Raw genomic sequence first — 62,978 nt, 5'->3', positions numbered from 1 at the left:
GAAAGAAACCGTCTTAACGTGATCACTATGAGATGCAGGAAATATTCACAGATGCAAGTCCGGGCACATCTAATGGATGATCTCTTTGCTGCTGCATTCTCTCAGTAGTTTTACCTCAATATTATATAATTTATGCGCGTTTTGATCACAATGTGTTGGTGACTAAGGTGTATACCCAGTACACTGCCTTAGCTGTAGCACAGAATGAACATGTTTGTTCCTCTGAGGTGGTGCTGGAGGATTTTACCTGTAAGGAGGTCTTACAAGGTTCCTGTCACAGTTTGAATACTTTTTTCCAGTCTTCATAGGAAAAAGGCAGGGAGAGCAGATGAAACCTCACTGGCTGCACTGCCAGTGACCTAGACATTACCTGGATACACAATGCTGCAGTACCTTCAAGAAATCCTCCTCTGACTAAAGAACAGCTGGCTTAATTTCTACCTAGCTGGGACTGCAAAATTACCTGATTGACAACCTCAGTCTTCCTGCTCATTTGTGAAACAGATCTTGTGGTTTTGTTGGACTGATTAATTATTAATTTAATTATCAATAGCATTGATTACAAATTCTTACTTTCCATTTTGAACTGTTGGACCTACTCTTCCTCCTTTTTTTGTAAAGGATCTAGCCATATTAATGAGGTAATTGAAGTTTTCCAAATTAGCTGAAGTTCAGACACCTAAAAAGTAACAAACCATCTGAGGTACCTGGTTCACAGAGAACTTCTGTGCTTCAGTATGAGTTTAGGAGCCGAACTTAAATTTTGCTAATGAAAAACTCTTGGCCAACATATTTGTAATTTCTTAATGCTAGGACACTCATGAAAGTGCTGCTAGAAAAAAGCAGAGGCTTCACATTAAACAAAACACATTTCAGAAGGTCTTATAACCCATGCTCTGACCTAAAGGAAAATTGATCTGATTTGGTTAGAGTTTTTATCAGAATTTTTTTTTGCATTCTAGTTCAGTCCCATAATATAGGCAAAGCTGTGCTTATATAGTTTTTCTGAGATCATGGGATTTACAGCATGTGGTGCTCAAAGAATACAAGTTGCAGAACTTCTTTTTTTTTTTTTTAAACGAGAATACCATTTTTGAAGGAGCAGAGAGCAGAATGTGACTAAAACAGTTAACGTGAAAAGCTGTACTTACCGCTTGATAATATAACTTAACGGCAATATCAAAGGTGGCCTTGTAAGGGAACTCATAAATGAATAAACCTGCTTTAGAAAATTTATCAAGCTATGCAAATGTTGAAGTGCAACAATCCCTCTTCCAGACAAATGTTTACTACCTATTATGAATAAAAACATATTCCCACCAGCCCAATGCTTAAACTAGCTAACAAACCTATTCAGTTTGCATGAAAATATTAAAACAGCTACGTACAAGACTTGACCACTTACTTCTGGCAGCTTTGCCACTAAATAGGTTGCATCACTTCCTTACTGCACACGTGTCTCCTTTTCAACCTTTGTGACCTAAGGATTTGTACCTTCAGAGTGGGATTAGCAAACACACACAGAGGCCTGGCTGCTTTTTATCACAGTAAGATTATTCTAGCTACAATAAATGCATTGAAACATATAGTGTAGTTCATTGGGATAAACTTAAGTGTACAACCTGATTTCTCCGTAAGGCTTACAAATCGCCTGTAATGCCTTTTAAGTATGTCTGCTTACAGCAGCAGACTCCTATGAAATCTGTAATAGCACTTGTCTTACTGCGGTAGAGACAGTGGTTTAAACGTGCTTTGCACCTCCTAAACATTTGCTTGGTTTTAGTGAGGTTTTATCATGTTTGAAGAAATATAAATGAAGCAAAAAAAAAAAAGACACTTTATATATATCTTGGATTTCATGATTTTCTGTGTTAAATACATTCAAAATACAGAGTATACTTGTTCAACCGTATCAGAATAGCAAAGCTTTGGCTGGGCCTCTCATACAATACATAAAAATTCAGTCGGATGCAAGAGCTCTACTGGCAAGGGATGGCAGTATTACATAAAAGTAGTAAAATGCTCATCAGAAATGTCAAATGCCTTCCCACCCTTTCATTTTTTGTGTAAGGATCATCTATTAAGTTAAATTGTTGCAAAGAACTGAAGTCATTTCTTCATATGTCTCCCTATAAATTTAGGGGCTGTTGATATCACCAGTTAAAATAAAACAATGCGTTTGTAAAATCTGTAATATTTTAATTGAAAGCATTTACATGTCAGTGTTTGGTGAAGGGGAAAGGAAGCTTTCGCTTCTACCCTGACATTGCAGCAAGCCACTGAAACTTCACTGTCACAACCCAGCTCTTCCACAGCTGGCTGCCTTTTAAAAGGGCTACTTAAAGAACTACTAAAACATTTCAGCAGTCGGAGTTTGATAGATGAGTTGTAACAAACATTGCTGCAGTAATGCAATGTGCTACAGGTCTCAGCCCTCAAACTCCGGAGTTGTAGTGACAGCTTTTCTGTCACTACGAGGCAAGTCTAATATTATAGCCTTATATTCTACAGATGCTAAAATCACCTGAATTATATTCATTAATCTCTGCTTTTGTGACATTATGTGTGATCTAACAATGTTTCCATGCCGACTGATCAGGACTTTACCCTAGCATTCATCCTATTATGTCCCTACCTTGTTTAACAATCTCACAAAAGAGGGAGCATCGCAATTCTAAGTGTGGTTTGTGTTTGGGGTGGTTTTTTTTTTTTTTTGGTTGCTTCCACCAAGAGAACTTGCTCACCATGCAAACAATGTGCTAGTCACTGGCCTTCTTCAGCAGCAGCTCTGGACTGAACTCACTGATGCACACGACTTTCAGTGCCTCTTCACCACGCAATGTGGCATTTGTTTAAGGGCCTGTCTACTGTAGGCTGCATTTCCCCATACTCCTTCTATTAAATTCTATCAAATCTAGTTTTAAATTACTCTAACATGTGGAAGACTCAAATCTCTACAGCAGGTTTCCAGTCACAAACCCGTCATATTTTAGCGCAGCCCTACAAAATTAGTCACAGAAATGATTTGAAAGGGGCTTTTTTGTTTGTTTGGAAGTAGAGTTGCCATCAGAGTTGTTTTGTGACAGGGTCCTCCTTCCTACTCCTTGAGGCTTTTGTCACATTTCCTAATCAGTGAAGCTCTGTGGTTTTATAATAATTTAGATTTTTCTCTGAGACCTCCACTGGTAATTAAGGCATCTGGCTTTACAAAAGGAAAGATAAGAAACTTTACTAATACAAGTGTTTTAGGTGTTGTTGGGTTTTTTTTTTAACAGTTCTAAACTATTTTAAGCTTCATATACGTTATATGCAGTATATGTACTGTTGCTATAGAGATTTAACTAGCCTTTTTTCAGGATGTTCTGCAACTTGTTGCTGGCTTGGCCTCTGAAGTAACTGCAACCTTTTCAAACTTGTGCTGATACAACAAAGTTTTCATAGCGTGTTCCATGCTAAGTTATCTGTATATACAAGCTTGCTACAAAAGAAACCTGTGATTCCTGATAAATCTAGATCAAATACAATTGTGTAAATGTCTCCCATTTAAATGTTGGGTGGACATGATCTGAATTGATTATAAGAGAAAAGCACAAGCAGTTCTGTCACGTATTTGCAAACAGTATGTGGCATGTCAGTTTGGAAAAAATTCATGTTTAATTACATCTGGAAGATTACAGTAGAAACGTGTTGGGGTGAGGGATAAGGAGCCTTTCCTTTTCATTCTACCATGGAACAGACTGAAAGAGAAGCAATTTTGTCATTCAACAATAAAAATAAGAAGTAATCCTTAGCAAGTTTTTGCATTATTGTTTCCAAACTGTTCACTGAAACCAAAACAAAGGGCCAAAATGTGCTTGCCTTGCTCAAGAGAATAATCCCACTGAAATCAACAAGACTGACTATGCAAATATGGACAGCAAAGTTTGGCCCCAAATAAACATCCCCGTAACTAGGGAAAACACTAATCACCAAAGTGCACTTAACACCATAGTAGCTACAGTTTCTTTATACATGCACAGTTTGTGCGACACTTTGTACATGAAACTAGCCAATGGAATATAAATAAGTGTGCCGCTTCCTTTTAAATATGAACATTAATAATGAAGCACATTCACATTTTTGCCTTTCAAAGACCTTTTTGAAAAAAATAAAAACACCTTCCCCAAAGTAACCTCGAAGACGTTGTTAAATATAGCACATACGATTCAAAGAACGGTATTAAGGTAGAACTTTCACACACAAAACTGGTATTTGCTGTATAGTTGGAGTGACTTATGAAAATCCCAAGAAAAGACAATCCTCTCACCAGGAGAGGAAGGTAACAGTTGTAGTGTTAATTCAGTTTCTTCTGCAGGGGCTTGTTTTTGCCTTCAGCGTTTTCAGGGCTAAAGTCAGTACAGATACCATTAGGAGCAGAAAGAGATGAAGTCTCCAAGCCACTCTCAGCTCCCATCTGATCAGCATAGAGATAGTCTTCTGCAAAGTGTGGGTGCAATTCAGCAAATCTGTAGAAGTCATCTAAAAAAAATTGTTGTTACACAGAATCAGCTCTTTGAAACAGAAGGACGCTAAATTTGAATGCTTACACATATATAATCACATGATCACTTTGGAGAAAATTAGCAGCAGTTAACATAATGCTATCGCCATAGCTTGTTTTAGCTTTTCAGCAGAAGTTTACCACATCCCCAGAGCCGAGATACCACAAAGAGTTATCTAAGCCCTCTTAAAACACTTCAGATCAGAGCTTAGCTTGTATGGTGAAGGGGTAAACATGCTCAGATTTGCATTAAAATGCATGAGGAGCACCACACGCCCTGACATAGCATCCCACTGTTCACTGGGGGAAGGGCAGAAGCACTCCAGCTGAGGAACAAACAGCAAGAGTAGTCATTTCTTAAAATCTGGGAAGCCTTTTGCAAACATGCCCTTTAATGCTTTACACTCAATTCTCTTCAACCTAACAGCAGCTGCCATTGCTGCCTTCCGCTTTCAAGGTTTCAGCATTTCAAAACTCCTAATATTTTAGAGAATAATATTGTGAGAAGATAATTAATTTGTAACACATTATGAAAAAACCTGATTTTAATGTTAGCTACTAATAAGACAATAAAAAAAGCAAAATTAGCTCTTGGGGGAACAAGGCATCCTTAACGTCAAGAAGTTACATCTTGTGTTAAAAATCAGGCATTGAAGCCTTGTCACAATTTGCCCTTATGACTGTTTACTCAGACGTGATTTGAACGCAACATACTGTACAGGATCCAAGTCATAAGAAGCTATTCTTATAATGTAAACTGACACTGGAAGAAGCTGGATGCGAACATTATCACTAACTCAGTCACCTGCGGTGTATCACACACAGCCCACTCAAATTCACTCTGTTATCCCAGAATAGCTCACGATCAGACGATGCTGTGAGCTCCTGGGAGTGCAGCGCACATGACAGCTGAGGTAGCCTTTCAGAGGAGTGAAGCCCAGTTCCTCCTGGTACAACTGGGCTGGTGTGGAAGAAGGGAAATACCACAGCTTTCCCTCTCCACCACTCTTCTCTGTTTGAGACGGCATGTTTTTCTCAGCATTGCAAAGGTCAAGGGAATGTCATCTGGCTCACAGGGGCGCTTAAGTTGTAGGTCAACCCTGCCTCTGAACTGTTGCAAAGGGATAGGTGGAGAGAATGCAATAAACATAACTTCATCCTTCCACAAACAAAAAAGTGGGTAACCTTTATCCACAGTTTGTATGGATCTAAAGTATTTTGGACCCTGTAACTTCAACAAAAGCCGATGATATTCAGGCCATGAAAACCAACACTATCATTTATATTGAAAAACCCGTACGTGCAACAGGCTGGTTGATCATGTAAATGATAAAGTCTTCAGGGGAAAAAAAAAATCTTAAATGTTTGAAAATGCATACAGCAAAAATTTTTCTTTCGATAATATTTAATGCAAGTTCAACTGTTTTTTAAAATAATCTCATAGCAAAGAATGTGATGTATGGGTGGTTTTCCAACAAGGAAACGTAGAAACGTAGAACATTCTTTTACATTTAAAATATTTAACAATGGTAGTAGTTGCAATAATACATTAGAAACACTTGAGTGCAAACTGATTCATCAGAATCAACACAGTTAAGCACATTCAGTGAACACAACTGGGTACATTATTTTTCTGCAGCTAACAAGGAGAGAACAATCAGCTATCAGCCTTAACTGGGTCTGGCCTGCAGCAGGAACATGAAAGCGTTCCCTTTTTTCACATGGACGCTTTAAGCCCATCCCAAGTATCTATTCCTTTTTGTAACAACACATATGATGTGCACATAATATTAATGACCATGAAAAAATAGCATTTTTTTGCAGAAGGTCATTCTGATAGTTAGCCCAACTAAGGTAAGACAAATATAAAAATTTCAACCAACAGTACCAAAGATGCTCTTACAATCACATTAAGCATAATACTTTTTGCATGGGGAAGACTAGAAGATTGACTGTAGATGCCATTCTAAGTAATTCTTCAAAAAGCTACTGTATCTTTTCAGAAAATAAATTCAGAAAATCCCTTGAAGCAGTTGTTCACAGAAGTAGATAGTGTATATCCAGATCAGCATCCTGACAATGCTACCAGGATACATCCCTCAATGTTTTATCAGTACTGGATCCAAATGAAAAACCTGGGTAGATGAGGCGCTTAGGGACATGGTTTAGTGGGCATGGTGGTGTTGGGTTGATGGTTGGACTCGATGATCTTGGAGGTCTCTTCCAACCTTAATGATTCTATGATTCTATTCTAACACTACCTCAGATTCCAGGGAGGACTGAATTAAACAGGATAATGTTTCTGATAGATCTGAGTAAGTAGACATTTTGGGTCTTGCTGAAACAAGTCCTGAAGATATTAAGGAATATTTATCAAAGTTGTACACAGCAGAGCCCAAAGAAAAGTGCTTGAGATCCCATTTGTCTCATTCATCAGAAACATGAGACAAGGTGATGTAGGAAGAACGAGCTATTCCGGCATTGCTTCTAATCACAGGTCTCATCTTGGAGCTCAAGCTTAAAGCAACTGTGAAACATTAGACTGGAGGAAAAGAGATCACCTTAGTCATTTACTTGGGAAAAAAGTAATTTTGCTTCCTGCCCCTACTAAGAAGAAAGAGACAAAAAGAAGGAAAGAACCCAAAGTGGAGTTCTTTTAAGACTGGTGTCTATACTTTTGCATTAAGTATGCATATGTACTACAAGAACATCAAGAGGTTTTTCTCCTGCCCTTGCAATACCCTCCCACTACTTGATGCTCCTGATGGAAGCTGTATGTTCATGAACCTCCTCCCCATCAGCTACAAATTACTTTAGTGTACAGAACTTTATAGGATAGTCCTGTGGTTAATATAGGTAAGGATACTACATTTTAAAGACCAAATAATTCTTCCTTCTCTGAACATTCATCCATAAGGATATTCACAGTACTGCCAATCCCCCCTTTCTTCTTGTTACCAGCAAGCAAGGCAGAGTCTTCAGAACACTTTCACAGTCATCATTTGTCTATCAAGAGCAGGTGGACAGTTTCCTAGAATTTGCGATGCCCACCTACAGAACCTATTCAAATTCTCCAGAATCATGTCTTAAGATTGAGAAATCTTGCCTCTCTCTAGATTACAAGTGAAGGGATGAGCTTTAGAATCAAGGTGCATCTAAACAGTTAAGCCAACAGCACACTGCTTTAAGAGAACTGAAACAATACACAGGTCTTTGGCAACTGTGTATTTTCAAACATGCAACAAAAATCCAGACTTTTAACAATTCAGATCCAACATTATCAATGTAGTTATACAAATTTCGATTTTGCTACTGGTTATTCTGTTTACCTGCAACCTGAGGTTTTCCTTTGGGATGAAATCTCTGGCTGCAAGGACTCTGCTATATGTGCAGCAATTTAGCTTTGATACTTTGGATATTTTACTTTTTGTTCTTACAATTAAGACTGACGGCTTAATACTCCCGCTTCGCATTCTAACACCCTAGAAAAAAGGAGCTTGTGAGCAGACCCCTCTGCTGTGTGTATCCAAAGTAATGTCAGTACTTTTCCACCAGATACAAAGTTTTGATTTCTCAGAACTTGTCTGGACAATGCCTTCAGAAAAGGTGTAGTTTGCAATTTTTCCGCCTCGCCTTTCTCAGTATTTAAGTGCAACAAATTGAGTATGCGGAAAGTTGCACATTCTCAGGAAAGGCAAGAGACTGAATACTTACGGCAAGAACTTTCAAGATAGAAATGCAACACCAAAAGTTTATTTTCATCTTCTAATTCTCTACCACAATAAATTGGACATTTACTCTTACTATTAAGCTTTTGGATATGTTAAAATCTTGGTGCAATGTTTACATTGTAAAATGAGCACTTCTGTCAGAAGCAAAGTTTCAAAGTTTCAAAGAAGTGATGTAAACACCATCCTACTTCGTGTAGCCTCACAAAAGACTACTCTTAACTGCAGGAAATAAAACAGTGAAAATGAGAGCTAAGCACTTCAGTGGCCACTGCTGTGGGTCAGTGGTCCAGATTTTCTTGTGCTGGGAACATACCATGACCACTGAGGGGTAAAGTGCAGATTTAAATGCAGCTAAGTACTATTAGAGATGGATATTAAAATATGAGTTCTTTGGTAACTCACATGAACTGGTCTGAGTTCACTTGTACACTATTTGAAATATAGCTATTCTCAAACAATGAAGTGTGCCAAAATTAGAGGTCTGCTAGGACTACCAGCTTAGATTCTGTGCTGATATTTTTGAAGCTGGTGAGGGAGGTGGGGAGGAAGAAGAGTTGAGTCACTGCACAAATGAGTTGGGAGAACAACAAGGAGCAACAGAGATAGGCAGGAAAAAGGCAATAACGTAGGATGGACATGGAAATGCTGGGGACATGACAGATGAGAGGTACAGAAAGGAAAGGGGTAGTACTGCAGGAATCAAGGAGGCAAGACATAGCAGTCAGGAAAAAAGAGTAGGGCAGTGGCAATGATTCTCATACCAATAACTCTAAAACAGTTCTGTAGTTGAAGCTTTATATACATATTGCATGATTGAAACATAGGAATTACTGGTGTAGAAATTGTGATTTACTAACACTGATGTCTTAATTGGTAGGACTTTTACAAATTAAATACATACTGATTATCCTGAAGGAAAACCACTAAAACAGGGCATGCCATAAGCACTTTTACTAGAGATACGTGATATATTGGCTTATGTATGTATGTAAGATACATATTTATTTAAGTATGTATCATACTTAAATGATACAAATAAATTTAGAACCTTACTGCATAAAAGATGAAGAATCTGAAGTAACACACAAGTACTTTGATTCCCAGCATAATCTATTCACCCAGATCTCACAATTTTTCAAAGGCAACTTTCTCGCCTCCACATCACCTGCATTACAGACTACATATTGAGCAGCCCGGTTAATACCCCCTCATTTCCGCACGCCCCCCCCTGTGACTTATTTTCAAACAGGCTGAGAAATTATTATAGGAGTAGAAAGTCTTATATCCCCCTATATTCTGGGAAGGCAGAAATAGTGGGGAACAGATACAAGAGACAAAACAACAGGACAGAGCTAAGATAGCTTTCTTAAAAATACACATTCACATACATGGAAGTCACAGAACAGAATATGCTGAAAGAGCTAATCCAAGTATCGCCTGACTTACTGTGGAAGGGAAAGCCTCTGAAAACATGTAAACATGACATTTGATATTACAGGTGAAACTCAAATTTTTTTAACAATGTAAATTTACTTTGTCTGCAGTGCTTTTATCATTATTAAAGTCAACAAGTCAACTAAAAAAAGGTAAAGTTTAATAAAAATATAACTGGTTTATATATCAACATGATTTCAGACAACTTTGACATTTTGTGACAGTTCAGATCCACTTAAAATACTTACCGTATGTAATCTCCTTTTTTTCTTCTTCATCTACAGCTCTAAAAAGATGTGTAACATCAATCTGTGACACACCCATGGCAGTCTTCAGAACATGAGCTAAATCCTCTTCTGTTATAGTTCCATTTTCTGACTGGTACAGCTATGAATCAAGACAGCAAGATAAATCATTGCAAAGCTGAATGCTAACTCCTATAAACAGCACCACACTAAGAAGATATGCAGAATTAAAATTTGGTATTGGAAATTTTTGTCACTCTTAGATTGATGTGATCTCCTGAGGATTTCTGATTAGTCTGGGTAAAAGATAGCATTGATTATTAGTTCGCCTGTGTACACTGAGAAAGTAAAGCTTGCTATATTCTGAAAAAACTATGTTTACGTGCCTAACCACTGGAATTTCAGTGATATTCAGAGACAAGACTGTTTAACCCGGCAGGCAGCTAACCACCACACAGCCATTTGGTCACTGCCCCCCCCGCCCCGCCCCAGTGGGAGGGGAGAGAGAATCACGTAAAATTAGTAAGATTTGTAGGTTGAGATGAAGACAATTTAAATAGGACAGAAAAGGAAGGGAAAATAATAACAACAATAACAATAATGATAAAAGACTATACAAAGCACGTGATGCACAACGCAATTGCTCACCACCCGCCAACTGATGCCCAGCCAGTCCCTGAGCAGCGGTCCCCCCCGGCCAGCTTTCCCCCAGTTTATGTGCTGAGCATGACGTCACATGGTATGGAATGTCCCTTTGGCCAGTTTGGGTCAGCTGTCCTGGCTGTGCCCCCTCCCAGCTTCTTGTGCACCTCCAGCCTTCTCAGTCGGTAGAGCGTGGGGAGCTGAAAAGTCCTTGGCTAGTGTAAGCATTACCTAGCAGCAACTAAAACATCAGTGTGTTAACATTGTTCCCATCCTAAATCCAAAACACAGCACTGTACCAGCTACTAGGAAGAAAGTTAACTCTATCCCAGCTGAAACCAGGACAAACACTAACATGTTTTGCAGATATGTAACTGAGAATACTTTTTAGTCCATTGAGCTACGTGTTCAAACTCCAAGAGAGTCCGTGGAATCAGGAGATGTATTTAGGTCAGCCTAAAGCAGATACCGTTTCCACTTGGTCAGATGTAAAACTCAAGATTCCTTTGACCAAAATCCAACTGATTCGACAGCCAGTTTGCATAAAACACCTACATCTAAATGGTGTTGTATTAATCAGGAGAATCCTACCCCATACAGTGATGGGCCTATAATTTTCTACAAATATTTATTCTACAAAATAATAATTTGCATATTATTAAGTCCTGAAGAAAATAGTTTCCTCACAGAAAGAGTTAGCTTTACTACTGACTGGAGATTGAGAACTAAAAATAATTGTTCATAGTCTCATTCTATCTTTGTATATGTACAGTGTTTTCCACTGAAAAAAGGACCCGAGTATTTCAAAACATCTGTAACAAATACAGCTTCATTAAACTTTCTAAAATAACTCAATTTGCCTGTGCAATGGAAATTGAGACAGAAGAGTTTTTGAAACAACCTTGTCTCATTTTCAAGCACGACAACAGTGCAAATATTGAACCATGTAAAAAATGCTATGTTGGAAACTTCCTTTTAGTTTTTCTACATCATTGAGAGGGTGGGAACTAAGATTGAACAAAACAGGCATAAGGATATATTTTTCACACAAGCAGAAGTTGCTATCACGAGACAGCACACCTCAGTGGAATAAAAAAAGTCAGTGAAATAAAAAAAAAAAGAAGTTCCGTGGAAGACAACATTCATGCTCAAATTGGGAATCTTGCCTTTTCCTCCCTAGCACCCAACCTGCACACTGTTTCACAAGGAGTAGGGGCAAGGACAAGACACTTGTTTAATAAAACCTGCTATATTTTCACAGGTGGCGAAGGCTCACAAGCATCATATTGGCAAGATTTACAACACCCTTTAGTTTCCTTAGCAATTAGGAAGGAAGGATGCGCAGCACTTACACAGGAGCGCTGCTCTTCGACTTGATTGCCATAATCCCCCCTTCTCTTTTAATTGCCCGCTGCTTTAGAACTCTGGTGGCTCAGTAACTCCTATTTTTCAAGTTCTTCAGCCATATACTAAACACTTGCACTTTGAGAACTTGTTCAGCATCATGAGATGTTGCACTTCATCCCTGAAAACAAATGACAAAGTGCTTTGCAAAAAGCAGCACATGGCAGAGGACAGCACCTCTTCAAAGGCACGCATTCATGAACTGGCTAGATCCTTCAATGACTCCCAATAAGCTGTGTGAATATCTTACTGCACATGAACCCAGGACAGGGGGGAAGAAAGGATTAAAAAAAAGGTTCTCTCTCCCTTTTTTCTAGAATACTGTGTGCAAAATTTCCTCAGCTCAAGACTTTTTTTAACCCTTCCAATCATCACTAGCAGGATAAAATGAGCCATACTTGCTTCCCCTTGCTGAGTGCTTCCTCTTCTTAATACATTGTGCTGGTTTTGGCTGGGGTAGAGTTAATTTTCTTCATAGTAGCCAGTATGGGGCTGTGTTTTGGGTTTGTGCTGGAAACAGTCCTAGTAACACAGTGATGTTTTCGTTACTGCTGAGCAGTGCTTGCACAGAGTCAAGGCCTTTTCTGCTTCTCACCCCACCTCACCAGCGAGTAGGCTGGGGGGGCACAAGGAGTTGGGAGGGGACACAGCCAGGACAGCTGACCCCAACTGACCGAAGGGATATTCCACACCATGGGACATCATGCTCAGTATATAAAGCTGGGGGAAGAAGGAGGAAGGGGGGGACGTTTGGAGTGATGGCGTTTGTCTTCCCACGTAACCGTTATGCGTGATGGAGCCCTGCTTTCCTGGAGATGGCTGAACATCTGCCTGCCCATGGGAAGGAGTGAATGAATTCCTTGGTTTGCTTGCGTGCACGGCTTTTGCTTTACCTATTAAACTGTCTTTATCTCAACCTACGAGTTTTCTCACTTTTACTCTTCAGATTCTCTCCCCCATCCCACTGCGGGGGGAGTGAGTGAGCGGCTGTGTGGGGCTTAGTTGCCGGCTGGGGTTAAACCACAACATACATGCACAGAACTTCTTTGCAGTTCTACACTTAACTTTATATTTTGCAATTAATCAGGGAACTCAAATTATATATTATGAGTTGAAGAATAGAGCAGATAGTGAAGAACAGAATTTTTTAAGAAACAGTTCTATTAACTTAAATTTAGGTGCTTCTAAAAAGAAAATAACTGCCCAATCTGAGCTTTTCTTCCTCTAAAATAGTAAAACTATGTTGCACATTATGCATCATGACAGCTAAATTTCACTGAAATACTGCCCAAAAGCCACGTTCAGTTTTATTTTAAGCTTGTTCATTTCAGTATGAAGACACAGAGCTGACCAAACAGCACCAGACCATTTCTCTATGCCATTGTATAGATCAAATGGAGTAAGGAAGGGCAGAGACCGTTCTGATTTTCCCTCAGAAGTAGCAGTAACAGGAGGTATTAGAGGCAGATTTCCCCCAATATTTGTAGGAACTAAATACTTTTGTTCCTTCCTCCTTTGTCAAATTTGTTTGATACTGGCCAAAGGGTAAGAATGATAGATGTGAACACTAAACATTTACAGGAGCCTCATTTCTTTAGCAAAACATAGTTAAGAGAATAACACAGGTATGCTGAAGAACCTGAAAACAACTACTCAGAAAATAAGGCTGCCATGTAGTACCATGCAATTGAATGTTCTCAACTCCATGCATTCACTAGTGAAGACAGCATCAAGAGTTAGCACTCTTCAGTTTCAGTAACACTAAAGACCATGTGAGTTCAAGGCAAAGGGAAAAGATGATGCAAGATACAGCAGAGTTTGCGTGTTGAAATAGCAATATTAAAGAATTAAAAAGTAGTAACTCAAGGTGTCAGACAAACCCACCAGAACAGCAAACATTAAGTATTGCTGCTGTCACTTTCCCAAAAAGCCTGCATTAACCATCTATGCTGATGCTACAACAATCCACTGAGGCTAGAACAAGATCAGGAGCACTTCTGGGAAGCATAAACTCTGGGCAGAGATTGCAGGACCAACAGAGAAACATGGTAAGACTAAGAGGGAAAAAAAATCTTATCAAGAAGATAAAGGGGGTAAAGAAAATAATCTCTATTAACATGCAGGAAAAGTTTTAAAATATTTTATTAACTTTAAAAATAAGATTTGATTGAAACATTATAAAAGTAGTAAGCACAACTCATTAGCCTTTAGTTTAGAGGAATCAATACAAAGGACTTCAGGTTTGAGACTCAAGGTGCTGAAAACAATTCTACCAGAGTTCCACAAAGAACAATTTCAAATTGCAAACTTCCATAATTTTACACAACTTAAACTTGTAGTGCATTCCCTCTGAACATGACCTCTTAATCTAACTTTCCATTAATGTTATTTTAAAATGTAATTAAGTATTAAAAGGGCATGTGAAACAAGCTTCTGTTAAGCCTAATGGCAGTATTAATAATTTCTAAAAATAAGTAAACTACATAGAGGAAGAAAATGCTGCTTACCTGAAATGCCAACTTAATTGTTTCCAGAGTTTTGGATGGCTTACAGACAACTGACAGAGCAATGACAAATTCCCGAACGTCAATTATGCCATCTTCATTCTGTGAAGGAAAACCTCACCTTGTAATACTGCAATTTGGCTGAGAACTTTCATAAATAACTAACAGTTGCTAAAGATGCAGAATATTCAGAAAGATCATTACATATGCCACTGCAAAAAAAGTCTCACTGAAATGGAATTACGTCAGATCAAAGCTCCGCAGGCCCTTTTCAGAATCTCAGTCAGAAGTCATAATTCAAAGATTCTTGGAAGACAGTGCTGCTACTGTCACCCTTCACTTGCATATTTAAGATTTTTATGTTAAACCATCTGAATTACTACACTGAAATTAAAATTGGAAAACCAGAGGGCAAGATAGCCTAATTTAAGACCTGAATACATGACATCTGCTCTTTGGTCTAAGAGAGAACACTGTGGACATATCCAGCTCCTGGTCCAAACAGCACCACATCCAGACAAAGATAATAGTCATTTCCCCGTTCTGAATGATTGCCAGAGGAATGAAAAACTGGCTCATTTGCCAAGTTCCTAGGTCCTTCAGGTTTCAGGCATCCTAGGAGAACAAGTGATTTATTTACTAGTAAGCGAAATATCAGCTAACAGGCATTGCATTCAGTTGCAACAAGCAGCAGCAGAGGTTGAGCCTGAACCCTTCTTTCTTCCTCTTCATGTTTTGCATCTAGAAAGAAAATCGGTTTTGTCCAACTGATGTTCCTTTTAACTTCTACCTGAATGAATGCTTTATTTAGTTGATGATAGGTGCTCTTACCTTGCTGAAAGGGAAATGCAGTAGGCAAATACTGTAGTGAAGTGCTCAAAAGCACTTAGCACTGGCCCAAATCAAACCTCAGTGAATGCAACTGGAACAGAATTAGGCTAAAACAGAGTTTACCAAAAGTAGTACAATTTTCAAACATGATTTTGTTTCTTACCTCATCAAAAAGTGCAAACATACTTTCTAATGTGTGAGAAACTGGAAATTCCAAGTATGCTGAAAATTCTTTAAGATCAACCTTCTCATTTTTCATTTTCATGGCATTCGCAGCATATTTATCGAGATCATCTTCAAGTGTTTCTGGCTTCAGCCTAGAAAGCATATTATTTTTGCACATTTTAAAAATAAACCCAGTTTTAACAATACAAATTTCAATATACCAAATGAAGCAATGGATGATAATCGTCTAAAACATTACAAAATCTGGAATCAGAATTACTAAGCAACTTTATTATAAAATAATGTATTCCTGTAATTTTTAGGGTCCCATTAGTTCTTGAACTGTTTTAGAAATTACTGCAAGGGCTTAGGAACCCTGGTCATAAACTTGTGTCCTTTATTCTACCGTGATTATAAACCATATGGTAAGCAGTTCAACACGAATAAGAAACACGGTCTAGAACTAGCTAATAAATACCAGGCATAGAGAACTAGGTGGGATTTAGGTCACCTGAATATGGCTGTATTGTGGGACAGTAACATAAACCAATTACGTTTCCAAATTTACTAATGTCACTGAACAGGGAAGACGTGATGCATCTTGCCTAAAAGAAATCAGGGATTACATAATAGCGATTATACTGTTAATCCTGTTTGTCAGTCTTCATTTTTCACATTTAGTCTGGAGTTGGACACCGTTACGAGGTGACCCAAACGGAGTTATAGCAGTTAATACAGCTACAGAAATTCCCTCAGTCCTTCTGATTGCAAAACCAGATTTTGACTGATGAATGAACAGCCTTATATTTATGCAGATATGTACTGCATCGTTGTTGGTTTTTTTGTTGGTTTTGGTTTTTTTGCGCTAAGTCAAGCTTTCTGTTTTTGCTTCGTGAAAAAAAGTCTTGCTATAAATGTAATAAATGGTGCTGCAAGTATGGGAGGAAAAGCAAATTCCCTCCCTAATACAACATCAACCAAATCTTGATCAGCAGGTTTCCTCTGAACTGATTTAGGGTAATGTGGGTATCCCAACTTTCCAGTCTGAAGATAAAAGAAGTCAATAAAGTCTACTACAATATTCTTCTGCAGTTGTCTGTTTTGCTGTTTGCTGCTGCAGACAAGGAAAAGCAGTTATTTACAGAACTCACAAGCTCACACCAGAATTGTTCCCAGACTGCAGCTGGGACTCCTCAGCAGCTTCCGCTCAGTGACAAGAATGAATAAAATACTTAATACCAGCATTCTCAGAAGCTTCTGAAAAACGATAAGAGCATTTCTGATAGGAAGATTATCTGATATGTCAGCTCCAGACCTTGATCGCTTGCTGAAGTGACCCTTCCTAAAAATTACTGCTTTAAAGTAAAAACACAATTACTATGCTGTCTGCCATTACCTAGACTGACTTACCAAAAATGTACTAACTAAACAACACCAAGCCCTGTATTTCGGAATTGTAAGACCTGAACATGCAAGAATTCTTCCAGAGACCCATGGCCCCTACAGAACATTCATATGTTCTCCATCCTGACATTAAAGCACCTATCTTAAGTTTTGGTCCTAGACAGTATAAAGAGCAGCAAAACACTCCTCTGCAAACATTCATTTTCCATGATCAAGTAGAAAAGTAGCAGGAACAAAGGAATCCATGGAGGATTTGAGATGCACACAGAATTCGGCTTCTCACATGCAGGATTACATATAAGAAGTGTTCACAGATAATACATCCCCACTGTAGTAGCCGAAATGGATTTTAACTGTAGGATGAGGACAGCTGGCATCCGAATCCTCCCTTGAGATAAGCCACCACTGACACAGAATACGCAGTCTAACATCTGTCTCTAAATCAGAGAGATTTGATTTGCAATGAATTGACTCAAAATTCACCTTCTAGAGCTGAGGGAGTACTCGTTTGGTGAGTACTATTCGAGGCTTGTGAGATCTCCTCTTCACCAGTCAGTTAAGTCTGAAAAGCTAAAAAAGTTTGAAGGCAAAACCTTGTACAGAAAGTAGCACGACTTACGATGAATCTCACAGACATCTTGTGGTTTGGCTTTTGTAAATATAGAAAGGGATGTGAGCCAGTCTCAAAAAGAGTATGCGGATCAGTGAGGCAAACTTATTGCTTCAGCTTAAGTACAACTGTGTTGTACTTCTGGTAATCCAAGGTGGGCTCACTTCCCTCTAGCCCTTTCAGAATCAGAAAGTAATTGATGCATGGATGACCATGACCTACTATGCTGAAGTCTTTTGAAACCAAGTGTTCCAAATCCCATAATAGGTTCTGAACCAATATGAAATGGTTTGAAGTCTCAATTCCTTTAGAATTGTTACTTTTATCCCAAAGGAGGCTATAAAAGCTAGAAAGCCAACAGTGGATGTCTTTGCTCATGAAATCATGCTTGTTTGCCTAATGGCTTCCATACAGGATCTAGGCTTTACGATACATAACATTATTTGCTGTTGTTCAGCTTCGTTTTTTAGGCCAGTGTGCGCTAAAGAGAACAAAAAGTCATTCCTGAGTCCCTGAAGATGGAAAGGACATTTTTCAAGATTAACAGCTCTGAACATTAAATCCTTCACAGCAGACTTCACAAGGAAAACCAGATCCCTGAAGGTAGGATATTTTCAGAACAATTACCACTATTTTTAGCAAGTGAGATGTCTTACCTCCTTAAAGCTAGTTTTAGCTGCATTTGACTATTTGAAAACAAACTCCTTTCTTGCATGCTGGGAACCTGCCAAAAACCTTCTAGTGTCTCACAGAGCTGGAAGTTGCATAAGAACAGCTGGATCTTGTAGCTAGCTACTGTAAACTGCAAGCTCACAGAAACATGCCCTAAGCCAGAAAAGCACAATGCATTCAGTTTTATGTCTGCTGATGTACTTCCGTGCAACTTCTTGTCATAATGGAGAAAGGATACTGAACAGCTGCAAAACTGACCTTCCGAATACTTTGGCACACCCTGCCTTGATCCACAAGGCAGGGGCTATCACGGTTGGTATTTGCTATGTTAAGCCTGATCCATGATCACCTCCTGTAATGGACAGTATTGCTTTTATCATGAATGCAGATGGACAACATCCTCCAGAGGTTTTTTCTTGTTACGGATGATGTCTGAACACTCTGAAGTCACGGCACTGTTAGTTAGCTGTGAGGGGTTATTACTTTGGGGATGCAAAACTCTACCCACAGTCTGGACTACCATTTCAGGCACATGTGGACAGCAGAAGTTTGCACTGTAGTCTGGATGGTAAAGGCTGCTGAACAAGAATAGACGGGCACCAGGCCTTTGAGGTAATTGTCTCCTCCTTGCAGATCTTACGAGCCTATAGGGGCACCGCCTAGTAGGATCCTTGTGGCCAACTGGATGAGATAATACTGGAGAGTAGTGGTCAAAACGGAACTGCTGTTTAATTCAGGTCATTCTTACCAAAATACTGTGGCTTTTAAGAGGCAGCAGAATTGATTCAACACATGTAGGCTTACTAACATTGAGTTTCACCAGGGCCAGGGAGCGTGTAAGGAGGTAAACCCTGCAGGCTTGCTAAGGTTGTAGAACAGTTTTCCAGGGCAGACATCACTAGTACCCATCACATGGGTATGTATGTTTCAGTGAAAAGTACAAAGAACCTCAGAGTCTAGGTACTAAATGCATACACCAGATCAAGAACCTGCCAAAACAAAGGGTCTTGTGCCACACATATACCAAGAATAAAATGCACATTTACCATGACACCATGTTATGTTCTTGCTGTACTTTCTATACTTATTACTTTCTGATGCACAAAGCGGAAGCCAACTACCATACTGGAAAAGAAGATGTGCCATCTTGTACAAGTATCAGTGCTACCTAGCCTTCAAAAAAAATTAGAAAAAATAGACGAAAATCTTAATTTTTAAAGAATATTTGCCAAAAAAACTTCAAATGAGTAAGTAAAATCAGGAAGTAGAAAACAGTCACTAAAACAGAAGGATGTGAGACACATCCACCCTTGCTAGATGTTCCAAATCATACCTGGGGTTTTGAAAGTGAAAGATTTGGGAAAAAACAACCAGGAAGCAATAAAGTAAATAATGCAATAGCAGAGTACTGAATGTTAAAAATTGAAAGGTAGGCAGAAAGCAAGAGAAAAAGAGATCAGTTAAAAAAAAAAAAAAATCAAGCACAGGATAAGCAAACAGATGATCCTTAATCTGGCTAGAAGTTTGATGAGGCTCCCCCCCCCACCCCCCCCCCCCCCCAAAAAAAAAAAAAAAAAGATGCAAAAGGCCTGGACAACTAGAATTACTTGAGCAAAATTTCAGGTTATGTCAAGACCTGACTTTATAAGACTGATCTAACAGCAAGCAGAGCACAGTCACTAAAAAATTTCAACTTTGGATTGCAATATGTGCTACATCTGGCTTTTTTTAAAGAGGAGAGATATCTCTAATTTTCAGAAAATAAAACAATTAAAACTGAGAATAATCACAACTAAAAAAAATTAGAAAATCATTTGACTGAAAACTGGGAATTCTCTAAGGAGCTACTGATGGCCTAAAAGCCACAGTTCCATAAGAAAGGGGAACAACAATTAAGGCTAGAAGGTCCTTCTAGTTCATGGACAAAGTGAATGCAGGAATTAGAATGAAGAGAAGTTTGAGACAATAGAAACAAATCAATTCAAATCAGAACTTAAGGATCTCTTTGCAGGCAACTACCCTAAAGCAGCTCATACAAAAGTATCTCAAAAAGATGGAGATAAGACTTAATTATACTTTATTAATACTTTCTGAAGGAGAATATATCTGGAAAGGTGTTTAATAAGGCACAAAATCCAAACAAGCTTCAGTGTCTAGAACATGGTAATAGATCCAGTCAAAGTACAGACAGAGAATCACTTTAAACAGTGGGGTAATTAATCGTGGAATAAATCATCAAACGAAGCAGAGGATTTACAATGTAGGAAACCTACAATAAAGAGTGCATATAGCTTAGTAATCAGCTCATTGGTCAGACATAGATTATCAGGCTCAACAGAAGCATAACTGCTTGAGGACTAACGAATGCAGAATTTGAGAAGATGGAACTATGATCAATTGATCTCATTGATACAGCAGTCATTTTACCACAGAGTTCAGTACGAGGCGGCTGAGTTTCAGCCAGCTGTGACCCGGCAGCTGTATAGCTGTGTTAACAAAGCCCAAGCTCTTCATTAGATGAAGCATAAGAACTCACTGCTGTGGCTGCATGGCTTCTGGATTGGATCTCATCCAGCTGAGCACAGACTAAGCAAATTTTACAGACAATGTTAATGAATCCTGTAGATACATAACGTGAACAGAAATAACTGTCCAGTGTAGCAAACTGAGGTATAACTTGATTTCAGAGAATCTAAACCAAAAACAAGTCTGGATTTGCCTTACTATAAAAATCTTGCATTTAAAACTGGATGCTACCTTGAAGGTATGTTATTGCTCAAAAACAAGTATTAAGACTGGATGCAAAATCCATTGGATAAAATTTACTGTTCCAGTTATTTAGGGATGTGACCGGATGATCTTAATGCCTCCCTGGCCTCAAAACCTTTGAATAAACAGCAAAATGACTGCATCACCATCAAACGTGCATTAGAGATGAAGTCATATTACAATCTTCATCCAATTGTGCCAGAAAAATACCATCGTAATAGTGTTCTTACTGGCACATATCCAAATCAAGACAGGATAATATTTCACCAATGTACAATTACTCAAACCAGACGGAGAACTTTTGGGTTGTGGGAAACCTCACTCACAAATGCATGTAATTGTTTCAGAGGCCAAAACAAAAACCCAGAAAAGCATAATTTGAAAGAACAGCTTTAAATTGAGCAGACAGAAGCCAGACAATTTAACAAGAGGATTAAACTGAATCCCGGGATTATCAACTGCATAATAACAGATATGAGTGGGTTTTTGGGGTTGGTTTTTTTTTTTTTTTTTCTTTTTTTTCTTAGTACTGTAAATGCAGAGCCTTTGGAACAAAGCAAGAATCTTTGTTTCCCCTTAGAAGTCTTTCCTATCCTACTGGAAGTCTTTTCAGGTGGAGGTCCTGACAATGAATTAATATATGCTTGTCATCTGAATGCATAATGTATGCTGTCCTACATTCCTTATTCTCCAATAGATCTTTCTCTTCTTTTTTTTCATTTATGTACACAAGCTGGAAGATGAAGGAAAAATTAATCAAAGGAAATAAAATACAGAATGGAAACAGGAAACTATGCTCTATACTTTCAGGTGAGGAGACAAAAAATGGAAAAGGGTGTTTGTATATTAAAGCAATTAATAGGATGAGGCTGTAAATTTAGTTTGTGGTTGTTCAATACGGTGAGAGGCGAAGCAGGAGAAAAATTGGAAAAGAGCAGCAACAAGCTCTACTATTTGGTTTATGTGAATTTTTTCCACTGTTTCCTTAAGCTTTTCTAAAAGGTAAAGCCAGAGGGAACTGAAGCTATTGGAAGAGAGAAGAGCCACACTGTATATACTAAGCTACAGTTTCATTAGAAAGTCCATCTAGCAGTAACCTACTCAAAAGATCAACCACTACTTTGTGCTTCTTGGGAAAGGGTGACCCCTCTGCCCTCACTATTATAACATTAATCCAGTCACAAGACTGCTATGGCAGCACTGTTCTCCCTTCATAGATGTCACAGGAAAGGGCAATTGACTCTTAACTGTATCAAATATTAGGAATCCGACAGTATTCCTGACCCTCTTCAGGAGGTGTCTTCTAGTTTTGTTCAGGAATGAACACTTCAGACACACTCTGCTCACTTGTCAGACTGAAAATATGAATTTTACAACCTACTCTACTCATTAGGGTCTAGGGGTGCTGCTTGCAAACGGAGAATTGGTATTAGTTTAATTTTATATTAGTGTTTCCCCGAATGTATTATGACAACATTACACACATTCATAAATGCAATATTGTTATATGAAGGTAGAAGTATATAAACATAGATATATAATGAAGATGCACCTTACATATAAATATTGTATATGCTCACCCAAGGCTTCTCACAAGCTTTGCAAATTCTAAAAGACACGTGTTTGAAGGCAGACGAAGTTGTCCTTCAGCCAAAGCCAGCTGACAGTCTTCAAATGTATAGTCTGTCACTGGAACTCCCAATGCCCTTGAATAAACCAAAGAAATACAGTAAGCAAGATAATCTAAGAAAACTGAGCAGAATCACTTTCTTTTATAGCAAGAAATCCTGTAACAATTATGCTCTCTATTCTGAAGAACTATAAAGAAGAGCCCATAAAAGAAAGTTCACATACAAAGAATGAAATATGGTACTCCACCCGTTGCAGAACATCTATTTTGACTTTACAAGTATATGAAAATATAAAGAACACAAGGGGAAAAAGTAGGCAGTGCATAGACTTTCAAATTCCTTAATATTTTCATAGAAGTGAATAACAAGGATTTCAAAATTATTAAACTAGAACAAAATTACCTATTTATTAATAATTATGTTAAATATTTATATTATTATTACACTAACATATTAATAAATCAATAATCACCTGAGCAGAACAACTATTACCTTCAGGTAATATTAAAGTTATACAACAGGCAATGTTTATAAAGAATGGCTAGAACATAAAGTATAAAAGCAAGTAGAGTTAAAACTCCAAGCAAACACAAGTTATTTTTAAGTGTATGACATAAGAAAGGTAGAAGAAAAAATACTCCCAAGTTTTTATATGCCAAACAATTAAGTACTCATTTTTGCTTTACTTCTAACTTGATGCGCTGTAGTAATAGCAGCACCAAAAGATAACTTCAAGGAAATCCCGATATTGTAGTTGCACTGCGTTGCTGTGCCAAAGTTGAGAGAAAGACACTTCGGTTTGGAAGAGGCCTTTAAGAATTCAGTGGACAAACATGAGACACAATTTAGAAAGCGAACACTGCTCCATATGAGTTACTCATCTGCCATGTTTTCCGTTATACTTGATTTTACTTATATTAGTACGGAACGTTATCTCCTTTGCGCAGCCTTTTCTAGTTTGATGAAATCTTCACAAAATTTTTTTCTTGACTTATCTTCATTCTTTTCATCTATAGGTTTTTCTACCTCACTATTAACCACCTTTTTCATCCGTGAAGTTAATACACAGTAACGGCAAGATTGATACAAAACCCCGAGGCATGCCACAGTCATTCAGTCTTTGATGAAAACTCTGCATTCCATTCTATGCTTTATTATAGACAGTTTGATCTGCAACGGCAATTACCTCTCATGCAATAACCACTTAATTTCTGTTAAGTAGCCTCTTCCCCAGAATCTCGTTACAAGGCCTTTGAATGCCAAGATAAGTAATAGAAGCCAGTTCTCTTTTACCTACCAATTAATTGTCAAACTTCAGGAATTCTAATACCTTAGTAAGACACGCACTTAACATTAAAGCTACTGATCAGGGTTTCTCTCTTCTCTCTAAGGCTGAGAAAGTCAAATATTCAGGAAGAATACCTCACTAATAGATATTTGAGCTCAAAAGTACCAAATATGTTAAAAAAATAGGTATTATTTATAAGCTACTTATGAATAAAACAAGGACATACAGGGTAGTGATTTTGGATGAACAGCCTCCCCCTTGCAAGAAGAAACCACAAACAGGAAGGAACAAAAGGAAAAAGCCAACGAAACAAAAAAAGATACGGGTACATAGAAAAGGCATCTTAAAATCCTGCAGACTGTTGAAGGCTAGATTGCCTCATATGGATGATCCCAAACAATTAAATTCCGTTCCTTCAAAATTTCACTTCTTGATCTGTTCCTGTTTCATCACTCTGCTCCTCCTGTGATGTGTGTCCTAGTAGTATTTGCAAATCAGTAAACCACCTTAACGGAATGGACAAGAGGTTTTGTGATACGATATTTCCTTCCATAGACTTATGGTTAACATAGTAATGAATGTTGTGTAAAATCCAGATGAAGAACTCCCCCATGCTGTGGGGATTTAAATCCATTTCCAAGTTCCACCTGACTTAGAGATCAGGTATTGCAGGTCTTGTCAATACTTATATGGTATTCAATATAGCGTTGTATTATACAACATGAAATCATTGGTTATTATACAACACAAAATCAATTTTCCTTGGAAGAAGAAAAAAGGAGTGGACGAAAGGACAGTCTATCCTATCCCCTTCTTTTGTACTGTGTGCACACTATATCATCCTTATAAACTTCCCTGTCAACTGTTAGGGAAACAGCTGAACTCCTAGGGCAGCAAGGACACAGTATAAGCAGTACTACCCAGAGTGGCTTACATAAAAGAATGTGGTAATAACTAAAGATCTTGTCCAGCCAGGCAAATCACACCGGATTTCATCAGCTCTTAAGGCAACAGTAGGTATAGCACACAACAGAAATACAGGAACTTACGAGTGATCAGCTGAAGCACAAGGCAGCTACACAGAAAAGGGGAAGCTGGTTAAAAATAAGTTAAAAGAAGAAACTGAAAGGCCGAAGTGTTCATTTGTCGTAAAAAATGACACACCATATTAGGGAATCAGAAGTGACAAGACACTTAAAGATTCTGAAAGGACAAAAACAAATCCAGTATGACTCAGCAACTGATTAACGGTGGCAATTAGAATGAAAATACTTTTTTAAAAAAAACAACCAAAACATGTTCTCTCAAGGAAAACAGAGAAGACAGACAAGTTAAAACATAACCATAAGGTGGCATGTCAAAGCAAGAAACAATAACTTGGTAAAACTAAAAGCTAGAAGCTTTTCAAACACATCAAAAGAAAGATGACTAAGAAAGATCAGGCCACTCAACCTGGGGGGAGGGTAGAAGCCTGACTGACTGCCATCCCAGAACCAATGCCACATTTAAAGAACTTCTCCTAAATAATGGTCTCCAAACATGTTGAAGGAGCCTAGCCAAAGAGGAATAATAATAATAATAATAAAAAAAACACCAAACAAAACCAACAACAAACAACCAACCAAAACCAAACTTATGATACAGAACAAATTCCAAATAAAAGCAGGGATCATCTCAGACTCAGCCAAACCATAAAGGGAAATTACAGCCTGCATCTTTTTATAGCTGTGTGCACCCCTTACAGAAGGAGCAGTATTTGGGCCAGACTTACAGTGCTATCAGTACAGGAGAATTCCCACTACAATTAATGCCTGCATGTATGCCCAGTGTCAACACATACACAAAACAGGATTGAGAAGGATAAAAGCATCTTCTCTTGCTCACCTGTTGGCAGTTCTCCAGCCTTTGGACTTCCAAAAAAAGCAAAAGGAACTGAAACAGTGTATTTATATATACATCCACACTTTCAGAATTACAAAGATCAGAAGTAAAGAAGGGGAAGAAACAACTTTTGCTCACAGTAAAGTTCAGTCATAAGATCAACCAAGGCCAGACAAATTGGAGTTCAAGCGGCTCTTGAGTTCAGAAGATAAGTTACAAGCTGTATAGGGCTAGCAGTTTAACACAAAAGGACCTTGATTTCAGCTCAGAATGTTGAAGAAACTGAAGCTAGGGAACATAAAGTTCATTATTTGTGCTAAGACTTGTGAATTTTTCAATTTCTTGGAATAAAGACTGGCATACTAGAGTTCACTGTAAAGCCTGGGTGCAACTGCAACTCACAGGATTTTCTGCAGAACCAGTTACCAAATTATTCCAGCTTATCTCCAGGGCAATCTTTCTCTACTTCAATTCAACTGCTAGGAAAAACAAAGATCATTTCAATTTGAGATGCAAATTACAAGTGCAACCCAATGTTTTTAATAAACTAGGAATATAACAGCTTTTCCCATATCTTAATTTGAAAGCATTTTTTTTTCTTCCTCTTTTCTTCATACTACCTCTGCTTTCACAGTCAGTTAACTGGAGCCTGGCCTTTTTAACGTTCAGCAATTTTATATGGCCAGACGTGCATGTCTGGATTGACATACCTTGAGACTTTTTCCCTCCCTACCTTCCCTGAAATGCTGGCTATTTACCTTTCATGATATCACTCTGCACGAAATACCAAAGTCAGTAAGTAACATCAAAAAAATAAAAACAAACCAAAACCAAACCAAAGCCCAAAAGTCTTCCTGCCAACCCAATCTGTTACACACAACAGTTGTACTTGTTACATCCTGACTTCTCGCACCAAACAGCTCCCTATGTCTAACACTTGTGCAGTCATAATATAAAAATAAATTATCAACTTTCTCATTTTCTGCATACCAATCCACTACGCATGCAGAATTCCGAACGTAAAACAGAATGTGACTGCTGTAATATTATGCAAAGTGACAGAAAATAGTACAGGCAATATTGTGACATTCTGAATCTACGCTTCAACAAAAACATTTTCAAAATGTTTTACATTGTTAATAAGCAGAACTGTGAACTAATCTAGAAAATATTCCACAGGCTGCTCAAAAAAACCCTTTAAATCAGCTATAATCTTTATAGGGTGCTGAAAACATTAAAAGGATATCAAATTTGGTATTTTACTTCACTATCAGATGTTTAGGAAAAAGACATACAAAACATGGTGGACAAATAACCCCAGCTTCTAGTAGTCATCTGTATAGGTACTTCCTGAACCAGAGACTATTTGTACCACTGTGTTTTAGAATCATTGATGGATCAAATTTTTTACAGTATATCTCAGCTCTGATGAATTAATTTTATGCATCTGGTAGTAAATGCCACAATTTTGTGCATGTTTTAAAGAGTATTTCCATTTACTTTCAGCTGATGTAATGTTGAGTGCTTTCCATTTCTTCTGCTATGAAAAGTAACAGACTTTCCTTACCATGCATTTCTAGAACACTCATGATTTTACTGACCTTCAAAGCAACCCTCCACTTTTTTTTTTTTCCTTCTTTTTTTCCTTTTTCTTTCTTTCTTTCCCAAGCTGAAGAGCTTTCACCTTTTTACTTTTGGAAGGCCGGGGTAGGTAGCATCTTTTTTCTCCCTGGACTACTCCTACTTTCTTGGACATTCTCCAAGTAAACAAAGGTCCAGTCATAACAATCTGGAGTTCACATCAAGAATATAATATCTCAAGATGGTTTAATTTTTAGACAGAAAAAGAAGCTGCTAACAGCTGCATTTATCCCTTGTATTAAGAAAATGGGTCCTGCAATTGTTGGTCTTGTAGGCCTGTACATCACCAATCTTCAAGGGGTGAAAAATGCGCTGTCAGCATTCAAAAATCTAGTTTAAACGAGATTGTTGCAAAATATTACTTAACTTTAAAAAAATGTGTTTCTTCCTTGAGAAAATAAACTTAGCAAGAAGCTGCATAGAGTTAACTCTGTTCAGTAACTACATTTGCCTAATTGCCACACTTACAGCAGGCCCAGAAATAAAGAGTGCACAATGTAGTTCTCATCTCCATTTTTCTATATGGCCTGAAACCTAAACAAATGGATGGTTGTTAATGCCAGCACTTCAGTAATTCCACTTACACTGATCCTCATGCCTTTGATGGTATAAAAATGACAAAAAGTCTTGAATTTCAAAGTTGAGTGCTGAGCATCCAACCAGTGCTTCTACAGAATCACATATAAAACTTCGGACAACATAGGCACAGAGCACAGTGGTTTTTCCAAAGTTAGATTTAATTGACCACTGAAATATAACAAATAGCCATGAGATAGACCAGTAAGCTACTGTAAACCCACATCCTCAAGGCTATTCTTCAGCAACTAGCATTACTGTATCATGTACAGTGGCAGAGATCACATTCTGATACTGTCAAAGCCTGCAAGAAAAAAAAAAAATCTGATTTTGACTATGCAGAAAATGACAAAGGGTGAAATGGACGCAGAAGACTATCTGTAATATCTTTTGCCTTCACCAGCATGCTGGAAAAAAGGATTCTTTCTCAAAAGTGTAATCCTCATATGTCAAGCTGATAAGAGTTACTGCTTTAACAGCATGACATGCTCCAACAAGAGGAAAGTGATCCCGGCAAGGACTTGACAGAGAAAACATGAGGAAGACAGATGTTTTCAAGTTCCATGTTTAACACTCTGCACTTTAATTGATTTGAGCATCTACTGTAAATATAAAAACGTGTCTTTAAATGTTTGTTTAAGTGGAGAAGAAAAACAAAGTTATCGGAAAAATGCAAACCAGACTATGACATTTTGGTATTTCTACAGGAAGTCTGCCCTTCTGGGCTCCCCACAAAAGAAACTTCAAAACTCCTGGCTAGCATCATGTATGTAGTTATAATGCTGAGTTCTAACACCAGAAAGATCAGAAAAATGAAATGCTCAAATCAGGAATGCTGACAGAACTTCAGTTCTGAAGTGCTTACAGTTTTGAAAAACAAAGGGGCAAAGGTGTCCAGTTTCCATCAGGTTTCAGCCTAAACATCTGTCATATGCATAAAAAAAAAATTAAGAAAGTTGCAGTATTTTAACTTGCATTTTTTTCCAAATTGTACCATTTAAACCATATCCTTCCCTATTTTAAAGTGCTAGGTACGTGCAACTAACTAGAAGGTGAGCTACTGACATACTCCTTTTAAATATATTTGAGCCCTAATTGCTAGTAAGGTAACAAACTAACAGATTTTGTTTTGCAAAGTGGGAGTGGAAGAGTTACCTACTTTTTCTTTAAAGCAGTATTTCTATACTCTAAACAGTACTTTGATTACTTTACAACTATCAGATGTCTTCCAGAATAAAAGTGCTAATGAAAATTCGGTGTTCAAGAATCTATTCAACAGGCAAAAGGCTACAATGCCACAATGAAAAGGGACAACTAGTAATTTTTTCAGAGAAAATAAATCCCAAACGAAAAAAAACCACACAAAACAAACAAACTTTAAATGGGTATCAGTAAATTAGAAACTACGATGCAGAAAAAAACAATATGGAAAGGTAAAAACAGAGGAAAACTTATTACCAGCTGAGGATAGTAAAATTGCCAAGAGGCAAAAACAGCTGTCATATCATAGATACTTTACATGAGGAAACAATTAAGATGACATATGAATAAAATGAAGTACTTTCCAATGCTTTAACAATGGTAGAGATGTTTCCTTTATCACTAAGAAATTTTTAGAAATAAATACTTGTGATGGCAAGGTCAGATGATTTGCTCCTAATAATTCTAGAAGAGCTGGGATTGAAGCCTCAAGTCTACGCACTGACTATTTGACAACGCTACTGTAGTTCCAGCAAATCATGAGTTAATACTTTGAAGATATAAAAAAGAATTTTAAAAATGTAACAACATAGGCCAGAAAGCTTGACACTCAACTAGAAAATATATAAAGAGTAAGTGCTGAAATTAATAAATTAACAGATCAAAATAATCCACGTTGACTACCATCAACGTAAGGTGATAACAGCTCACGCACATAAAGACCAAAATGACAATTTTGCAATTGTAAGTAATACTTACAAAAATGAGCTAATATAATATGTATCTACATGGCATGACTTACTAGCATGGCGGTATCAGAACTGTACTAGAGCATTAAGGAACACACAAAGTGAATTAAAACTCAAGATATCACCAAATCCTATTTATTTATTTTAAAGAGAGAACCTGCACAGACTGTTGCCGTATTTAAAAGCACTCAACATTTTCAGTGATTTGAAAGTGACTCTAAACACACTTCCTGACAGCATGTTGTGGATGAGATGGGTATTGACTAAACAGAGTAGCAGTCAGAACAAGGCCAGAAAGACCAAAGAAGACAGACTCACTCAAACAAAATAGGTTGTATGAGAAAATCAAATGCAAAGCATATTGATAGGGAATAAGTAGGGGTCCATGCTTTAGAACAGTAGATTAATCTAATCTGCATGTGCCTTTTGTGCAGAATAAGAAAATGATCCAAAGGAAGACAAGCATGAAGTCACTGTTCAGCAGCAGTGGCTATCCTGCCTGAGTAATTCCAGTTCTGATTACAGAGATAACCCCCAAAACAGAAGAAACGGTGAGCTGAGTGGCTGTAACAAGACTGCACATGATTCTAGTTTTTGGCCCAATGCTATTGAATAAATATCTGTCAATGAGAAAAAAAAGCTTGAAGATCACAGACATTAAAATACTGGTAATTGCATAGGTGAGATTAAGAATCCCTTTTAGAAAGAAACTCTGGATTTTTACAGATGCTGTAAAGCAATCAAGCGCTAAGGCTTGGATCTTGCTCATCCTCCTGATGAGGAGGACTGCAACGAAAAATATCACTACAAGTTAGCATTGCAGGAAGCAAATAGCCACAGGCTCAACTGAAAGGTCTGTAGAAGTTGTGAGCCTTATTCATTTTCTACCACGACAGAGTGTCCTTTAAAAAATGGAAATGTATCACCTGGATTCTCGTGGTATTTGGTGACAGATCAGTGCACAAATACTGAAACACCATCAATCAAGAAGAGATCAGCTCATATTACATTTGAATTAAGTAAAACATAAGCTAGGTTTAATTTAGAAGAAAAGTCTGTGAAATGAGGTTCTAAAAAGCAGCAGGAAGGGTGCTTGCAGAACAGTAATCCGGACTGAGTAACTTCTGGTCACAACGTTCACGTCAGTGAGATAATCATCCCCAATATGGTCCAGGAAAAGCAAACCAGTGTGTTCGTACTCAAATGGACGGTATATGGCAGCAGCAAAGATGAATGATGCAAGTGGTGGGTTAACACTTGAATACATCTTCAAAAGTATACAATACTTGTCATCTCAGATGAAAAGGAATACAATAAAGACACGTAGAGGACTACAGCAGTTAAAAAATGGCATTTCCTTTGTTATTGGTACGGCTGCCTGAGGGAACCTGAAGCACGGGAGAACAGTTATGCTTGAAGTCCCTGGCCTGAAACAGAGAGCCAAAAGGCCAGGCTCACTTTGGGTTTCACTATTTGGGCAAGTAAATTCATCTGTCTTGCAAGAAATTAATGTCCTAAGGAAGCAAACCTCTGAATGACAGCATCTCCTTTATCAAATATTCAATTTATATATAAGTGAACAGGAACTATCTAGAGACTCCCATCACTCGCATCTGTGGCTGCCCACAGAAAATCTAAACAAATAAGGCTAAACCAAAAATTCTTCATAGAGTCAACAAGTAGAAGCAGCATAAGAATCAGACATCCTGTCACGTGCTTTGTTCAACACTTAACAGAAGCTGTTCACAAGACAAGATTATGATGAAGGCAAACAGATTTCAGGAGTGGAAAGCGTATCTATTGTTGCACTCAGGAAGTTCTATCAATTCCCCTTGAAATTAGGGGCAAGACAAGGTTTTTTGCCGCAATACTGGTTCTAGACTCACAAATGCATTACTATCTGGGACTGCCACCTCTGCTGCTGCAAAATATCCAGTAGTATTAGACTCTTCTTCCAGAAAAATATGATGGGGAGGAAGGGGAAAGCAGACATCTAAACAGATCCTGACGTGACCTCTTGACATCAAAACAGTACACTGTCACTGATTCAATCTTCAAGAAAAGGAGACAAATCTAGTAATACTGTCCTTTATTCACCCATGCAGGGTACAATGCTAGCACCAAATAGCGTCTGAGGTGCTAGAGTTGCAACTGCTACAGCTCCAGAACAGACTGACTACATCTGAGCTGGTATCTCCTACACCAAAAGCCACATGAATGAACTGGGAGAGTCTGGAGAACTGCCACTAGAAGTAAGCATCTCAAAGTGGCCAGAAGTAAATAAATTTTGGTTATGTTGATGTTATTTTAACTGGTCTACAGTAATCCACAGTATCCAGGAGTCAGCATTCTTGTTTATTCCCATCTGCATTTTAACTTCAGAACTTTGATATCCACATTTATTTTCCTTTCACATCAACACAGCATCTGCAGCCCCTTCTCCATCTCAAAGCAAGCCATATTTGCTATCCCCCATTCTGACAGTCTTCCCTTTAGACCTGCATCCCACTTCTGCTACCCCAAATGCCTAATTCTTCAGAAGTGGGAGGGAGAAACAAAAGGAAAAGGAAAATCATCTCTCTCCTCCTACGCACACATAGAAGGGAAGGCTTTCAATATGCAGGTTGTTGTAAACCTGTGTAGACTTTCAAAATTTCCCCTTATACCACACAATCCTTGTCATCTGACAGAGTAGAGTTCAGAATGAAGGTTTCATAACACAGCCTTCTACCCAAAGTCTGAGGACAACACTTTCGTGTAGTGCCAGATGACTGTCTTAAATTAACTACAAAAGTCTTTGAGGCCACCACAACTCTGAGACAGGTTGATTCACACAGATCCTTTTGTTTTTTCTTTTGAGAACTGTCTTTTCATACAATGGATTGAGTATTGATCTATTGTTATATTATAGGCCCAACATCCTTAAGGAAACTCTCAGAGCTGGGTTCTGCTTATAAACCAGAGAAGGATTACCAGTTTCTGTCTACAAACTGGCCTTTGGTTGAAACTGATAACTTAGAAATGGAAGAGAAGTTACACAAAGGAAATTAAGATTTCACAGGTTCTTTCAAAATTCAGAGTAGAAAGATTCATAAATCCTTCAAGAGTTATTAATGACCATAGACCTGAGGGTTCTCTGTAAATACTGAAAAGAACATCTACTGACTAATGAAAGATTTACTGAAAGGACAAAAAAATGAATGAACAAGAGAGGTTAATTAAAAATACAACAAAAGAGAATGAAGGTCTGCGTATTTGATGTTAGCTTTATTACACACTATAGACAAGCATTGTTAAGTGTCCTCACATTAACATTCAACTTCAGTTAGTTCTTTGCATTGTATCAGTGCTCTATTTCCAACACAAACAGCTTTCCTGTGCTTTACTGTTTGAAATAACCACAGGCTAACAATGAACACATGAAACTATTATTAACCTCATTAAAAAAGTCATAGCTTAAAAATGCAACTTCAATAGCACAAAATTCAGTTACATTAACTTTCATACAGTTCAACTATACCTTTCTCCCCAGAGGACTAAATACCCACAGCAGCAAGCAGAACCGGCTTGTTACAAGAAGACATGTTAAAAAAGTAAGCAACTCCTACAGTTCCTGCTGTATTTGTGGCTCCCTGGCCTTCTCATAGAGGAAGGCAACTCCTATATAAAACGTTTTGTATACACTACTGCAGACTACAAGCTTCTTTGCAAGCAGGCAACTACACTGACTTGATTTCATGACATCTTCTTGATCCTAAAATTAAAACCACGTATCTATTTTTATTCCATATTACAACATACTTACTCTGCCATTACACGTCTGACGTTATTGGCATATAACACTGGATTTTTTCTTTCTTCTTCTGAAGGAATATACACGGGTAGAAACTGCATACAGAGAACTGAATTATACCAAGAATATTTAACATTTTAAACAACCTCTATTATAGCGCTATGGTGAAAGATGTATAAAGTTTGTTGCTACTTACAAAATTATATTAATAAAAGGACTACTAAAGAAGTAAAAACAGAACTCTTAAATGCTTAAGGATGCATCATACTTCTAGAAATTCATATAACAGTGACCCTGCTCATTTCTTACCTCATGGAGTAGAGTGTTTTATCTTCCTTTCATAAGTGGGACCAGGAATTTTTAAATCATTTAAAAGTATTAGCATTTCCTTGCAAACCCTTCTCTTACATCCTATATTGTTCAGCGCTTTGCAGATAACCAAGAAATGCACCTGCTACATCAACATGGTTCTATAGCTTAAATGTTAAGAATTCAACTTCTCAGGACATCAGGTATTTACACATTTTGAAATCATGTATGACTGCTTAATGTACACATCAGAAGTGTTTTTATCTTCTGTTGGAGGTTTTGAAAAAATTCTCCTTCAAATTGGACACTGGATATTAATACTCAATTGAAATAAAAATTCTAAATAAATGCAGATGGCCACAGAACCACAGAACAGTTGAGGCTGGAAGGGGAAAATTAAACCAGAACTGCTGGAGACCTGCAACAGAAGAGGCAGCTTTCAGAATGGGTTGGCCTATATTAAAAGGCCTTCCAGCTTTTGGCTATGTTTTTAAGTGTTCACTGAAATGTGATGTAAGCCCCAAGACCATGGCCAGACTCACCTATAAAAACCCTCAAAATATCCCATTTCTGTCAAATAACTAACTTCTCAGATAGAAGGAACAAGAAGGGATCACTCCGACTCCCACCCCTGCTCAATACCAGCCAGACAATTCCCTTAGTAGTGCAACACAATGACTCTGTGCACTAAGTGAACAAAATGTTTGTAATCCCGTGGAAAGCTTCTGAAGTAGAAGCCAAATTCGTAATAAGCTTAGTTATATTTCATATAGTTACCTATCAGTAATACAAAATTATGATCCAGAAATTTCACACTGGTCTTTAAAAAAGAAAATAAGAATTGGGAAATAAACATAAAGTTTATCATTTAAGCAAATACTTCTCAAAAACTATGAAGTTAGCTGTATTTTCAGAATTGTATAACGGTATGATCAGCAGTACCGAAAATGCTGCCATTAGATGTTTGTCTAACTGTTTCTCAGAAGTATTCAGTGATGGACAAATCTTTAATTTATTTTGGGTTTTGCTACAGTTTTCCCTATATGCACCACTGCAATTGAGGACATATGACTCCTGTCTTCTAGGTTTACAAACAGGTACACCAGCCTGATGTGATGTAATATACAAAACCACAAAAACTGTGAAGCTAACAGAGACGGAAAGACTGTTCCTTTGAGTTCCAAACCCAATTCTATTTCTTTTATTTTGAATGGCAAATTGCTTCAAGTCATTCATCCAAACACAGAACAAGTTTGAATATGAGGCAATTTCAGAGGTGTCCTACATGTCTGTGCCTAACTGGACAGAAATAGCACATTCATTTCAGCACCACTAACAAAACTAGGAGAAGAACTCTCAGCTGCTGCAGACTGTGATGGATGTACGAACACTGAAGCTGACAGGCCAGCAAAACAAACCTACATGAGCCAAAACAAACTACATGTGCAGGTGATCACATACCCTTTCTTCACACGATTGCTTGCATGCCAGTTCCAAGTACAGGATGGATGGATAGGCAGGCCGATATTTATAGTAACCTATTATAAAGTCTACATACATCCTTGCTTCTCAATATACATGGCTGGATGACATGTATGTCATGCCAGAACATACATTATATGCAGAGAAGTCCAGACTAACAAACTTTGGATCCTGATTGCTGGCTGTTAGACCTTACGAGCGATCATTTAATCAAAAACATACTAAAGTTGCGTTGTTTTGCTGTACACCTCCCTGAGTTATTGGATCTTCAGCAGTAATTCTGGTATCAAGGCTGGTTGGTATTTGCCAGTATCCCTGTGCTGATGGAACAAAGCAGGAATAAAAGCCAACAGACTTTGGAGACCAGGGAAAAAACATGACTTTGAACACAGAACAACTCATTTTCCCTCTACTTTCCTAAATCTGCAGCACTTCCTTACAAAAACAGATTCAACAAGTAGCTCTCAAGTACTCTGCCTCATACTTGTGAGCAGCCTTGCAAACAGCTCTGCTCCTCTACCCGCTGCCAGCTCCTGCTTTAGTATGGAGTATTTCAGAAAGTCACTAGCGCTTTTTGTTTTTTTTAAATAAAGATGACCAAAGATCATAACTTGTCCTTGTGCAAGTTCTCTATGTGCTACAGAAGCTCGGCATCCTGCCAATCAGCTGGTTTGTCTTATCCCTGTGTGAGGCAGTTGCTCCCTGGACCTTCTACCAAAAACAGGCCACTGTTTTGGAAATAAGATTTTTAATTTTTTTTTTTTTAAAGTATACTATTAATAGCTGAAAACATGCAACTAAAGCGATAACACAAACCTCAAATTTCTACAATACATACAACTGTTCACTGGCTGTTACTTTGTGCATTCATTATTTCTGAGAAGAATTTATAGCATAAATAAGTAAACAGAGAGCATAGCAATGATAAATACTGTGATTAGCATATGTTATATGTTACAATAGTAACATATGTGTATGTAAATATGAAATAGTTGTTCTTACTAATTTACCCTGCCATCAGTCAGAGATAAGTAGCTACTTCATTATTAAAAAAATGTAAGCAGAAGAACCGCAGAATATCTGTCAAATATCCTATATAACACCTTTAAAATACCACACTTCTCCACAAAAATGTAGTTACTCTCTGTAAAATGCATAAGGACAGCAGTTTAAAAGGAAAGGTTTTAATTGTTTTCACATTTTCACTACGATAGTCTTCAGCCTTAGGATCACATAGTGTTTTCCTCAAAACAAAGTTAAGAATATACATAAACTTAATTTTTCATTGTGTTTTCCAATTTCACATTCTGAACAGTGCAGCCTAATAAAAAGTTTAGCCAGACATATTAAATAACCTTTCTGGCCTATGAGAAACCACTCACAATTATTTTTCTCTAGAAGATTGTCCTTAGTTTGTACATCAGCATTCACACACTTGGATATCTAACACACAGTTGGTATACTAGCTGGAATAGCAATCAGGCAATTAAGAGACAAGAAATTTCACAAAAGACTCTAAACAGTAAACAGAGTCAGAAATCTATCTACTCAATTTAAATGAATAAGAAAGTAAAGTCTTAAGCCAAGTGGAAAACTGTATTTTGTTATTCCATTTTTAGGCTACATTTTCAGACATGAAAGCCATTTGTCTAAAACATAAGTGGTATTTTAACCTGTTTTTACAGGCTGTGTTAACATATGAAGTTTGAATACAAACTTTTACTGCAGAATTAAGTACAATATTATATATTCTGATATTGCTCAGAATACACTGGGGTTTTTTTACTGACCTCAATTTCCACAGAATTGTGAAACTGACACAAAGTAAGCCACAGAATTTCTAACCTAAAAGGGAAAAAAAAGGAAAAAAGGGTGGAGGAAAAAAATTTACATGTAGAGAAACAGTAGTACATTATGCTCCAAAGTCTTCAAGTAACATTCCTACTTGTAGGTATGATCATATTCAGATACCAAATTAACAGAAAAGGTCTTTGAGAGTACTTCTATACACTACATTCTGTAAGGTGGAACAAAAGCAAATTACACTGAAGTTGCATCTTAAAAGATACCCAAAAGCAGGAAGACAAGCAGTAATATGATATACAGGTACTAACAGATACAGTAAGATATGATGTACGCATAGTGTGTAAAGAAAGAGTAAGTCTGTTTCAGGAAAATGCTGTATTCAGCATAGAGTTGGCAAGATTAATTATAACCACTAAGATTTTATCATTACCTTGGTTTGGAATCAAAGTTCATTACACTTCAGAAGTCTGTTAATGAAATGCAGTACATGTGTTTTAGTAGCCTAAGACACAAGATACTGGAATAAACTTGACCTTAGAAAGCAGTAAGATTCAAATCCAGGAGAGGATTTAGTAAGCCTAAATTAGGGAGCAGCATCAGTAGCCACATTTTATACACTATCTAGGTAGTTACAGCAGTCAGTCACTGTGAGGGGAGGGCTGGTCAAAATCCTCTTAGATAGATAAAGTGCAGTTCCTAGAATCAACACCCTACTCATTTTGCTATACACTCATTCAGGGATGCAACACATTTTCTTTTTTCCCCTTCTTTCCTACCGAACTTCCAACACATTAAAGCAAAGAAAAGGAGCAAGAACAACAGTGGAATTTGTGATTTGAAGTTTACGCCACTGACAGGAAATGTGAAAGTCTGGTTTCTAGGTCCTTGACCAAGAGCGTTAAAAAAACCCAGAAAGTTACAAGTAAACTTTTCTCTCTGCCAACTCTCTGTAATCCTCAAAGATTAATCCTTCAATTATAAATATCAATTTAAAAAAACTGATAGAACCTGTAACTAACTCAAGTCCCATGTAGAGAAAATTTAAGTTGTATGCTATAGTCAATCTTTGTTTTCAAGGTAGAGTCAGTTCATCTGCTCTGAATACTGTCAAACTAGTAAAAACATTACTTTCCATAAGTGGAAGAAAGTGTATAGTTTCCATGTGATGAGTTTTCAATCCATTTTATAGGCTACATCAACTTTGAACAGAATACTCCTGGATACACCAACATTTCTAGACTAAGTTTTGGCTAACACTATGACAGCAGAAGAGAGACATTGGCTGAGAAAGTGAAAACTGTATCAGTCTTAACAGTATTTTCTGCTAAAACATCAGAAATACATTTTAGGTCACTCAGGAGAATTAATCCTAATTAAGTAAAGCTGTAATTTAAACTGACCCAGTGAATTTGCATAACATCACATGCTGCCTCAGATTCTGATTCAGCTTTAATTTAATTAAACTTTATTAGCAGAAGTCAGCACTTCCAAATAAGGGTTTTTGTACACATTGAAGTGATCTGAGGCAACACATCTACAAGTTCCTTTCCTCTTCTTCTTCCTCCTTCTATGTGTTCTTGACTCCTCAGGTAGGACACTAAGCCAGAAGTAAGCTACTCACCTTTCTCCCCTCTGGCTGAGTTAATTTGCTAGATGAACTGCAGTGCAAATGCAAGGGAAGAGGTAGGAACTCACAAGGAGAGAACAGAAATCCTTCCACGCAGTAAATGCTGCAGTACCTACTTACTTTAGACACTATCATGGATTCATCTACTTCCAACGTGATGATTTAACTGAGAGCTGAACCTTTAAAAGTGATCAATGATTTCCTCAAGTCTCCAAATCTAGATGCATCCTTAATTAGGCCTGGTTCCTAGTCCATTTGAAGGTGCAAAATTAATTTAGAATTTTGGCTAATCCCAATGGTTTCCTCGTTACTACTGAAATATAGGATCTCAGGTGGGACATTCAAAATAATAGTTCCCAAGGAGGAGGCTAATGGCAAGCCATTTACCATAGAAACCAACTCCCCTTTACTTAGGGTTCAAAATTTCTTGTTTTGATCTTCATCTAAACATTTCAGAACTTCTACTCCAACCCCAACATGAAAATAATACTAAAAAAAATTTTTTTTTAAACAAGCAAGAACTGCTTCATTTAGTATTTTACATTACATGAATTTGCTAAGAAACCTCTAGAATAACATTTTGTTTAAAAAAAATAAAAAAGCGAAGTTACATTCAGGCAAGATAATGGAAACAGTATCTCCAAATTCCCTGTGTGGGTTGACTGTTTCTGTGGGACTAGACTGATTTCAAAAAAATAGCCATACAGATTTTATACAGAAGCACACCAAAGTGATTTGCAGGCAATAAAATCCATAGAGCAGAAGCAAGTTGTTTTACTTCAGGTACCTGGCTAAAAAAAAAAAAAAATTTTTTTTGAAATAAAAACCTAAAATCCATTCTGCAAACCACCAGAATCATAGCAGCAGAATTACACTGTTCATACCTGGATTCCTCTAACTAAATATTATCATAATTGGGGAACAATAGATAAAAGACACAAATTAATCCCAAAGAATAATCCAATAACCAGCAATTACTACTTGCCTGTATATGCCTATAAGACATGTAAATAAAAACTAATGAAGGAAAGCAATCATGATATAAGCAATAAAGCATAAACCACTTACGCTCCTGGCCCTTGCCATGTCCAAGTGATTGTATCCTAAGAAAAGAAGCATGACAGTTGCAATTAATTATTGTACTTCAAACTTTTCTTACATTATAGATAGTATAACTGATGACATACGACTAAAAGGTTTTCATGGAAACTTCAGTACCCTCTTTGCAAAAGTTCTTAGCCCCAACAGGAATCAGCCTACCTTTTATGTAGCTAGGAAATACCCAGTAACCAGCTCTTAAACACAGAGTATCTATATTCATAAAACATTTAAAGATCCAGGGATTCTTCAAATGCTGTTAGCCTTGGAAAAGAAAGTTATTTACTGTAAGCTGATGTTCCTTGGCATGCATAGTCCATGTGTATTTTCCTAACCCATCCTGCTCAACAGGGTGTCCCTCAAGTGTCCCTACACTTTACCTGGACCTCCCAGCAATAGATATGAACACTCTGTAACACTTCTGCAGTGTTTGGAACCTGTGGAGATGGCTGAAAGGGAGTCTGCTCAACTGACGTAAAGCAGTAGGACAAGTAAGACCTTACGTCTTACCTCAAAACAGTATTTTTCCAGTTGCCTTTAGTCACAGACAGCATACATCCACCTACCTGATCCAAGAATCAAAAGGTACATTATAAGACATCTAAACCCACCAATTTACTCTGGGGCAAGACCAGCAGCACTGTTAGATGGCCCAGATGAACAGTGTGTAAAACACTAAGAGAGGACAAATAGCAAAAGAAGTGAACAAGATGCAAACAGCAAAAAGGGAACCGAGACCTGGAAACAAGTATGTAACAGGTGATAAGAAGGAATATGACAGTAAAGGTCATCACATTTTTAACTGGAAGACTAAGAAAACAGCAGAGGAAAAAACTGCGATACTTGGAGACTAGATTTAAGTGTAGAAGTAAGAATCCAAAAAACCTGAAAATTAGTTCCAAGCTATTGTTCTGACCAACTGGGAAAAAAAAATGGACAAGTCATTAACGGAAAGACAAGAGGACTCTCTAAATTCAGGTTTCTAGAAGATGAGATCAGAAAGATATTTCTATCAACCTACTGAAAGTGCTCCAGTTCAGTTCTTTGTTACCATCCAAAACCATTTTAGAGAGTTTAGGGGCTCACATGTGCCATGATATTGAAAAATCAAGTCAAACTCCTGTTTTAATTACCATTTAGAGCAAAAGACTGTCACAAGTAAAAATGAAAGCAAGCAACACATCCATAAAAGGTGAAAAATGTGATTAGTGTGATTGATCAACAGCTTGGAATAAGGACAATATATCAACGAAGGACAACTAAAAATTTAAATATTGACTTTCAACAATTACTTTAAATCAAACAAAATATGATAAAGAACGATTTCATCCCTAGGAATCAACATACATGCATGAAAACATACTTCTCCATGTAATGATCTTGTAGAACTTTAATGTCTATAGTTTTACTGTTAAACTGTTTCAGGCAGTTTTGATGTGTGTCTGAGAATACTGCAAGTCAGTCCTGTAAGAAATGCCCAATGTGAATGTCTCAGCAGACGTGCATGCTTTTTCTCATCGAGAACATGAAGGTGCAGCAGGGATGACTACTATAAATGCTACATAGTGGAAGACAGGATTCTGTTCTGCAAGAGGCAGACCTATTTTGTAGGAGACTCCTGCTAGCCTATCCAATATTTTCATGATAAAAACAGCAAGCAAAAGACGTGAAGTGGTATTTTCTGTACCTAGTTTAGATACCTTTTACATTTAAACACAGCTACCAGGCTGTGGCTTATGGACAGCATTCACTTTGATAGCATTCTGAGTACACTTAGAAACTTTTCCATCTAGATAATGAATCCTTTGAATTGTGTAGAAGTACATCTTCCATATAATTTGTAGTTGACACAAGAAGATACTGAGAATCATGCCAAGCTTCAAACAGCAGATTGGCTGTGTTTTGACATGCTCAATCAACCCTGATACACCAAAGCTGCACAAGAGATGCTGCCAAACCTCTTATCAAATAGCAGTTACCTGTGGAAGACACTTGGACATAAAAATACATTTTAAATGGCTCTGTGATATTTAAACAGGTATATAGCCTTTCATAATCATCAGCACTCTGACAGAAAATTCAAATGAAGGAAAAGGTGTATACACGAAGAAAATGAGTGTAAAAATGAGTTGCAAAAAGGATTGCTGTAGAACCTATGGATGGAGACATTAGAGCATTTCTTTTAACTAGAATATACGTAATAGCTGTCTAGCATCCAATAGGCAAAATGGTACAAAACTAGACAAACAGGAGCAAATTTTGAATTTCATGTCTAAACAACATTAAGCCTTACAATTTCTTTCTGTTCATGCATCAAGAAGAGCAAACTAACATACTACTCCTAAAGAAATATCGACATAGGACCAGAGGCATCACCTACTGCAAACAATCACAAGCCCAAAGAAGAAAGGTATTCAGGTGGCAAACCTGACTAGAAACAGAGTTCTTCATGGCAACCAGAACTAGATTTATTTGCTAGAAGAGAACTGAATTTACATCATCATTTTTTGCCACGTTTCAGTCCACTGCAGAACAGCAGTATTTTACCTAGTTCTTGAATAGAGTACAAGGAAATAAACATGTAAGAGTGCATACACCTACTACATTCACACCAGGCTCTGATCTCCAAAAGCCTCCCAAAACAGTCAGCTGCACTCAAGTCCAAGACTGTTCCCATCTGTACTGTGGAACTCAGAGCTCTGAAGGTAGAACAAAGAAGGCAGTTCAAGCTAAAAGCAGTGGGGTGACTGCACACAACGCATAACTGGAATTCACTGGCTAAGCAAAGATCTTAAGAAATTCCTTTCTAAACCTAAAATTATAATATGTAGCAGTCAAACAAGGCAACAAACGGGAAGCCAGAGACAATTAAAGTTAGCTAGAAATGCTTAGTTTATGAAAAACAATGTTGTTATCTCCCTACTCTGCTGCTCTTACTTGCTACCTAACTCTTAACTGCATCCTAACCAAAATAAATCTCACCTTCACATATCACATCATACTCCTCCTTCTTCTCCTAATTCTAACTTTGCTGCAACTCATCTGCAGCCCCCAAGCTAATGTAAAAATTAAATAGTAATAGCAATTATTCTCCCCCCCATTAACACTTAGTGGAAGTAGACCGTAGGAGGTTAAATGACTCAGTATGGCACTGAAAACCTAAGTGTTTTACTTTTTCCTAATACTTTTAATTGCCGTAAAGTTCCATACACAGATTCAGGCCAACTCCAATGGGTATCTATATAAATATTTACAGGATTTTTTATGACATTTTGCAATAATATAAAAATGCATGAACATTTTCATTAAAATTTACATTGATTTACCTCAATGTAAAAAGCTCATTATTTCTGTTAATAGAGTATTAGGAATTGTTAATATTAGTTTACAAACATTGCATATTATGTACTACAGGCAATAAGGACATTTCAGTATGAGAATGAATTTTTGAAGGTACTTGCAAATTAATGTTTGATAGCTTTACATTGTTTGATATTGTTATAAATACGTTTACGATTAACCAAAAGTAGCAAGGTATATTAAGTATGACATAAGGCACATGCATATTTGCAATTTAAACTGGCAGTGCAATAAAGGTTTAAAAATATTTTTAGAAAAGAATCTTTCTTCTTGAAAATAAAACAATTATGTAATAAAAAGTCCCAGGCAACCTACTACAATGCAATTAATACTATGCGAGCGTAACAGGCTGCTATACTTGTCACAGCATCTGCAAAGATCATTTTGGGGTTTGTTACTGCAAACTAGTTGACTGCCATCACACTGTGTCTCAGTCAAGAGCAAGTGATGGTCTATGTATATTAACCTTGCTTAGGTTCTTTTATTTTTAGATCAAGCATATGTTTTCTATCAATCCATAAACTGACAGAAAGAACAATGGATGGAAACACTTTAAAACATAAGCACTCAGGTACCAAGAGGAAACAAAATCCTTCCTTAGATCGAGGGGTTGTTAATGGGCTAGTCAAAGAGAGGTGACATGAGATCTTCTGATGTGACATGCATCAGCAAAGAGGCAAGGTAGTCCTTATTTTACTTCTGACACTCCTCCCATCCTCCCCTAAATAACTTCTATTTTTGAAGGGGACAGACTGGACCTGAAAACAGCCCCAAAGGGCTCAAAAAGAAACTTTAAGTAAAAAAGCTAGCAAAGTTCACTAGGAAGCATCTTCTAATTAATCAAGGAATGTAGACAGACAAGTTTCTGGCTGCAGCAGGAGAGGAAAGTAATCTGCATCAGGCAAACTGAATAATAATATTAAAAAAAAAATCCCTCTTCTGTGCTTTCTTGTAGGCTTGATCTTGAAGTAGATCAAGTGAGCTTTGTCTTCATTCATTTGCCTATATCTTTACAAGCATTTGTAACAATTGTTTAATTTAGATATTGTAAATAAACACTAGAATTTGCATGTATAATTTACGTGAATCTCGTTTATATTGAAGGACTACTCCAAATTAGCTAGTGTCTAGCGTTCCTTAGCCAAGTGCACAGTGAATGTGGAACATGGACAATGAGACATCTTACAAAGGTGCCGAGGTCCCCAACACATTATTCTATTATCATTTAGCTAGTTGCGTTAATTTGTGACTAATACCCCCACAGGCAGGAGGTGCAGAAGCATCTTCCAGCAATAAATGATATTAAGAAAACTCTCCAGCACACACTGCAGTAACAGGGAGCACATGGGAACACAGATCCTAGGCAGAAATAGACATTTGTCTTGTCATTTGTACAGTACTTCTTGTAACAACCTGAACAACTTTCAGAGCATTGTTTTAAAGGAGTAACTTAATAAAAGCAGAAACATTTAAACTGTCTCAGTTAAGACTATTTATATTGCTAGAGGCTTAAGGAATGCATACTTAGCATTTACTAATGCTTTCCAAATTTATTAATCTAATTATCTAACCTAAAAGATTACAGAAGTGCCAAAGTATTTAGAGGAAAATGCCCCATATTTACTGCAAGCTGAACTTACCAGTTTGTTTGGATAACGTAAAACCACTGGCTGTACAGGAACTCCAGGAATAAACGCTCCTAGAAGGCACATATGACACATCATTACTTTATAGTGCACTTTGGTACAGAAGAAATCTATTGCAGTAAAGAAAAAATTATACAATTACTGGGCTGATATGCATAGGAATTAGTTGATAGTGAAAAAATACGATCCAAAAGTAGCCTCAAAAGTAATCTAAAAAGCAAGCACTGAAGAATGACAATGTATACCCATCTTTTCAGAAGATAAATTAAGAATGTTTGATTGCATTCTCTAAATTATCCTCTACCGCTTACATAAGTTGTCATATACGCAAGTCAAAGACCAGTACCAAATTCAGCTTGATAAATAATTAAAAAAATAGGAGTAATGTGCAAGACAGTTAAGTCAATATATTCCCTGTGGTCAACAGTATTTTTTGGTGAAGAACCTAAGCTTTCTTATGCAAGAGCAGCTTTCTATTTTTAACTACGTACCATCGATTTATAGGAAATCTATCATCTCTGAAGTAACAGAATTAATTTAACTTCTTTTCTCCCACCTTAATTCCCTTCAGAAGGGCTTATTTGTTTATTCTGTAGCTATGGAAAATCTAATAGTTAGAAAGTATTGAACTAGAGCTACTGTACAGAAGTATTGCTTCATTTCATATGAAAATTATAGTTCTGATAAATAAATAGCACAAGATCTGATAAATGTCATTTGCTAATCATTTTCTTGGTTTCTAGCACAAAGATTGGCTAAGCATGATAACTATCTTGCTCAAGATTTCTCTAAACATCCTTATCTCACGAAAACAACTATTAAAGACAGTCTTTACTATGTTTTTTATAGCAATTTACCAAGTTCTGCCTAATATTTCGATTAAAATTAAGAACTGAATGATGGAAGAATACTGTATTCTTAGCACTACATTTGCTTTACAGAATAATTGCATAGATGTAAAAGATGTAATTGTTAATGGAGTATAAACATCTTCAAATGAAAGTTGTCCGAATGGGATCCTGCAGAGATTTGGTTCTTGGCCCAGTGGTACTTCCTAGTCAGTCTCCAAAAACAACAGCCCAGGCAACTTTTGAAAGAATCCAGAGACGACAAAATCTGAGTGGTAGATGACAAAACCACCACTTAAACAGAACTAGACTAGCTTGCCTGTATGACTAGCTTGCACGAACACAAAACCAAAAAACGGCGTAGCAAGAGCAAGGAGTGAAGGCCATATGAGTAGAATGGGGAAAGGCATCCTGAAAGCAGTTACTTGAATAGACACCTAACATAATTTGATGTAAGTGAGGAATTTTGAGGCAAAGGATTTCTGGTAGGCTGGATGGATACAGAAGCAGGTTCCAGTAGGAAAAGTGAGACAGTCAAGAGGCAGACAGCAGCACGTACTAGACCAGAGGAGAGGAAGATAGAGTGGGGATTTGAGGCAGAAGGTATATGGTGCCTGGAATGTCTATGGCACAGAGGGAGGGGAGGAAATCAGAGGTTTAATGAAGGACTCTTCAAAGCATAGCCAGGATTCAGGGAGAGGGAGAGGGAGAGTAAAGAGCGAAGGAAGTGGATGTTCTCCTAACCACCACTCATTCATGTAAAAAGGCAAGAGCTGAGAGGGGAGGAAGAAAAGCTTTTTGAATGTTTGTTCAGGAGACGATACTGAGATTCCTTTAGCGAAATGAACCAGTGCAAGGAATCACAATGCTGACTCGCTGCATGATATTCTAATAGTGATATGTAAGTTGTAAGCAACACAAAATATAAGACACACAGTAAGACCAGAACACAATGAGCTAGGCAGAAACCTACGAAGAGTCAAAAAAACACATTCACAACTGCATTGCTCACTGCAGTCTCCTCATTCCCCATCTCCCTACCTACATCCTAAAGGCAGGTTTACCTTAAACACTGGTGGTTCACTATTGCAGTAAAGAAAAAACTGTTCACTGCAGTGTTGGCATTTCTCCCTGTTGTAACTGCAGTTTACAGCTGCAACAACGTTCAGTGTTATACTCTCTACTAATTTGATAAGCTAAAAGGGTGATACTAACTGAAAAGAGCTTAGAACGTGGGTGCTAAATAAAAAAGAGATTGTAAAAAATGACAGCCTCTGTTAACATTGCTATACTGGCAAGATTCTTGTGCCATCTTCACCAGAACGCAACTCAACAGAAGAGTTCGAGAGGAATCAACCACATACAACACAGCAACAAATGCTGCAGCAGCCCGAAATAGATACACGCTGATACCTTAAGCTTTTATAGTGTATCTAAATGCTGCATGACAGACCCAAAATAGGAAATGGAGGGGGGAGGGGGGAAAAAAAAAAAAGGAAAAAGCAACAACGACAAACAAAAACCCAGTAAGAAACATCAGTCCTCCAGCTCATATGCATCTCAGAAGCCAAGAAAAAATACGAATTATCTAAAACATTTTTGCTCAACAGTGGAACTACAATCCTTTTGTAGCATCAGAAAATTTCTATTCAATTCCACCCTACTGCAAGATTTTTAACTCAACTTCTGCAACAGCAAGCAAATTACAATGCAAGTGGTATTTCAGAAAATGAAGGTACAAGAACATTCTGTAGGGAACAAAGAAATGAGCATCATACCTACCAGGCTTGAATGTAATTAGACAGGATCGGTTTGTGCAAGTGCCCTCTGGGAATATCATTATCTTGAAGTAAAAAAAAAGTTGACTTTTAAGAAATATTTCAACGTGGATTTATTTATAAACACATCTTTTCAAAGCTAACGTTAACTGATTACAGTAAAAAAAGTTTTCAGGGAAAAACAGTTCAGTTAGAGTAAAAAAACCAATACTGCTCAATAAAGAAGTCAAAGTTCTGTCTTAATAGTCAAATTATTTTTCTCTATCTGTGAATTTGCCTCTTTCTTGACCTCCAATAATAATTCTATGCAATTGGAACACTGACAGTGACCAGAAACACTTGTGAGTACAAGAGAATTTTCACAAAAGGTTTTGGTGCTGGTAAAAATACCATATTCTGTTTTGCACCAAAACAAAATTCCTGGTCCCAAGCTACCTGCTTACAGGCTAAGAAAAGGAAGACTTATTTTCTTCTTGCATTTATTACTTGGCATGTGCACAGATGTCAGAATGATAGAGACTGAAAAATATCTAAACAGAATTCTAACAAGGCAAAAAATGCTCAAGTTGAACCGAATTCAGAGGAAGAGGTTAGATTGTTAAAAAAAAAGTTTCTGACAGCAAAAAGCCAAGAACTGCTGGAATTTTGTTGAGTTACAGAACAAGACAGTTAAGGGAAATAAATACATTTCATAAGGGGACAAATCAATGGACTAGAATTAACATTACTAGTTTTATTGCCCACTCTGGTACTAGCTTGCTAGATATTCTGGAAGTCACTTCAGCTCTGCAACTCAGTTTCTTCATCTGTAAGTAAGAATACTTACTTTTTAAAGTGCTTTCAAATCTATTGATGAAAGTCATGATGTGAAAGCTATATATCACCTTTCCACCACGTTGTTTACAACTGTTTATAATGTTTCTGTAGTCTAGTATGCAGATGTAACCACTGTAGTAGTAACAATGCCATGAAAGACGTACTGTATCTTAATCTCAAAAATTCACAAGAAGAATGCTTCAAGTTTTCAAAATAATCACATGCTTCTAGAAAACTGAGACCTTAGCTAGTCATCCCTTCCTTCCCATTACTCTCTTCCAAGGCACATTATAAAGAGTCATATTTCAGGTGCAGAAAAAACCCTGAGCCACTTATTTTAGCAATGTTTTCATCATGTGGTCCAATAGAGGTGTACTTTGGCTATTGGGACACCTGAACTGCTTGGGCTGTCTTGGCCAGTATCACATCTCCAACAATGACAGTATGCCAAAATCCTGAGAAGGGCAAGAGCACACAATACTCCCCCCAGGTATTCTACTGCGCACCTGATTATTTTCTTCTTAGAGGACTTTCTAAACCTGCTATGATCTGTCCATTTAGTATCACTTAATAGTGCTATATTCCCATGTACTTACCCAGTCTCCCCTCAAAACACGCTGCAATGAAAAGCTAGTGTTTTGTACAGATAAAAATCTTACACCTTCTAGAAAGAGGGGGGGAAATCCCACCCCCACAAGCCATCTAAAGCATCCCACAAGGAAAAAAGTAAACTGCAGATCCAAAGTCTGGAAATGCCAAATACCATCTGTCACACAGTAGTAGTATACAGTACCTGTGGCCATTTACCATCAGACTGAGCACGTTTCTTTATCTCTTCAACAGTTTTCCTGCGAGAATCCTGGTCTGACCGAGATACAAATACTGGTCGGATGTATTTGATTAGAGCTGAAGAGGAAGGAAAACAAAAACAAGCAAAACAGCTTTTATTTCCCCTTTGTTTGAAAAAGATTCCCCCCCAGTAGTCCTCTGGACAAAAATTTTGGTACAAGTACATAACTATTTTACTATATTACACTGCAAACTTAAATATCCAGCTGAATTATTGCAGTTTTATTGAAATATTTTCATGAACTCCTGTGAGGAAAACCATTTACACAATTTTGGCACTTTGTACTTGTTCAATTTTTAATAGACCAATACACACACTTCACATAATTTAAAACATGTTTGTATATATTATGCATAGTTTTCTGCAACAATGCAGCTGTGGCTGGCTATAGGCCATTTTCTCCTACCACAAAAATCACAAAATCTATAGCCACCCCCAACCGAGCAAAGTAGCAGGAACCTTCCAAGTGCTTCCAAAAAACATCCTGCAGGTCAGACTACCACTGTCTTTAGAGCTTTTGTCTCCTATGACACCTCAGCTTCACTGAAGGTACACCATCAAAAATATTACATACACCGATTATGTTATATTATGTTATCATTCTAAAGAATCAGCATGATCAAAAGAAAAAGCATGCTTATTTTCTGAGCTGTCACCTGTTTGTCTGTTCCTCATACTAGATGCATCAGATCTCAGGCACCCTCTTCCTGGCTCAGTGGGAAACCTCTTAAACATAGCCAGACACAAAATGAGTGTGACCAAGAATCAGATATCAACCCACAATATCCTCTCCATGCATGTCTGTCACAAGGACACCGAGGCCCACTTACAAAATAAGTAGCATAGCATATACAACTTCTGCAGTGTCAGAAAAGCACTACAAGAGAAGCATCTTCAAATATACTACTTCATGCTTTTATTTAAGCAGGTTGTCTTCAAGTATCTTTTTATCATTTTTGTATCTTGCAATCTTATTCGAAGGTTCAAAAGTCACTAAATCATTAGCTATTCTATTTGCCTAAAATACAAATATAAAATAGAGTTTTCATATTTCCAACTACCGTGAGATGAGTACGCTGACACTAGCTGTATAATCTTCTTTTGTCAAGGACTGACTTGCTGCATTAATGGATCAGCCAGTGCTTAAAGTGTGAAGTAAAAAACAGCATAAGGAATTACAGTCCTGTACTCAGCAAAAGCTGCTGATTCTGGTGTTACCCCACGGCCAGCTTAGTCAGCTCTCACCAAAATCCTTCTATGGTTCTGTGAACTAATCCATCACACCTTACAGCAAGTTCCCAAACATTCAGCCAGCCTCTGAAATACTGCTTTTATCCTACAAGTTACCAAAGCTTAGGAGACAGTATATCAGAGAAAAGTTACCATACTCCTGCACTTTTTTCCTACATGCCTGCTCTTAGACAATATCCACAGAACAACGCTTGCTAGAGGAGCAAAGATCATGGGCCAGCTGGGGTTACTGCTGTGGGAAGGCAAAAAACCCCCCAACTAAACAAAACAAAAAAACCCAAATCACAGAACAACCACACACAAAAACCAGAAAGAAAAAACAGAACAAGGAATAAAAGATGCAAAGGAAACTATACTTGGTTTCATAACTCTGCTCATTTTGTTTCTTAGTGATGCTAGTCCTGAGTTTCTCCTACTGCTGCAAATTACTATTCTGTAGCAAAAACATTATCAAGAAAGAAAGCAAAAAAGACTCAAACGTCCTCAGCCTTCACCCTACAGTTTCTTTTACATTAGGCTCAAATGATGGAATTCAGGTTACTTCAGGCCAAGGAATGAACAAGGTAAGAGCCTCGGAGCTCTGAAATTATGTGAGCCGTCACTATTTCAACCCATCACACCAAATCTTAGCCTAATGAAGAGACAGGGTGATCATATTAAGTCTTACTTCCTTAGGGATCAGATTAAAAAGCTGAGAGAATTCTTGTTTTAATGTTAAACAGCAACTTAAGATCCTGTAAGACACCAACTACCAGGCCCTTAGTGGTTAAGTTCAACAATTTAAGTGAAATTGAAACTCTCAGTCATCAGTAAGAAGCTGAAAATACATACCAAGGGAAGACTAGCTCTGTACTTGCCTTTCCTTATATACTATTTTCATAACCACTTTTGAAAACAGAGCACAAGGCTACACAGACCTTTATTCTCACCACATATTTTCATGTTCAGTAAATAGACAGAAATCTGAAAATTCAAAGGCTGTACCAAGTCGATCTGTGCAAGAAATAGTCAGGAGCAGGGCCAAAGGTCTGTAAAGAGAAGCTGAGAAACACACCAAATAGATGGACAAGATGAGACTGCAGTCAGAAGTCAAGTTGAAACATAGGGAAGCCTGGAGGCAGTACTGTAAGGTAGTATATATGAGGCAGGGAATAGGCAGGACTAGAACAATAGGCAGGACTAGAACAAAATCAGGGCAGGAGCAAAAAGTAGCATGCATGAAAATGCTTCAGACAGCTGGCATACTGAGCAACTAAAGGAAACAAGCAGAACTGTGCAATATGCTTAATAAACAGAACATAATCTTAACCTTCTCTCCTTATCAGTTCAACTGTCCAACACCGATTGTAACCAGGTAGTGAAAACCACAGCTCAAGTATTCAAGAGATGATGAAAGAGGTGCTTCCCCATCTCCTCTCACTCCATTAAAACCACCTTTAAATTCTAAATTCTAGTGGGCGATGGTAGACAATCCTTCAATTCACAAAATTGACCTTGCCAGTGTCATTATTCCAGCTTTTTCTCTAGCAGTGTCAGTCCTACTTGATGTAGTCACTCTCATCCCCAATTTCAGCTCACAAGTGGCCCTGAAGACAGGTGACACATGCTGTACTCCACCTTCTTAGGCAGGTGCCTGCAGTTTAAACAGTACTGCCAGTAATTCATCAAAACCTCTGCCTTGCAGGGCAGCCAGAATGCCACAGATACACTACCAATGGAAAGTTGCTCTAGCATGAAACAGCCTTTTTTAAGAGACCCTGCAAAAATTCAGTATTGCCTTAACTGCAGGGTGGCAGCTCCAACCGATTTCAGAACCGTAACTCCCATGCAATCATTTCAATCACCAGCTGTTGCGTAAGCAAAAAAAAAGTTTCTCTCTGATGAGCTGAACGCATAGAATTGGTGTCAATGAGCTTCTCAGGATAACAGGAAAAAAATAAGGTATTTCATCTCTATTTCCAGGCAAATGTGGGTGAGGAAACCTTGTTTCAAATCATAGCATTTCATGTCTTTTAACAAAGAATAGAAAAAAGAATTGTAACAAACCATTTAAATTATGCTTGACTGCTACAACCATATAGTAGATAAAGTTATACTGGCAGCATCACCAATGGTCTACAAGGCATCAGAGAACACAAAAAGCAACGGAATGGCACTGTGGCACTAAATGCTGTTCTTCTAAAATGTATGCATACACACATTTTTAAGTAGGCAGTCACATTTTCACCACTGTAGAAACAGCATCAAACAGAGCGACAGATCTGCTGCAAGAGCAGAGAATGCTGAACCTGAGGCTTTCACTTGGCCTCTCCCCCAAACAACGCAAAATCCCATCACATGCATTCCTCTGATACACTGAGATAGCAGCCTACAGAGCCAGTACAAAATGGCTTGGTTTGCATTTAACATGGAGGTAGGCTGTGTAATACAGGTAGACTTGCACTGGGATATCCATTTACAGTATTTACTCCTTGATTTTTCCTACTATGGGAAAAAATACAGACACTTTTTCTAATAGCAGTTGCACTCTTGTGCATTCTGTATTTACAGGTTACAAAAACATGAAGGTTAAAGGTTGAAAAGCGCTATCTTGGGCTTAGTTTTTAAGAGTTGCCTTACTCAAATGAACACGCTCGCAAAGTTCTGAACTCACACTTTTTCTAATGAAGTAATATCTAATATGAAAACTGCTCTTTTCTGGAGAGAAAAGAAGAAAAGAAATCTGCAAGGGACTCAAAAGTCTTCTGAAGGTTATGAGGGGAAAAAAACCACTAAGGTTCCAGAATAAAATGGCTTCCTGTGTATATGGACTCAGAGACCTTAAAATGGGGGAGGGGGGGTAGGGTGGAATCAAACCCCCACACAACAAATACACAAAGTTATATTAAAGCACAAAACTGAAGTCAACCAAAATTAGGACCTTTTCAACTTGGAGTTTATATTGTTCTTACGGAGATAGTGTTATTGTAGTCATGGTACTCTACATGAGATTTGTAAAGTTAGTTATAGCAACAATCATACACAGAAATACATACTTTATTGACCCAAGCCTGAACCAATCACTAAAGCTAAATACATGTCAAGAACAACTTCTCTGAGTTTGACTAAATGCTTAGCAGATGGATCACCTGACAGAAGAGATACCAAGTATTCCTGGCATAGAGGCAGTGTTAATGGGAAAGTTCTCCCTATTTCCAAAGGGAAAGGCAGGAAACATGCAGTTTGTAGGACAAGGAGAGGTCAGTAGTGGGAGGTAAATAATCAGTGTTCTCTTTAGCTTTAACAGACATAAATTTTATGGTATTTGGGTTGGTCTTTCAAAGTGTGATCTATTTCCTTTAAGGACTTCTTGAGGGACAAAGACCCTTTTCATATCGCAAAGATTGCTGTTTGCTCTCACACCTGCAGCACCTGTATGAGGGCACGGCTGTATGTTTTAGCTTCCTGCTGTCAGTCTAAGAAGTATTTTATGAAGGCAGTTGTGTTTGTTTGCAGGTTTCCTATATACTGTAGTTTGTAACTTCCATAAATGATATGAACTATGATGCTTAAAAAAAGTGATGGTGGTTTAGGCATTCCAGCAGCAGTTTAAATGAGAATTGTTACTGAATTTATAGTGAGAAAGAAAAAATCCAACAAGTCCAGGATTCCAACTCAAAAAATAAAGGCATACCTATAATACACAGGTGACAGTGCAACTATTTTAAGTCTCTCCAAGAGAGCTCCTGTGAGGACTGAAATATTGCAGGACCATCTGGGTGCCCACAGCCTGAAGGAAACACTGAATTTTGAAACAGAAGTTTTTAAAGCACAGGATGAAATGGAGAATGGAACCTTCACCTTACAGCAGGTTTTTCCAAAAGGGGTTTAAGGGCTGTTTTGATGAATCTCAGAAGTATTTAAATGCGAGATTCTCACTGAAGAACTATGGGTCTACAACAGTTCTCTTCCTTATGTGCTTTGGCGGGGGTGGTGGGGAGAGAAGGAATTGGGGTGGAAGACTGGAGGATTAGGTTGCATAACTTTTCACAGAGCTGATGAGTAAGTAATTTGGCATCTTTTAAGTTCTGAGATGAAAACATACCCAGCTACCACAGCATAAATATTTCCCACTGAATCACTTATTTCTTGTCTTTCAGTCATTATGCTCAAGAAAGGCCTATAAAGCACTTTCAAAAGATGAGCTTGAACAAAAACTCATGGTTTTGTTTACTAGATGTGGAAAAAATCCCCACAATAGAATTGATAGCTTTTACAGCACAGTATGATTCTCCCTTCCTCTATAGCCTTTCCGTATTCTGCCAAGTACAAACAACCTCCTTCCCCTTTATAAGCTTAAGCTAACATATCCCCCCATTCATTTCAGAGGTACCAACCTCTCTTTTTCAGAGGATGAGGTTACAGATGTTGAGAAGTTGCTTAAAGTTTAAACTAGCTTATAAGCTTAAATTTAGTTTTTAAAAGTTCAGACCACAGAAGATTTTTTAATCACAAAAGTTGTCCAACAAAATCCCCACCAAATCGTATTTACTGACAAATCCCTTTTCCTTCTTATTGAAGTATTTCTGCAATAGCACTGACCAATTCAGCAATGAAAAATAACTTTTATCCAGGTTGCTTTACCAGCCAAAAATAAAGCAGTGAAGTGTAACTACCCAGAATTTATGCAAAGAGCTTGTCCTGACTTGAAGTGGGGTCCAGTAGACAAAACAGGAAAGTTTAAGTATCCGTGCTGATGAATTAATTGATCTAACTTCTTCAGCCAACGTAAGGTGCAACAGATTCGTAGATGTCATCTTCCCTGGGCTGCAAACTTTACTGTAAAGTGGTCCAGCGAACTTCACATCTCCAACCTACCAAAACTCTGGAAAGCCATTCTGCAGAAAGACACGTCCTTCTTCAGCATTGTGGTGATGCGCTCCGTCTGTTCTGGCATTCTCTACTTACCAGATACTGATTTTTTTTTTTTTTTAATGATCATTGAGATCTCATTTATATTTGGGCAAGCAGTTCCTCCCCAGAGTTTGTTAACCTAGTGTGCGTGCCAAGTGGGTAATTTTCTTCACTACTGACCACTAACTAAAGAGGTCATCACTCTTCTGTCAGAGCAAAAGAGCATTTTTTAACTTGGTGTTTCTTTTGTTTTCCTAAAAAGAAGGAAGTTGTCTGAAGGAGTCACAAGACTTAAGTCTGCTTCCGAAATTGGACTTGGTGGTCCAGGAGACCTGCCTTCAATTAAAAAGCAATAAAACACTCATACACAAATACACACTTGTGGAATACTTCCAATCCCATAAAGAACAGGCTTTTAATCATCTGGACTTAAAAGTGGATCAAAAGCTTAATATTCCATGACTGGCAAACTAAGGGTACAATAATATAGGCAGCTGCTCCAGAAACCTATTAAAATACTTTCAGAACCAATCTTGGTAACCAGTTAGCAATCAGATCTTTTTGCGCCTGCTAAAGCACCTGATCCCTCTGGTACACAACGTACAACGTCCTGCTAAACACTGTCATTACATAAAAAAGCCAACTTATTTATATCATATTTGGATATTCTTGGATATAGTTTGGGTTGGAAGGGACCTTTAAAGGTCATCTAGTCCAACCCCCACGAAGCTGAAGCAGATGAAGATCTACTCTTCATCCAAAGTCCTCATCCTTGAAAATTATCTTCAAATTTCCTCTGCTGCTTCATTTTTTACATGCTAAAAAGTCTGCTCACAGAGTTAAATGAATGTGCTTTATTCAAAACTTCCCAGAATATTCTGAATGACCATTAACAAGACTCAATTAAGAAATAGCAAGGTTAGGATTATCAATGGCTGGCTCCAGAACTTCACTGAAGACAGTACAACAAATCTGCAAGACTTACAAAACCGAAGAACATAAAAAGCAATTCTAACCTCTCTGGGATAAATTCTAGATGAATGTCTAGAGTGTTGACAATTCAGCACACAATCCAAGAAAAACTTGACCACCTTTTCACAGATAGCATAAGAGAAGTACCAGTTGTCCAGTAACATGAAATACATTTTTGTGTGTGTGTATGCAGAGAAGTGTAAATAACATTGGAATTAAAATACTAGATCAAAGGAGGCAAGGATAGTCAGTAGCATCTGCTTCACAGAAAAGCTCTTTCAAGCAGTAAAATAAAAAAATAAAAAAAAAAATCACAACTTCTCTCCACTGGAAAGTTTTCACTAAATTTTAAGCCAAACTAATCATTACAGTGATTACTTACCTCTCTGCTAAGGTCCATTTACTTTAATAACACAAACTGCTGTAATTAATGTTGCTCATATAAAAGTATTCCTCAAAGAAAAAAAAGGGTTTTTGAGCTCTGAATCCCAGTTATGACCTTTGCCATGCCTCATTTCTGTGGCATTTTTCTGAACGCTTCATAATGGACTACATAATTTTTGTGGCTGCATGACATAAAGCAAATGCAGCTATACAGGACAAAACACTCATTTACTTGACTGCACTGCACATTCCAGTAATATTCCATTAAATCACTATACGTAGTTTTCTGGGTTTTCTGTAACTGGTTTTGCTCACACATGAACAAAATCAAGTAAATCATTTTTAAAATTTGTTACAGTAAGTCTAGACTTTCAACCGAATCTTTTAAAAGTTACCTTAAAACTAAATTAGATATATAGAAAATAGTTTTTACTACTCAATATGCATTATTTGTGCTACATTCAGTGTAACTACAACCTCTACATCCCTACAGATTCTCCTCAGGCTTTCCCACTAGTCCCCACTGAATCTATTACGTGGAATAGTTAAGCAGCTATTATAGCATTCTGTCAAATGCCATTCTGCCTTTTCATCACATTTCAGTAACACAACATTGCCTGGAATTACCTCATCTAGTTTGGGTCCTCCAAACAGTCCAGCTGCAAGTAAAGGAGAGCTCCACATGGACTACTTTTTTTTGCTGAGCTAGCAATTATTAAACAGTCAATTGAGTCAGCTGAGAAAGAAGAAAAATCTGCCCCTGCTTCTATGGCTGGACTGATCCTAAAGCCCAAGATGGCCTGGATACACCTATACTGTACAGGAGTGTCAACATACCATCTCACAACTATATCTTCTTTCAGTATTGGACAAGAGAGTTCAATTTCTTTTTGTTCTCACACTATGCTCAGTTTTTAAAAACACATGCCTACACCCTTTTTGTTCAAAGCATCTATTCATTTTTACAGGTTTTTCACTGCCACAAACTTTTACTAAACTCTATTAGCCAGATATTCAATGAAATTGAGATACAACTACAGTTCTGGTCTGAGCTTCACCTGATACAGAGAGACCTTTATACCAAGAGACTCCCTACATGAAGCTTCCAGATGTAACCACTCACCATTTGTGGCCATGTCTCTGCTTCTGGTTTTGAACACGTCCTTAAAATTACATTGTCTCATGAAATTTTAGGAGGATGTCAACACCAACAGCCTGACTCCACTTAGTTGTGAAGGAACTCAAAGCTTTTGTTTAGACTTTTTAATTGGAGAGTCCCTGACCATGGTGAAAGTAAAATCTTTTGTCCTTTTTATACTACCCTTAAAGTCTACACAATGAGACACAGGAAGATTCTTTGAACGTTGCTGGTCCCTAGCCACAACATGGTGGGTTTCTCCAAAATGCTTTCACACAGACTTTGGTTAGAAGTCTGCAAGCCTAAAAGCTTACACATTTTTTTGGCACAACTGCACCAGAAAATCACAGGTCTCTCTCAAGCCTTTGTGAGAATCTACATTGATAATTGTAGAATCTACATTGAGAATCTACATTGATAATTCCAAAGACAGTATTCAAACACTACTGACTTGGGCATCTGCATTTCTTATGACTAAATCTGACTGCCCAACAATCTGCTCTTGCTCATCTCTCACACCCTGCCTGAAACAAACTTACTGATGGCATGAAGGATTAGCAGCACTCTCTCAAGGCAGGGTACCATTCAGAGCAGACAACATTCTTAAAACACATCTCTGGGATGGCACCCTAATTCACACCAAGAAAGAAGTTTTGGTGGACTTCCTCTATAGCCCCATCCTAATACAATGATTCAACTGTGGAGAAAGGGGGGTGGGGAGCGGGAAGACCAACACATCCCCCCAGTTTTTTCTGTTGACATTCAAAGCAGACCAGTAAAAAAAATAATCTCAGCATATATTATAGCAAAATTTTCTTTTGTGTTTCAGGGCTTCTCATACACAACCAGTGAACTTCTTAAGTAATCATTTTTAATTGTTCTTGAAAAATTGGTATCTACCAACTTACTTCCCCAAACAGGAATATCTTTGCTTTCTGCTTTCATCACAATGGAGGCGAAGGTCATAGTTACTGGAATGGCATCAAAGTAGGAAGAATGGGGAGCCACAGTTAATATTGCTGCTTCCGCCGGCAATGCCCGTCTGCCTTTTACATTTATCCAGTGGAATCCACCAGCAAGCCACATCATTCTCATGATTGCTTTCAGCAAAATATCCACTATCCTGTAAAGAGTTGAGAAAACAGTTATGCTGCCACAGGAATACCTTAAAATAATGAAAAGAAAAAGCATTACATAAAAACTTTATAAGCATGACAAAAGCACAGATAGGACATCCTGCTTAAACAGAGCAGGAACAGTGCATAGACCTTTTGTTTTCTCTTTCTCAGCAGATTTAAGACCACTTTTAAGGTAAGATGTCATTCAATTCCATTTCATGCCTGAAAATTAATGCTTTTTAATCACAATAAAATTGGCATTTATTTTATCACTAAATTAATTTTGATTCAGACTATGACTGTTGAGTTTCTTCTATACAATGTCTAATAACACTTTCTAGTAACGCCAAAAAAGCTCTAGTAAACTGAGTCCTGAAAAATGCTATTAGGATATTGCTAGAATGCAACAACCCTGATTCTTGTGTTCAAGTTTACCCACGCAAAATAGTAAAGAAGCGTAAGGCAGAGATTCTCAAACACGGGGATGCCTATAGAACACATCAGGGAGCTTTGGAAACATTTTACTTTCTTTCCTTTTCCTCATCTCCTCCTAAAGTGTTTCGGTTGGGGTTTTTTGTGGGGTTTTGTTTGCTTGTTTTTTAAACTATCTTGACAGTCATGAAAGAAGGAACATTTACTTGGAATCAACGGAGTGCAAAAACCAAACACCACAAATTGTTACACTCACAGGGATTGGAGGCTGGAGAGCAGGGTGACACTGATAAATGGATGAAATGGGGGAGGGACAATCTAAAAAGATTCAAAATAATTGTATGCAAGGTTGAAGGCAGTCCATTATTCCTTTCGTCATTATACTGGTATCATTCCAAATGAAATGTAAAGTGATGTGCCTCTGTGGTTCTCAACCTCCTTCCCTCCTGTGATGCAAAATACAATCAGTTTCCCTCATGCTAGTGCCAGCTCCTAATTTTGAAGTTCTCCACAGAAGAGGTGATACACTCCTCCTTCCTTGCTCCTCAAACAGCAGTTTTCATGGATGGGTGAACACTATCTCACATTCTACCTTAACTAGCATTCCAATATCAAAGCAAGCACAGACTTATTAATAAGCACCAAAGCATGGGGCAAGCTCTCAGAGAATCAACACAAATTTTGTCAATTCATCACAGGGTAGCAAACAATGGAGTGAAGCAGGTTAAAACAACAATTTAGAATATGAAATCTGGGCACATTCCATAGTGTCAATCTTCATAACAAGAAGTTGACATTATGGCAATAATTGAAATTGAAGGAGGTCACAATGAAGCTTCACACTACATCCTCAATAAAGATAAGAGGCCAGAGATGATCAGATTTTTCCCCTGTAGTTCTTGGGTCACCTGGTAAATCAAACAGTTGAGGTATTTTTAGTTTCCCACCTGAGGAAAGTGTTTAAATAATATTTTTTATATTTTTCTTTTGAAGAGAAAAGCAGGTCTATGGGACATATCAGGTATTTCCAATCTTCTCTATTTTCAAACTGCTGAACTAACGACGATTCCCTGAGTATTTCACCACAACAGTGACTCACTTTCGCCACCAGGAGAGCGGCTTTTCAAGCTCTTGCTCGTCAGATCCCATTGAAGCAATGAATGCAAAAGGCCAGGCCAGCAACATCATAAAAGCAGCAAAAAAGAGTCGGATAGGAAACAGAGTCAAGGTCATGAAGGCAATCTGCAAAATCCAAAACAAATGCATTATTCTAACACAATCTTGGACTGAAAAAGTCAGCGATTCCTAGAAACTGATCCGAAGTCTTAACTTAAAAATATCTAATGTTAAAGACAGCAGAATATGCTTCAACTTCAAACAAATAATTGTGGTGTAAGCTGTTGTGGTCAAGCCCAGCCAGCAACTAAGCCCCACACAGCCACTCGCTCACTGCCCCCTGGTGGGATGGGGGAGAGAATCGGAAGGGTAAGAGTGAGAAAACTCACGGGTGGAGATAAAGACAGGTTAATAGGTAAAGCGGAAGCTGCGCACGCAAGCAAAGCAAACCAAGGAATTCATTCACTCCTTCCCATGGGCAGGCAGGTGTTCAGCCATCTCCAGGAAAGCAGGGCTCCATCACACGTAACGGTTACTTGGGAAGACAAACGCCATCACTCCAAACGTCCCCCCCTTCCTCCTTCTTCCCTCAGCTTTATATGCTGAGCATGACGTCATATGGTGTGGAATATCCCTTTGGTCAGTTGGGGTCAGCTGTCCTGGCTGTGTCCCCTCCCAACTTCTTGTGCCCCCCCAGCCTGCTCGCTGGTGGGGTGGGGTGAGAAGCAGAAAACGCCTTGACTCTGTGCAAGCACTGCTCAGCACTAACGAAAACATCCCTGTGTTATCAACACTGTTTCCAACACAAACCCAAAACACAGCCCCATACTGGCTACTATGAAGAAAATTAACTCTACCCCAGCCAAAACCAGCACATATGTATAACAATTTTGTATTCACCAATCTTAATTATAGCTGAAACACAGCACACTCCTTAAAGCTAATGCAGTCTTAGCTTTCCACACTTCTTCAAACCCTATGTTTGTCAGTGAATACATCCACATACTCTTTTCCCTTTCTGCAGCCTCACATTAAGTAAATATTTAGCATGGGTGTGTTGTAAATCTTACTGCACTACACAGAAGTCAGTTCGTCACAGCAGCTCCCAGCCAGTGATGTGCACTTCTTCAGCAGGGTGCATTCACATCGCAATACAGGGCCCAACCTGGAAAGCTCTTCCAGGATTGGGCAGGCACCAGTTCCTCTGTTGTATATTCTTGGAACCACAAGCTGTGGGGAATCACAGCAGGGAACACAGTGCAGAGACACTTCTGGACAAACATCCAGACACGCATACGAGTTTATGTTCCAGGCCTGTGCACAGGCACAGCCCCCTGGAACGCAGAGGTTTTCAAGAAGTTATCCTCCCCTGGGAAGCCACAGTGAACCTAGTTGCTTCTGCATCTCCTCCCAGCACTCTAGTTCTCGGAGAGCTCATTCCCAGCCAGTCAGCCCTCTGCCTTCAACTTTGGTGAAAAACATGTCATGTTGGAACTTCTCCCACAGCCTTTTGAAGAATTCTCCCAAAAGTAGGGCCTTTCCTGAGCTGTTTGGAGTTGTTCCCAAACTGTCCTCCAGAAAACACAACTTAGCAACTATCTGTGCAATGATCCACTTGCTCCAGGAAACTGTTCCAGGAGCCAAGAGTCCCATCTTCCTCAGTCAAAGGACAGGAAGAAAGAAAAAAAAGCTTTTAAAGTGGAGGAGGGTGCAGCTTCAGATGACTGGCTAACAGAGAGAGAGGGAACTAAAAACTGTTTGAAGCTGACTGGGGTAGCACCAATGCTCCTCAAGCTGTATACAGTGGAGGCTAGCAGAAGATGAAGACAATACTAAGAAATACAAGGACCATGTAAGGAAAGAGAATTCAAAAGGAAATATGCCACATATTCACAGGTGCACCAGATGAGGTAGAAAAGTACTTTTCAGCATCACAATGGCTGGGCAAGGATGAGTAATGAGGCATAAGGTGCTGTCTCATATTGTGCTTAACCTGATGCATCTCCAGGCTGCTGTGGAAAGCATTATTCACATTCTTCTTCTCTTCCCTGATGCAGATCTAGTCATCATGCAGCTCAGTTTTCCATTGATCAGTTCCAGCTTCCTCTCTCTTCCCAAAACAGCTCAATAATCAACTCACCCTGTAGCTGCACAAATCTGTAGACTTAGGGTAGAGGCAAGGGAACACACAGCAGGAGAAAAGTCTAGGCTACCAGTTTCAAACCCCGAGCTACCAGCCCATTCCAATGCCAGATTTTATAGTGATGGTTCAGACTGGCACTATGATCTCGTAACAACCATGGTCTCACTCCCGAAAACAGGATTCCAGTCCCTGGGTGGACTG

The 62,978-nt window shown here is 38.0% G+C and overlaps 1 protein-coding gene across 1 annotated transcript; it reads right to left on the bottom strand.

The window, feature by feature from the left end:
* Window positions 1–3,631: 3,631 nt before the first annotated feature.
* On the bottom strand, window positions 3,632–60,757 carry LPCAT1 (lysophosphatidylcholine acyltransferase 1). The gene is made up of 13 exons (XM_009330434.1): window positions 60,618–60,757; window positions 58,877–59,091; window positions 49,274–49,386; window positions 47,669–47,729; window positions 45,033–45,091; window positions 40,003–40,037; window positions 37,292–37,346; window positions 33,723–33,805; window positions 22,532–22,657; window positions 15,495–15,648; window positions 14,504–14,602; window positions 9,954–10,092; window positions 3,632–4,518 (listed from the first exon to the last, which is right to left on the bottom strand). Exons 1-13 carry the CDS (start codon window positions 60,749–60,751, stop codon window positions 4,334–4,336), a joined length of 1,458 nt encoding a protein of 485 aa, XP_009328709.1. The 5' UTR covers window positions 60,752–60,757; the 3' UTR covers window positions 3,632–4,333.
* Window positions 60,758–62,978: the final 2,221 nt, after the last annotated feature.

Source organism: Pygoscelis adeliae, unplaced genomic scaffold (assembly GCF_000699105.1).
Source record: "Pygoscelis adeliae isolate BGI_AS28 unplaced genomic scaffold, ASM69910v1 Scaffold78, whole genome shotgun sequence".
Lineage (NCBI taxonomy): Eukaryota > Metazoa > Chordata > Aves > Sphenisciformes > Spheniscidae > Pygoscelis > Pygoscelis adeliae.
The sequence above is the reverse complement of the archived record's forward strand: the minus strand, read 5'-3'. Positions and strand labels throughout refer to the sequence as shown.

What these genes read in the sequence shown, in the direction of transcription:
- LPCAT1 (XM_009330434.1), bottom strand. Translation starts at nt 60,751, where the DNA reads ATGACCTTGACTCTGTTTCCTATCCGACTCTTTTTTGCTGCTTTTATG. An exon ending in AGATATTCCTGTTTGGGGAA is followed by an intron (nt 49,387 to 58,876) that starts GTAAGTTGGTAG and finishes CTTCCTCTTCAG; the next exon opens with CTCTAATCAAATACATCCGA. An exon ending in TCTAATTACATTCAAGCCTG is followed by an intron (nt 45,092 to 47,668) that starts GTAGGTATGATG and finishes TGTGCCTTCTAG; the next exon opens with GAGCGTTTATTCCTGGAGTT.